This window comes from Sorex araneus, chromosome 3 (assembly GCF_027595985.1).
Source record: "Sorex araneus isolate mSorAra2 chromosome 3, mSorAra2.pri, whole genome shotgun sequence".
NCBI classification, from domain to species: Eukaryota; Metazoa; Chordata; class Mammalia; order Eulipotyphla; family Soricidae; genus Sorex; species Sorex araneus.
Window position 1 is genome coordinate 219,250,667 of NC_073304.1, and position 61,757 is coordinate 219,312,423.

Below are 61,757 nucleotides of genomic sequence, written 5' to 3' on the forward strand. Positions count from 1 at the left end.
ACAGAGTAGGTGCTCAGAAGACACTGAATGAATACACGAAATGTTCCTATGACTGTCTTTAGACGAAGAACTTTTAGACATCAGAGAAAACAGAACCCCAGCATCCAGGCAACCCTGACACACACCCCCACATCCCCACTCCTCGCCCGCCGCTCACCTCCAGCTCGGGAGCATAATCCGTCAGTCCCCCGCCGGCCTCTGGGGGCGCTATGGGCTAGCGCCCGCTCTGTGCAGCCGGAATTTCTCTCGCCGGACGGAAGTGGGGGGCGGGGCCAGAGGAAGAGCCGAGTTCCGGTGGCTGTGTTACTTTTGCCCCGGTGCCGCCGCCCCTCCAGGGACCCGGTTAGGGTGCTGCGGGAGCCCCTCGAGGAGGTACGGAGCGGGGAAACTGCGATAGGCCACCGCGTCTGGACCGCCTAGTTGGCGGGTCTCACGGATTCCCTCCGGGGTACCCCCTGGTGGGGAAATAGGGGTGAAGCCCCCCCCCGTGGCTGTCACATTCCTTCATCGTGGGTTCCTGGGAGGATGCCCTTTGGTGGAAGCGGGGCAGGGAGGTTTCTTCTCCAATGCCTGTTGCAGACCTTTGGGGGTGTGGTTAGCGTATTACTGTTGAGGGGGTAGGAGGGGCGTTGTCTGGATTACTTCTGAGACGTCTGCCCGCTTCGGAGCGCCCGGGATCTCCTGACCCGCGGCTTTCTGCATCTGAGCCTTACTTAGCACCAGAATCTACAAGGTCAGCCACAGCAAGAATTACATTGCTGAAGATTTTACCCTGAAGATTTCTTCTCTCCTTTCTTACTTAGTCCCATCTGAACCATGGGCATGGCTGGGAATTAAAACGAATTCATTGTTGTCCAGAGAAGTGATGCAGGAAAGCAGAATATCCCCCTTAAATGTCTGCTTTCCCCAGGAGGAGTGATGTCTTTCTCCGTGGACCCCTGAAAGCAGCTGGCGATTGTTCCCCAGTGCACGGAAAGGAATCCCTTAGGTTACAGGCCCGGGAGGCTTTAACTCAGCTACTGTTCCCCTTTAATGGCAACATTTATTGAGTGGTTTCTTTTGGCCTCACAGTGGAATTAAGTCTAGTAAGATTATCTGCCCAGGAGTGGATGCAGACACCTCACCCAGCTAGAGTGGTGTGGATGTCTGAGGCTACTCATTTAGTGGAAGTGCTGGACTCTGTTTTGGGTGGTCAGCCCTATTCTTTTGTTTGTTGGTTGGTTTGGTTTTTGGGCCACACCTGGCCGGTGCTCAGGGGTTACTCCTGGCTCTGCACTCAAGAATTACTCCTGGCAGGCTGGGAGGTGGGGGGTGGGCTGTATGGGATGGTGGGGATAGAACCTGGGTCAGCCGCATGCAAAGCAAGCACCCTGCCCGAGGTACTATCTCTCAGGCCCTCGGCTCTGTTCTGATGCACTCTTCCTTCCCTCACCCCCTTTGCTTCTGCTTTTCCAGGCTGGAGGCCAAGCATGGGGAAAAGCTGTAAGGTGGTCGTGTGTGGCCAGGCATCTGTGGGCAAAACCTCAATCCTGGAGCAGCTGCTGTATGGGAACCATGTAGTGGGTGAGTGTTGTGAAGGTGGTGGAGGCAGAAGGGAGGGGGCGCATGGGTCCCAGCAGGCCAGGGCTGATAGTGGCTCCTGGTGGCTATTGCACCCCCAAAGAATAAAACCTGCTTAATAGCCCCCACCGGACAACACTGAACAGGGAAGCCAGTACTAGAGGCAGAGAGGCACAGCTCCAAGTTAATTGTTGGTGTTTTGTATTAGCAGAAAAGTCATGTCAGCTCCCCCAAATCATTCAATTCGGCCAGAATCTGAGCCTCTGACCTTCTCCCCCAACCCCCCCCCAGCCCCCACATTCCTTCCTTTTTCTTCATTCGGGCCACCTAGTCCCCTTGCATTTCCTGCCTTCCAGCCAATGTCTCTCCTGGCTTTTTCCCAGGCTCTGAGATGATTGAGACGCAGGAGGACATCTACGTGGGCTCCATCGAGACGGACCGGGGGGTGCGGGAGCAGGTGCGCTTCTATGACACGCGGGGGCTCCGTGATGGGGCCGAGCTGCCCCGACACTGCTTCTCCTGCACCGATGGCTTTGTCCTGGTCTACAGCACGGACAGCCGGGAGTCCTTCCAGCGCGTGGAGATGCTCAAGAAGGAGATTGACAAGTCCAAGGACAAGAAGGAGGTCTGGGTTGGGGCAGGGACGGTGGTGACCCGGGCTGGGGGCCTGCCCTGTGCCATTCCTCATGGACTTTCCAGGACATGGGTCAGGAACTGGAACAGGATGGGGGCCCCTGGATAGAAGGTGCCTGCACCCCTAGAGGGGACCATGTGTTGAGGCAACTGAGCCAGAAACTGCTTCAGATTAGGAGGTCCCTGACCGAAGGCTGCAAGTCCCAAGTAGTGTTTCCTCATTTTCTCTTTGGTTTTTTTTTTTTTTGAGTTTTTTGGCAGGGGCACCTAATGGTGCAGGTGTGGGGTTATTCTTGGCTGTACCATGGGAACCATGTGGTGCCAGGGATCAAACACAGGTTTCCCACATGCAAAACCTGTGCTCTAGACCTTGAGTCATGTTCCTTGGACCCAAGTGCCCCCCTTTGTTTTCTTTTGTTCTAATTTTGGGTCACACCTGGTGATGCTCAGGGGTTACTCCTGGCTCTGCACTCAGAGGGACCAGATGGAATGTGAGGGATTGAATCCCGGTCAGCCACGTGTGCAAGGCTAGTACCCTACCTGCCGTATTATTGTTCCGGCCCTCAAGTACTCTTTAAACTGGAGTACTGGAATCGCTTCTGTACTGCTTGTTCAGCTAGAAACTGCCAGTGGGCAGATGGAGGGTCAGCCGGGGGACCAGAATTCATTTTTTTTTGAGGGGTCACACCCGGTGATGCACAGGGGTTACTCCTGGCTCTGCACTCAGGAATTACCCCTGGCAGTGCTCAGGGGACCATATGGGATGCTGGAATTAGAACCCGGGTCGGCCGCGTGCAAGGCAAACGCCCTATCCGCTCTGCTATTGCTCCAGCCCCCAGAATTCATTTTTGTTCTTGATTTTGGGCTCATCCTTGGGGACTACTCTCAGTTTGGAGGTTATTCCTGGTGCTTAGGGGACTGTGTGGTGCCAGGAGTTGAACCCCGGGACCTCACACATGCAAGACACACGTAATGCCCCTGAGCCAATGTGGGAGCCAGAATTTGTAGAGGAAGGAGGGGCCCTGCAGCCATTTCCCACACCCGCCCCTTTCTGCCCCTTTCTCTGTCTCGTGTCATGTGACTTGGGATGGCCTCAGCCACTGAGACGCCCTTTCTGGGCCCGTCGGTGGTCACCAGCCCCGAGGCGGGCGCACTCACAGGCCTCGCTGGCCCTCTCTTTTTCCCCAGGTCACCATCGTGGTCCTCGGCAACAAGTGTGACCTGCAGGAGCAGCGCCGCGTAGACCCGGACGTGGCACAGCACTGGGCCAAGTCGGAGAAGGTGAAACTCTGGGAAGTGTCGGTGGCCGACCGCCGCTCCCTGCTGGAGCCCTTCATCTACCTGGCCAGCAAGATGACCCAGCCGCAGAGCAAGTCCGCCTTCCCCCTCAGCCGCAAGAACAAGGGCAGCGGCTCCTTGGACGGCTGAGGAGCTGCCTCGCCGCTCCCCTTCCCAAACCCTGTCCAACTCGGGGGGTTTGGTGGGGGGGCTCTGGAAGTGGGTCTCTGGGGTCAGGGAGGGTCAGGCAGTTCGGCCACGGTCACGGGGTGGTGCTCTCCACCTGGGCAGGCAGCTGGGCTGGCCCAGGCCACCTCTGCTTCGTCCCAGCTCTGGGAAATGCAGGTAACCCCCACTTCCATCCCCTCTGACCCTGGTGACCTCTGAAGGGGCCGTCGTGCCTCAGTGTCCCTCCCACCTGCCCTGGGTGGGGATGTGTAGTGCTGGGTCAGCTTCTGTCCCGGGCTGATGGCGGAGGGTGGGGGTGGGGGGGCGCACGTCTCTGGGCTTCTGGCTTGTGACACATTCGAACCCCATCCTGGAATGGGGCGTCCAAGGAGGGCATCTGCGTGCCAGGGCCGGGAGGAGTCCGCCCCGGGGAACTGCTCCCTCGCCTCTCCGCCTTCCTGCTCAGGGAGCCGGGGGGCCTCTTGGCCATGCCAGCTGTGCTGAGTCACGCGTGACTCCGGGGCCCTGCCTCGCCCTCTCTCGCTTCAGTTTTCTCATCTGTAAAGCGATGGGAGTTGCTGAGATGATCTCTCAGGACCTCTCCCGCTCTGCGATTCCACAACGCCAGTGGCTACTGTCTGGCCAGCTCTGATGGTACTCGCCTTCCCCTTTCAAGGTGCTATGGCCCCACCCGGCCCTGGCGCCGGGGACGCTGCATCCCCGTCCCCCGCCACCAGGGGGCAGAAGCACACTGTCTGCTGGTGCCAGAGGGCCGCTGGCTGCCCATTGGGCCCGCAGCCCAGGACCGTGGACGTCCACCTTTGGCTGCGGTGGTTCTCAGCACGCAGCCGCAGAGAGGTGAGCCAGCTGCCGGGTGGAGGCTGCACCAGGTGCTCCTCTAGCTTTTCCTTTCCTCAGGTGACCCCTCTGTAGTTCTCAGAAAGGCTGGTTACACTCACCCCTCCTCCACGAGGCCAGTACGGGGAGGGGGGGGGAGCTGGACGGGTGACCTGGGGCTGGGTGAGTCCGGTCAGGCACAGGCTCAGGTGTAAAGTTCATTTATTGCGGCATTGGACAGAATAAAACCACAACTGTTATCAAAAAGTTTCCCTCCCCTTCTTCTCCCAGTGGAAACAACTTTAAAAAAAAAAAAAAAACAGAAAATGGTGGGAACTGGCAAAGTGCCATGTTTTGGGGGGCAGGGCTGGTGTGGGATGGTGCTGGAGGGGGGGACGATGGTTCCGACAGCGTGAAAATGGGACTTGGGTCATTTAGCACGGGCTCCCACACTCCGCTGCACAGCCAGGGGGACCATGGGCTGTCTGGGAGGACAGAAGGTGCTGTGGTGCTAGGGACCCATGTAGGGGGGCACGCTGGGGGGTGGGCGATAGCTAAGAGCACAGTCTGGGGAGATCCAGTGCCCCGCTGAAAAGAGAGGAAGATATTGAGAGATAAGGGGGGAGGACTTGGAGGGAATCAATGGCTCTGTGAAAACGGGGCGCCCAGCCCAGCCCACACCCTCATCCCAGCAGCTCCCTTCTGGCTTCACCCCACCTCCCCTCTGCTCCTTTCTGCACACCCCCTGGCCACACGGCACATACAGAACTGGACGGACCCCACTTCCGCTTGAGACCCTCCACACTTCTAGAGAGTCTCCAGAGAATCCAGCAAATGGGGAGAGCCTCGTGGGGGCGTAGTGGTCACAGGTCACCGTCCCCAGGCTCATTCAGAGTCCCAGGGCCTCTGGGTGTGGGGGCAAGGGTCCTGGGTGGTGGAGGTTTTGCATAGATATTTGGGATTCATTGGTGTCTCGCCCGTTAATTGGGTCGGGAAATGCAGGGCGGAGCCCAGGGCCATCCTAGGGGGCTGGGAAGGGGGCAGGAGCGGTCCTGGCTCTGGCTGGGATCCAATCTCCAGTCCTGACGGAGTCGGAGTCGTGAAGGGCAGCTACCCTGAAGTCCAGCCCAGCTCCTGCTAGACGTGTGGGCAGGAAGCCCAAGTGGGCCCCATGGAATGCAGGAGCTGAGGCCTCTGCCTGAGCCACACCAGGGAAGTCCACCCCAGCCTCTGCGGGAGGCTAGTAGGGGGCAAAGAGGATGGGCCCTGCTGGGCGGACAGCTCCCATGGGCGTGCGGAACAGAGCGGGGCCCAGGATGGGCGTCGGGAAGAGCGTGGTGGCTGCGGCGGGTCGCAGGGCCAGGGGCCCGGGCAGGGCGCAGAGGGCCGCAGCGGCGGGGAGCGGGCTGGGCAGGAAGCGGGCTGCCAGCGTCTTGGTGAGCTGCTTCTGCAAGGCCAGTTTCGACTGCAGAGGAGAGAGAACGGGCCGCGCTGACCCCGGCGGAATCCCACGCCCGTCTGCCCAGGGCTCCAGCCTGCCTGGGGCTTTGGCCGCAGGAATAAAATTCGTGCCTTTGAGGGTTCCAGGCCGAAAGCCTCTCCCCACCCCCAAAGCTCCAAAGCTCCGTTCCGGAGCGCTTTCTCTCCCAGCTGTCTTCCTGCCCTGGGAGGTGGAGGGACTCAGGAGAGATCAGGGCGGGGGTGCTGGGTGCTGGGGTGGGGTCAAGCGCTGCCTGCCCACTCTCTGGTGACCCCGCTTTCTTTTTTTCTTTTTTTTTGCTTTTTGGGTCACACCCGGCAATGCACAGGGGTTACTCCTGGTTCATACACTCAGGAATTACTCCTGGCGGTGCTCAGGGGACCATATGGGATGCTGGGAATCGAACCCGGATTGGCCATGTGCAAGGCAAACACCCTACCCACTGTGTTATTGCTCCAGCTCCCCTTTTTTTTGGGGGGGGGTTACACCTGGCGATGCACAGGGGTTGCTCCTGGCTCATGCACTCAGGAATTACTCCTGGCGGTGCTTGGGGAACCATACGGGATGCTGGGAATCAAACCCGGGTCGGCCACGTGCTATCGCTCCAGCACCCCCAGCCCCATTTTCTGCCATTACTGAAATTCCTCCTGCCAGGTCCCAAGACAGCCAATCCCGGTCCTGCTCTTGGCCTCCAGCTAGCTTCCTCTCTGTCCACCCCCTTGCCCAGCTGGCTGGCCGCCTGCAGACAGGTACCTTGAGGATACTCACAGCCAGCGCCGCCTGCTTCTGCAGCTTGCTGTGCTGGCCGCAGGCCTTGGGCGGCTTCCCGGCCAGGCGGTCTTTGTGTCTTCTGCTGCTCAGGTGCTGTCGGAGGGACACAGGCTGGGAACAGGGTGAGACGCCCAAGGCCCCCTGGCCCCCCTCCCTGCTGCCCTAGCCCGGGCTTGCCCGCTTCTGACATTGAACATTACCCGGCAGCATCCTGGGCGGGCCCTACCCTGGAGGTAGAAAATCGGGATCCCGGGAGCCCCTGGGCGTGCCAGGCTCGCCGCAGCCCTGCTCAGCCCGCCTGCTCTCCCAGACTCCGTGCCCCCCGCCCCCGCCCCCTGCTCCCCCCCAGATCCTCTCCCCCCACCTGCTTGAGTTGGGTCTCGGAATTGACCTGGAGCTGGCAGAGAGCACAGTGAAAGGGGGGGCTGGGCCCCTGCCGGCCCCCCCGGCCCCCCGCCGCTCTCCTGGCCTTTTGTCCAGCTCCGCCGCGGGATGCTGGGCGGCCCCGGCTCCTTCGGGGAGCTCCCCGCTGGCCTTCCACCATCCACCGGTGTCTGGCTCCTGAGGGGGGAGACAAGCCGGTCTCAGCAGGGAAGAGGGGCCGGTGTTTCGAGGGCTCGGGGACCCCTTTCCCCGTCACCCAGGGGGCTCTATACACACACACACACACACACACACACACACACGGGCTCCCCAGCAGCCACAAGAGGAGCTGGGTACTTCCAAGCAGCCTCCTGCCACCTCCTCCAGGCAGGCCTCCTGGTGTGGAGCCACACAGAGACCAACTGGCCTGTGTTCTCTGGAGTAACCCCGACCCCTCACCGCCCTGTGAGCCGGCCCTGGGCTCTGACCAAGACTCCCGGGCTGGGGACACTGACCTGTGTTGTGAGCCTGGAGCTGGGAGGCAGAGTTCACGGTCACCTTACACGTGGGGCAGTAGAGGGGCCCCTTCTCGCTCCTGCCATCCCCGCTCTCTGCAGCAGACCCCGCGGGCTCCTCCGTCCCAGGCTCGGGGGAGCAGGGAGGGCAGGAGGAGGAAGATGAAGAGGAGGCGGCGTCCAGGGGGTCTGGCTGGGCGGGCTCCCCCGGTGCAGGGTCCGGAGCCAGTGGTGACTGCGCCAGGGGGCCGGCAGGGGGCGCTGCAGGAACTTCTAGGGAGGAGGAAGGGCGGCAGCAGAGTGAGGTCCCAGAGGTTCTGATGGCGGAGGCATGGAAGGGTAGAGGCATGGAAGGGTGGAGGCTTCTGCATGGGGCGGCCTGAGCTGCATCCCAGACCCCACTCTCCCTCTAACTCATGGGACCAACCTCGGACTCTTCGTGCCTCAGTTTCTTTGGGCTTCAGACACCAGAAAGATGGTCTCAGAAAGTCCTCATGGCCCTGACACGCTGCAGCTTTTAACTCTATCTCGCTATTATGGTTGTCAGCTGAGAGCAATCCTAGAGGGCCTTCTATAAAAGACTGAAGCCATGGGGCTGGAGTGATAGCATGGGTAGGGCGTTTGCCTTGCACACGGCCGACCCGGGTTTGATTCCCAGCATCCCATATGGTCCCCTGAGCACCGCCAGGAGTAATTCCTGAGTGCAGAGCCAGGAGTGGCCCCTGTGCATCGCCGGGTGTGACCCAAAAAGAAAAAAAAAGTCTGAAGCCAGCTTGGGGGCGCAGAGGCAGTACAGCCAGCAGGACGCTTGCCTTGCACCTGCCCAACCTGAGTTCGACTGCCAGCATCCCATATGATCCCTGAACACCTCCAAGCAGTAGAAGGGCTCCTGAGCTTGATTGGGTATGACCTTCTAACTTGTTTAATTATAGCGCCGTGATTTACTGAGTTGTTTATAATACAGTTATTTCAGGCATCCAGTATCCCATCACTAATCCCGCCGCCGGTGTGCCCTTCCCTCCACCAAAGCCCCCAGTTTCCCACCCCCCACCCAAGCCTGACTCCTTGCAAGCATAAATTTACTTCATATTGCTTGCTATGACACAAAGGCAAATGCAAGTATCAAAACTTAGACCAATAAGAGTCTTTTTGTGGCGCATATGCTGCCCAAGCCCATGTGCTGCTTGTGCCCACGTGGCCGAGTACATGTGTCACCCGAGCACATGTGTCACCCACATCTCCCCTCTTGAGATGTGGACTTTCATGCTTTCATGTCTAATGCTGGGATGTGTGTAGGGCTCCCTCCACCCTCGGAGAAACTCGCATTCCCTCTTGAGCGCGTTACTCTCGCTCTCTTTCACTCTCTCCCCCTTCACACCTTCAAAAACCCTCCAAATAAAATCTATTTACTTCAAAAAAAAAAGCATCCATTTGTGATCACTGTTGCATCTCACAACGGTGTTAGTGAATAAAGTCATCATCTAAAGATGTGCCGGGGGGCCGGAGCGATAGCACAGCGGGTAGGGCGTTTGCCTTGCACGCGGCCGACCCGGGTTCGATCCCCGGCATCCCATATGGTCCCCCAAGAATTGCCAGGAGTAATTCCTGAGTGCAAAGCCAGGAGTAACCCCTGAGCATCGCTGGGTGTGACCCAAAAAGCAAAAAAATAAAAAAAATAAAAAAAAAAAAATAAAGATGTGCCGGGCTGGTGGGTGGCAGTTGAGCCTTCTGTGTTACTGTGTTACTGTTTAGGCTCACGGAGCTTGGTGGTCTCTATGCAACTTTCCCATCACATTTGCTCTGATCCTGCTGGGCTGACAGTACTATGAACTTTGGAGGTGTCGTGCAGCTGTACGGATGGAAGATGCTCCGAGAGCACAATCGCAAATGAGCAGAAATCTCTTAACTCCGAGTCAGCAGCCGGACTGGGGGTGGATGAGAAGAGTTCAAGACCGGCCTTCATTTGGGGCTGGGAGGCGTCTGACCTACAGGTTGGGTACGGGGTTTGACTGCTGGCAAACAGTGCCAGGTGAGCTGAAAAGAAAGAAATGAATAAAGCAAGACTCACCTTTGCTCTGTGGCTCTTCAGAGGCCGCGCTAGTGGGAACTGGAGTTGGAGAGCCCGGAACCCCCTCCCGGGCCAGGTCTGGTGGTTTCTGCTTGTTCTTGGCAGCTTCTGCGGCTTTGAGCTTGCGAGCATGTTTGTGGCCTTTATAATGCGCTTCTGCCTGGTTCTGTAAGGGGGAGGGCACAGGGTCAGCCCTGGCTGACCTGGGGCGGGTCCTGCCGCTGCTATGGTCAGCACCACACAGGCTCCATGCAAGCAGCCACAGGCTTCCAGTTCTGACGCTGTTGCCACTAAAGGCTGTGCATCCTGGGGCAGATCTAACTACCTCTCTGAGCCTTGGTCTCCCTCACTAATGCTGCAATGACCACACTGACCTTAATGGGTTGAATGGATTCGAGGGGCACCCCAGTGACCTTGCAGGTGCTCGATGAATGTCCGTGACCAAATTGCAAATCGCACCAGCAAGACAACACAGCAGCCCCACACTTTGGGGGTGTGCCTCACAGCACATACACAGCTTCCTTTAGTTTCCGCCAAAAAAAATCTCCTTTTTTGTTATGCACCATGCAGTGCCCAGCATTGAGAAGACACAGTGCCGGAGAGAGAATATGGGGTCGCTGCACGTGCCTTGCATGCTGCCAACCCTGCTTCAATTTGTGGCACTGCATATGGTCCCTTAAGCCCCGCCAGGAGTGACCCCCTAAGCACAGAGCCGGGAATGACATCTGAGCACTCCTGGGTGTGGGGGAAGGGGAAGGGGAGAGAGAAGAGGAAGGGGGAAAGGAAAGAAGGGGAAGGAAGGGGAGGAAGGGGAGGGAAGGGAAGAGGAAGGGAAGGGAGGGAAGGGGAGGGGAGAGAAAATTCAATCTCTTCTTCAGAGTAGTCTCTGTCCATCTCTTGCACAACTCTCATAACCTGAAAGCCTCAATAGCACCCCCCACCCCCCAGCCCAACACTGACCCCACTCATTGGTCCTAGGACCCTGGCTTATTCCCAACTGTAAGAAAGTTGGACCCCTCAGAGAAGCATCATCCTGAACTTCTACAGTTGCCTGGACATGGGCTGGAGCGAGAGCACAGCGGGTAGGGTGTTTGCCTTGCACTCGGCCGACCCGGGTTCGATTCCCAGCATCCCGTATAGTTCCCCAAGCACCGCCAGGAGTAATTCCTGAGTGCATGAGCCAGGAGTAAGCCCTGAGCATCGCCGGGTGTGATCCAAAAAGAAAAAAAAATCAAAAGCAGAGTTGCCCAGACAGAAGTGGAGCCTTTCCTGGGAGACCAGAAGAGGCCCCTCCCCGCTGAGGGGGAAACTCTATAGCAAGCACGGGGGCGGTGATCAGCCAGGCCGGGACCTAAATCCAGGTTGCATGGCCTCAAGGAAGTCACTTAACCTCTTGGCGGCTGCTTCCTCATCTGAAACAAGCCTGACTGGGGCTGGAGCGATAGCACAGCGATTAGGGCGTTTGCCTTACACACAGCCGACCCGGGTTCAACCACCCCTCCAAATCCCATGGTCCCCCAAGCACCGCCAGGAGTAATTCCTGAATGCAAAGTCAGGAACAACCCTTGAACATCACTGGGTGTGACCCAAAAAGAAAAAAGAAACAAGGGGCTGGAGAGATAGCACAGCGGGTAGGGCGTTTGCCTTGCACTCGGCCGACCCGGGTTTGATTCCCAGCATCCCATATGGTCACCCAAGCACCACCAGGAGTAATTCCTAAGTGCATGAGCCAGGAGTAACCCCTGTGCATTGCTGAGTGTGACCCAAAAAGCAAAAAAACAAAAACAAGCCTGATGACATCACAGCTTCTCTCTCTATCTCACGGAGAGACCATGGCAGCTTTAACTCCAGGGGCTGGAGAGACAGTACAGAGGGCGGGGGCCACTCGCCTCACACACACAGCAGACCCAGGTTTGATCCCTGGCACCCCAGATGCACCCCAAGCCCCACCAGGGGGTGAGGTAAGCAGCACCACTGGGTATGGCCCTCCCCCACCAACACCCCCTTGCCCCCCAAAAAAAGAAAAAGAAGAGAAAACAAAAACAAACTCAGCTCCAGGACTGAGAGATGGTGCAAAAGGCTAGAGCACCCACTTTGCCTGCAGGAGGTCTGGGTTTGAGCCTTGACTCCTCAAGTACCAGTGTGAGTGACCGACCCCCTAGCCTGCACACACAGAGTCCGGAGGAGCCCCTGAGCATTGCTGGGTGCAAACCCAAAAGCAAAGACAAAACAAAAAAAGCAGTCATCTCTGGGCCAGGAGATGATGGGGCGGCTCCTGGCAGCCGGAGTAGGGGTAGGCAAGCCACCTGCTCCCTTGCAGAATGCAGAAGATGGGAGAGACGCCTTGGGGAGCCGAGAGGGAAAGGGTCCAGGCCCCCAGAGATGGGAGGCTAAATGGACAAGGGTCGGGGGAAGGAAGCCGTAAGGAATGCACACCACTCCTCCAACCAAACACAGAGCCAGAGAACTGGCGCAAACAGCTGGCACACTTACATACATTAATCACATACATACACATTAATCCCTATGCAGGTAAAAGTGGCTATTTAGGGACTAGAGTGATAGTACAGAGGGGAGGGTGCTTGCCTTGCACAGGGCTAACCCAGGTTCGATCCCCAGCATCCCATACGGTGCCCCATGCCCCTCAGTGACCCCTGAGTACAGAGTCAAGAGTAACCTCTGAGCATCACTGGGTGTGACCAAACACCAAAATAAAAATAAATAAATAAATAAATAAATAAAGGGGGGTGTGCTAATTACACAGAGACACACAAAATTATATCCGGAGAAGAGAGGCTGGGATGGACAAAGGTCTGGGGGCCTCAGGACCATCACCCCCAGGCCACCCCATCCTCCAGGAGCCCCCAGAAGCCCTAGGTCCAGCCCCCAGCCTCCTCTCCAGCCTGTGCACACTGCTCCCTCTCACCGCTGAGTTGAACCTCAGGTGACAGATGTTACAGGAGATGAAGAGCTTCTTCTTCAGAGGGGAGGGGACCCCAAATGTGTGGCTGATGACAGCTTTCTGGACCGGGTCCATCTGTGAAGCGGAGGAGGGCACAGTCATCCTGCAGTCAGGTTGTGGTAGGGGGCAGTGCCGGCTACGGGCTAGGGAAGTGTCCAGTCTGCCACTGGAGCATTCCTGCTCTCAGCCCTGCAGGACGTGGCCAGGTGAGCCCCCACCCCACGGCGCTGAGAATGGAACCAGCCTCTGCAGGACTCGGGACCTCTCTCGCCACCCGCTGAGTCTCTGTTTTGCTTTGGGAGGGAACTGTCCCCTGGAGACTCCGATTCCGGCAGCCGCTCTCTGTGCTGGACCTACAGGTGCCCTGGCGGCTCTGACCAGCTCAGAACCACCCCTAGATCTGAGGAGCAAGAGAGTCGGAGAGAGGCCAGGGGAGGTGGACAGCAAGGAGAGGCCCAGGGGTCCCTGAGTGGGAGCCAGGGCTAGGACCTCAGACCCCCAACCCAGACATCAAGGGCTTCACGAGGCACCCCATGCCTGGAAACAGAGCATGCCAGCAAGTGACAGCAGGGACAAGGTCCTCAGGACCTTTACTCTGTGGCCGCAAAGAACTCCCCCCACTTCTGGTCAAGATGGAGTGGGGTTCCTAAGTGAATAAGTGATTCTTTTTTTTTGGGGGGGGTGCCACACTTGGACACCAGAACCAGTACAATAACACCCCTAGTGGTTCTCCAGGGACCATCAGGGCCAGGGCTCAAACCCAGGCCCCCCACTTGCAGAGCAGGTGCTCAGGTCCTTTGATCCATCTCGCCGGCCCTCGATTTGATTGGGCGAATTGGGGAGGGCATGGTTTACAGCTCAGGGAGTGAGATGAAAGCCATGCCAGGCTACCCCACCTGGCCTTCCCATGCCTACACACACAGAGGGACACACACACACACACACACAAACACACACATACACGGGCACATAAGCTGACAGGAAATGAAACTGAAGGAGACACACGTAGAAGATACACACTCAAACACACACAACTCACAATGGCCCAAAACCCCTAACACACACACTCACACACACACACACACACACACACACACACACACACACATACAAAGTGAAGATTCAGAGCAGTCAACACAAAAACCTAATCATATATCCAGGAAAAAATGGGCTCCTGTTCACACACAGAGAGATACACCCATTCACCACCATAAATAACAAAGACCATCTGGGACACAACTGAGACGGAAGGACACGTAGGAATCACACACAGACACCCACAGACAGCCCCAAATTAAACTTCAAGTGAAACTCAGTTATCAAGTGCTGGGGATCAGCCCCCCATGAACAGGCCTAAAGCAGGGGCGCTGTGAGGATTAAGAAAAACAGAAAAGCCGGAGTGATAACACAGCAGGAAGGGCATTTGCCTTGCATGTGGCTGACTCAGGTTCGATCCCTGGCATCTCATACGGTCCTTCAAGCACTGCTAGGAGCAATCCTGAGTGCACAGCCAGAAGGAACCCCTGAGCACAGCTGGGTGTGACTCAAAAAGCCAAAAAAAAAGGGGGAGCTGAAGCAATAGTACAGCAGGGAGGGTGTTTGCCTTGAACCTGAGCTGACTCAGGTTTGATCCCGGGCATGCCATATGGTCCTTTGAGCATCGTCAGGAGTAATTCCTGATTGCAGAACCAGGAGCAAGCCCTGAGGGCCACCAGGAGTGACCCAAAGAGCCAAAAAACAAACAAACAAACAAACAAGCAAACCCAGAAATAAGAGAGAAAAAGAAGCAGGGGGCCAGAGTGCTCACAGCCTCGTGGACAGAGAGCACCTACTGCCCTCCACGGACAGTATGTATTGCTTAGAACCAAGGGTTATTAAGAGGAGGATATTAGGGGCTGGAGCGATAGCACAGCGGGTAGGGCATTTGCCTTGTACGCGGCCGACCCGGGTTCAATCCCCGGCATCCCATATGGTCCCCCAAGCACTGCCAGGAGTAATTCCTGAGTGCAAAGCCAGGAGTAACCCCTGAGCATTGCTGGGTGTGACCCCCCCCAAAAAAAAAAAACAAAAAAAAGAGGAGGATATTAACATTTTTTTGGCAGACACCTAGATATCTTAATCTACTCAGGTCAAACTCTTCCATATCTGAGGGCCTTTGTTTATCAGGAAAAACCTTTTTGTAAAAGGTTTTCTCATGGGGAAATTCTTCCAGGAGGGGGCGCAGCGACAGAGCAGATCCAGGACCCCCGCCAGGGCAGCACCCGGCACGCAGCGCCCGCATTCTGGACTTCGAGGTGCCATGAACTCCCCATCCTGTCTGTCTCCTTTGTCCCACCCGTCCAGGCCCCAGCACCCAGGCCCTGCAGGGGAGCTGCTGTTTGTGGGAGGGATGACGCATCTCGGCTCCTTGGCCGGGGGGGGGGGGGGCGAAGCTGGGCCCAGGGGTCCCCGTCTGGGGAGCACCTACTCACTCTGGGGGTCGTTGGGAGGCCATGAGACTCTCTTCCACCAGCCCCTGGACCCCCCCAGCCTGGCCGCGCCACCCACCTACCGTGCTGAAGTTGGGGAAGAGACTGAGTGGGGCGTTGCCATTGAGGTGGAAGGCGAGCAAGTGCTTGAAGTCCAGCGGGGGCTGCAGAGGACTGGCGGGCAGGGGCAGGGAGGCCAGCAGGGGGCTGGGGGTGCTGGAGGCTGGGCCTGCTGCAGGAGGAAGGAAAAGGGGGTCTGAAGTGGGGAGCCGCCCGACTTTCTGCAACCTCTTAGGTTGAGCCACGCTCAGGGGTGAGTGAGGCCAAACTGCTGCCTTCCCCTGCCCCCCCCCCCCCCCCGCACCTTGCAGCACTGCCCAAGCCCAGGGCCACCAAAGCCCATCCTGGGGCTCCCCACAATGGGGACGGGGGAGCCGGAAAAGCCGGATGTCCAAGTGTGAAGTGCTCCAAGTGGCCACGGCAGGGGATAGTAGGGACAGGCGCACATGTGTGTGCGCACACACACACACATGCACACATGCGCACACACACATGCACACATATGCATCACCATGGGGACGGCACACTGCAATGCGCAGGGTTACCACTTCATTGCCAATTCAGCCCGAACACCCCCAGGAGACCGGAAGAGAAGCCGGTCCCCCAGCTTTCACAAGCTGCCCCCTCCAGATGCCCACACCATTCACAGCAATGGCAGACCCATATGAGGGGAGGCTGAAGAGCTATCTCCCCATCTGTGTGCCCCCCAGCTCGGGTACTCTCCCCAGGAGCCAGGACGGTCCTGCGGTTGTCACAGCCTTTGATGGAGAGGTGAGGTGAGGGCAGGTGAGGGCTAAGAATCTGGGGAGCAGCCAGACTTGGAGGGAGACAAGAAGGTGGAATAAACTGGGTGCGCTCAGGACTCTTTCGGATGCTGCCATTGCAAAACCAAAAAAGAATCCTTTTCGGGACCAGAGTAAGCCGGGGGGTTCAAAGGGCAGAGCGCAGGCCTTGCAATAGGAAACCTGGGTTCCATCCCCAGCTCCACCTGGTCTCCCTGAGCGTTGCAGGGAGCAAAGTCCTGTCTCAGCACTGCTGAGTGTAAACTCCTCTCCAGTCCCCGCCTCGACTCCCCGCAAAACCAAAAGAAAACTTTAACAGATTTTGGTGCTCACACCAAGAAAGATGGGGCAGGGCTGGACAGTACAGCAGAGAAGTCACTTGCTTTGCATGTAACTGACCTGTGTTCGATCCCTGGCACCCCGTATGGTGCCCGAGCCCCACCAGGAGTGATCTCTAAGTAAAAAGAGCCGAGAGTAAGCCCCGAGCACCACCTGGTGTGGCCTCCAAACAACAACCACAAAAGTAGGCTTACTTTGCACTTCTCCATTTATGAGCCTACATACACAGTCACCCACAGTCAAGCCTCAGGCGGGCTAGTGGAGGTGGGGAAGAAGGGCACACAGTGCGTGCACACAGGACTTCCTCTATTCTCCAGGAAGAGAAACTGCTGGGAGAGAGGTCAAGCCGCACTCAAGAACCCCGTTCTCGGGCTGGAGCGATAGCACAGTGGGTAGGGCATTTGCCTTGCACGCGGCAGACCCAGGTTCAATTCCCAGCATCCCATATGGTCCCCTGAGCACCGCCAGGAGTGATTCCTGAGTGCAAGAAGCCAGGAGTAACCTCTGAGCATCACCAGGTGTGAACCAAAGAGCAAAAATAAATAAAAATTAAAGGGGCTGGAGCGATATCACAGTGGGTAGGGCGTTTGCTTTGCACGCCGCCGACCCAGGTTCGATTCCCAGCATCCCATATGGTCCCCTGAGCACCGCCAGCGGTAATTCCTGAGTGCAGAGCCAGGAGTGACTCCTGTGCATCACCAGGTGTGACCCAAAAAGCAAAAATAAATAAAAATTAAAAAAAAGAACCCCGTTCTCCTTCCCTCAGCCCTCAGCTCCCAAGACATGGTCCTTTACCCTGCAGCCAAGACACCACCCCCTGTCCCCAGACTTTTCTAGAATCAGAGCCTGAGTCAACTCAAGAGGGTGAGCAGAGCCTCATCTAATTCTGGGAAGACTAGGACCAATTATTAGGGTACCCCAGGGCCAAGCATCTCTGCCCATCGCCCGGGTCCTAGAGAACCCCTGGGACCATGGAGGGACTCGGCACAGGGGAAGGGAGCTCTGGAAGAGGCTGGGAAGGTCCAGTTATCAAGTCTGTGCAGGTGAAGCTGGGTCAGGGGGGTGAGCCCTGGGCATTAAGGACCCAGCCCCCCTGTCCCGCTGCACCCAAGGAGCTGGTCCTGAGGAGGGCAGCAAGTCCAGGAGCCCACCCCCCACAATGCACAGCCACTCTCCAAGACCCCCACTGCCAACGCTAAGTCAAACTCACGCAGTGGGGAGCCGATAACTGTGATCTTCCCTGCGGGGCCGCCCCGATGTGTGTCCCCCAGCACAGCCCCAGGAGGCGCCCGTGGGGTGGAGAGAGCCGAGGAGAAGCCGGAGAAGAGCTGGTGCAGCTTGAAGGGTGCACACACCAGCCTGACGCCCGTGCCGTGAGCACGACTCTGCCAGGTGCTGTGCCAGCTCAGGACCAGGTCCTGGGCCCCCGGGGCATGCCCTCAGGGCGCTCAGAGTCAGCTCATGGGTGAAGGGATGAGCGGAGCGAGCTGGCCACTGCCAGGTGCAGCTCTGCCCAGCCCCCGGATGTCCTCGCTCCCGAGCCCCGTCCAGGCCTCTGTGGCCACCCACCTGCACGTCCCTCCCTCTCCTGGGGCCGCAGTGATCGCTGCGCTCCATGTGCAGCAGCGCCTGGCACAGGCGGAATCTCTGCAGCTCTGGCAGGGCGGAGCCGAGGGCCTTGGGCACGTACTCCTTGGCCCCGCGATACACAGTGCTCAGCATGGCCAAAGTGGCCACGTCCACCTCCGCTGTGAGGCCCACGGAGGTGGGGCTGGCCGCAGTGAGCAGTGAGCGCCAGGCATTGGGCCCCCGACATCACGTGGTGCGGGAAGTTGTCAGTGCCACAGTGAAGGCGTCCTGGGCTTTGCCATGCGCACCGGGCGCCAGTCCTGGGGGCACCTGAGACAGAGCAGGGGCTTCCGCTCACAGCTGGAGGGCAGCCAGGGGAACTCCCCCTTCCAGTGCTCACTGGAATAGTACTTGCTCTTCTGGCCAGAGTCGGAGGTTTCCCCAGCTGGCTTTTTCCTGGGGGGCACCAAGCCAGCTCCTCTAGGGGCTCACCCAAAAGCTCATGTCCCCCACCTGCCATCCAGCCTGCCATTCCCACCAGAACCACCTCCCCGGACAAGGGAAGTTGGGCCTCCCGCCAGGCTAGAGGGGACGGTTGGGCTGAGGCCGGAAAGTTTACTCCTGCTTTGCTGGCAGGAGACTGAGATGAAACACAGAAGGAGAAGGTGTCAAGGGCCCCGCTGGGGTGGCCGGGACGAAATGGGGCAGGGCAGGGGCCAGAGAGATCGTATAGTGCGTAGGGTGCTTCCTTGCATGCAGCTGACCCGGGTTCGATCTCTGGCACCTCCGATGGTCCCCCGAGCCCTGCAGGAGTGATTCCTGAGCACAGAGCCAGGAGTTGGTCCTGAGCACAGCAGGGTGTGGCCCCCAAACAAAATAAGAAATGGGGGAGGGTTGAGGGGAGAGGGCATGCGCATGTACAGAGCATGGGCCAGACGGGCCCCGTGCTTCCCTACGGCTCCTCTGAGGGGGGCCGTATTATAGGGGAGACACATGCCAGCACTCAGAGCTGGAAAGATTGGCCCCATCTTTGCTGTGGTACGACAGCAAGGTGGACGGGGCACGTCTGGGGGGCTCTGAAGAATTCATGGCTGGGCTGGGTCTAACACTCTAGGCGCCTGGCCTCCCACCCAAAGACTGGCTTGTCCCCCCCTCACAACCGCAGCCATTGCTGTCGTCAGAAGAAAGCTGGTGGGCCTCTGCCTGCTGCTCCACCATGCCAGGGAGCCTGTCCCCGGCTGATGTCCCTGGGCCTATTCGGAACCGAAAGCAGAGCCCCTCCAGCAGCCTCCACACCTGCCCTGTGCTGTTATTATTATTATTATTGCACTGTCCCACTGTCGTCCCATTGTTCATCGATTTGCTTGAGCGGGCACCAGTAACATCTCCATTGTGAGACTTGCTGTTACTCTTTTTTTTTTTTTTTTTGCTTTTTGGGTCACACCCAGTGATGCTCAGGGGTTACTCCTGGCTTTGCACTCAGGAATTACTCCTGGCGATGCTTGGGGGACCATATGGGATGCCGGGGATCGAACCCGGGTCGGCCGCATGCAAGGCAAATGCCCTACCCGCTGTGCTATCGCTCCGGCCCCTGTTACTATTTTTGGCATATTTAATATACCAGGCTCTGCCATGTGGGCGGGATACTATCAGTAGCTTGCTGGACTCTCCGAGAGGGATGGAGGAATTGAACCCAGGTCGGCCGCATACAAGGCAAATGCCCTATCCGCTGTGCTATCACTCCTATTATTATTATTATTATTATTATTATTATTATTATCATTATTATTTTACTTTTTGGGTTACACCCAACAACGCTCAGGGGTTACTCCTGGCTTTGCTCTCAGGAATCACTCCTGGTGGTGCTTGGGGGACCCTATGGGATGCTGGGAATCAAACCCAGGTTGGCCACGTGCAAGGCAAATGCCCTACCCGCTGTGCCCTGCACCATATTATGGGCCCACACCACAACTCCTGAAGCTACAGACCTACTCAACAAATTCCATGCTGCTCTCAGTTATTCTCCCTGTCATCCTGTGAGGACGGGCAGAGAAGACAGAGACCGACCTCCAGCTTCATCCCTCAACATCTTTCGAGGGGTTAACTACAAAAACTCACCCCCTGCAAGAACGCTAGGAAACCAGTGTAGAAACCCACCAAGCTCAATGAGCTAAAACAATGTCACGGAAGGCATAAATGACACCAGCAGAACCTCAGCAGCGTCTTTAGTGATGCTAGGATGAGATGGTCAATGAGTTCAAAGAAATGACAGCATGGGCTGTCAGCAAAGCACAAGAAAGTATGGAAGTTAAAATGAGAAAACTATGACAGTCAGAAATGATAGAAATGAAGAACATGGTAGATTTTTTTTAAGTCAATAGAAGCTCTGAAGAGCAGAATGACAGGAACTGAGCAAAAGATCAAGGGGCTCAAAATGAGAAGGAGGAAACTGCTAGGAAATAGCAGAAGGTGGAAAAAAGCCAGAAAAGAAATGAACAGCATACCCGAGAACCATGAGGAACAATATAAGAATCACTGGAGTGGGAGCCGGAGTGATAATACTGCAGGGAGGGTGTTTGCCTTGCATGCAGCCGACCTGGGTTTGATCCCCAGCATCCCATAGGGTCCCCCAAGCACCACCAGGAGTAATTCCTGAGTGCAGAGCCAGGAGTAAACCCCTGAGCATTGTTGGGTGTGGCCCAAAAAAGCCAAAAAAAAAAAAAAAAAAAGAATCACTGGAGTCCCTGAAGAACAAGAAGGCAAATGTGATGAAGAAACAATAGTTAATCATTGATAAGAACTTCCCGGAGTTGGGGATTACACAAGATCCAAGAGGTCTGAAGGGTCCTGGTGAAAATAGACCCAATTAGGAAAACTCCCAGACACATTATCCTCCAAATGACAAAATGCAAAGATAGAGGCACAATATCAAAGGCAACAAGACCACAAAGGAACTTACAGGGTGGTTTGCAGGGGTGGGAGGGAAACTGGGGGCAGCTCAGATGTGCCTTCTGCCGCCCTCCCAGGCCCCCAAACCCCCAGCCCGTGAGGAGTGCACACACAGCGACCCTCTGGGAAACTCTGTGCTTGGTTTCTGGAAGGCCACAATTTTTTTTTTTTTTTTTTTTTTGCTTTTTGGGTTACACCCAGAGATGCTCAGGGGTTACTCCTGGCTCTGCACTCAGGAATTGCACGTGGCATTGCTCAGGGGACCATATGGGATGCCCAGGATCAAACCCAGGTCGGCCTCATTGCAAGGCAAACCCCTTACCAATTGTACTATTGCCCCTAGAAGCCACAATTTATTGTTAATTTTGTTAGCATAAGGGCCAGGCTCAGTGTTGCTCAGGGCCATGCTTAGGGGCCTTGGGGGGACATGGGTGACATGGCATTTGGCACAGCTTCCCACATCCGCCCCAAACACACCTTTTTTTGTTTGTCTGCTTTGGGGCCATACCAGGCAGTGCTTAGGGCTTACTCCTGGCTCTGCACTCAGGAACTACTCCGGATGGTGCTCTAGAAACCATAAGGAGTGTCAGGGACTGAACTCGGGTCGGCTGAGTGCAAGGCAAATGCCCTACCCACTGAACTATCTCTTCGACCCCCGCAAACACATTTTGCCTTAGAAGACCCCAGAGCACCTCAGGCAGCCATGACCTGCCCCTCAGCCCTCTCCCCCTCATCCCCCCATTGGCAGAGTTCCCCAAAGCATTCCCGCGCTGCTTAGCAAAGCTCCCCAGCCTGGGCCCCTGCCCCACCTGCGCCTCCCGAGACCATCCCTGCCCCCCCCCCCCAGCCTCCCTCCCCAGCCAGTGGCCCACGTAGGAGATGGCCCAGACTCCCATCAGGTTCTCCGTCCCTCCAGTCCCTTCTCTTCACCACCCAGGCCCTGGTCCAGGGGTTACACTCCCTGTCTCTCCCAGCACTGTTATGGTGCGCGCGCGCACGCACACACACACACACACACACACACACCACCACCACCACCACCACCACTACCACACAATACACACACACAGCCCCACAATACCCCACACACACCCTATACACATCCCCCCCCACCACCACCACACACATACATATACCACACACACATACCACATACACACACACCCCACCCCCCCACACACACACACCACCGCCACCACCACCACTACCACACAATACACACGCACAGCCCCCCCCACATCCCACACACACCCTATACACATTCTCCCACACCACACACACACACACATATACATATACCACACACATATACCACATACACACACCCCCCACACACACACCTGTCAGGCTGCCTTCATCTCTCTCTCTCTCTCTCTCTCTCTCGCTCTCTCTCTCTCTGTGCTAGGCACAGAATGGAAAGCCTCGTGCCTGTCAGGAATGCCTTCTACCCCCAGCCAGTCTGTCTCTGGTACTCTGGGCTCCTCTCTCCCCGCCCCTCAAGAACGCTAGGAAACCAATGTAGATACCCACCAAGCTCAATGAGCTAAAACAATGTCACGGAAGGCATAAATGACACCAGCAGAACCTCAGCAGCGTCTTTAGTGATGCTAGGATGACGATGGTCAATGAGTTCAAAGAAATGACAGCATGGGCATTTTTGTTTGTCCCCCCTTCCTCCACCCAAGCCCTCCTCCTGGGTCAGAGAGCTGGTACAAAGGTTACGGTGCTTTTCCTGCATGTGGCCAGCCCTGTTTCAGTCTCCAGTACCAGATGGTCCCTCAACACTACAGGGTGGCGTGGTCTCCCCAAAAACCCCCCAAACGCATCTTCCTTGCACATCCCCCATTACTGTCCGTCTCTGAAGGCCCGCCAAGGGCCCAGCACTGCTGCCCGCTGACAGTCACTCCCCTCCCAGCTCCAGACACACTGACCTTCCCCTCGGTCCTGCCAGAGCTCCAGGATCCCATCCCCAGGGCCTCCGCTCCTGCTGTGTGCGGCGCTTGGTTCCAGAATGTTCCAGAACTCCCTCCCAGCACTTTTCCTGTAGCCTACCCATCCCCTCCTCAAAGCAGCATTTTCTAATTATCCTTCTGTCCTCTCACCAACCCTCCGTTTGTTTGTCTCTCCGTGGCACTTCCTGTGCTTCACAAAAATCTGATTCTCTCTCTCTCTCTCTCTCTCTCTCTCTCTCTCTCTCTCTCTCTCACACACACACACACACACACACACACACTCCCTGAGGGGAGGAAAGGTAATTAACTTGACTCCTGAATGCCAGCAGGTACCAGGCAGAGAACAGTGGAGGGGCCTGGCCGCACCTTTAGGAAACTAAAACAACTGCCTTTGACATTTCCTTCCAGGAACCTGATTCCATGAGTCTTGACCCCACGGGCTCTTAGAGAGAGCTGGAAGGACAGGGTCCGGGGAGGGCATGGACGCCCTCTTGCACCCAGAGGTGGGCAGTCCTGCCACTCACTGCAGAGCGATGAAATGACTTTTCAATTAAAAGGACACAGCCAGCACAGTGACTAGGGAACTTTCAATGCCATGCCAGAATGACAGGGAGGAGAAAGGAGCTGAAGATTGAGTTTATCGTCAATGGTCAGTGGCTTAATAAATCATTATTATACAATAGTAGCACTGTAGCACTGTCGTCCCGTTGTTCATCGATTTGCTTGAGCGGGCACCAGTAACGTCTCCATTGTGAGACTTGTTGTTGCTGATTTTGGCATATTGAATACGACACAGGTAGCTTGTCAGGCTCTGCCGTGCAGGCGGGATACTCTCGGTAGCTTGCTGGGCTCTCCGAAAGGGATGGAGGAATCGAATCCGGGTCGGCTGCGTGCAAGGCAAAGGCCCTACCCACTGTGATATATATATATATATATATATATATATATATAATTGTATTTTCATAAAATCACCTGAATGACAGCTCACAATAGCAGGGGCTGACAAATACATTAAGATAAGGTTCCCCCCCAGTTTTTCTCATATCCCTGTGTATGAGTATATTTAGTTCTGTAAAATTCTATCAATGTATGCACTACCTAGTAGTTCTATCACTGTAAGAATCCCTCCTATTACCCTTTAATAAACACACTCAGATATCTCAATTTCCAGCCCTTTCTTTGCCCCAATACCCACCTCTAAAATCCACCAATTTATTCTCCATTTTGAAAATTTTGTAATTTTAAAGTTGCTTTTTTTAATATGAAATCCATTATGTAACCTTGGCTGACAGACACTTTTTTAATTCCCTGGAAATTCATGTAATTTTCTATAAAACTGTAAGTCATTTTCTTTCTTTTCTTTTTTTTTTTTTTTGCTTTTTGGGTCACACCTGGCGATGCACAGGGGTTACTCCTGGCTCTGCACTCAGGAATCACCCCTGGCGGTGCTCAGGGGACCATATGGGATGCTGGGAATCGAACCCGGGTCGGCCTCGTGCAAGGCAAACGCCCTACCCGCTGTGCTACCTCTCCAGCCCCTGTAAGTCATTTTCTTGAATTTTTGCGTAGCATTCAATAGCATAGGCACCATAGTTGAAGCATTTATCTGTTGAAAGACATCAGCCTGGGGGCTGGAGCAATAGCACAGCGGGTGGGGCGTTTGCCTTGCACGAGGCCGACCCGGGTTCGATTCCCAGCATCCCATATGGTCCCCTGAGCACCGCCAGGGGTGATTCCTGAGTGCAGAGCCAGGAGTAACCTCTGTGCATTGCCAGGTGTGACCGAAAAAGCAAAAAAAAAAAGCATCAGGCTGGTTTTATTTTTTTTGATTCTTACAAATAAAGCTGTTATGAGCATTCAAGTACAAAAAAAAAAAAGGAAAAAACAAAAACAGAGTAGCAGTGCCGTGGGGTCATCACTGGCCACTTGTGGTTGCTTAAAGGGAAATAAACAGAATGAAAGAAACTATTTGGACATGCTGACCACACTCAGTTCCCCACCGCTGTATGTGGCTAGTGGTGGTGGTACGGCTCATACTCGTAGAAAATACTGACCTGGGGCCCGAGTGACAGTACATCAGGAGGGCGTTTGCCTTGCACATGGCCGACCCAGGTTTGATCCCTGGTACCCAGTAGGGTCCCCCAAGAGCTTCCAGGAGTGATCTCTGAGCATAAAGCCAGGAATAAACCCTTAGTTTGGGAAAGAGAGAAAAGAAGGGAGGGAGGAAGGGAGAGAGGGAGGGAGAAAGGAAGGGAAGAAGGGAGAAAGGGAGAGAAGAAGGGAGGAAGGGAGGTAGGGAGAGAGGGAGAGAAGAAGGGAGAAAAGGAGGGAGGGAGGAAGGAAGGAAGGAAGGGAGGGAGGAAGGAAGGAAGGAAGGAAGGAAGGAAGGAAGGAAGGAAGGAAGGAAGGAAGGAAGGAAGGAAGGAAGGAAGGAAGGAAGGAAGGAAAATGCTGACATTGTCATAGAAAGTTCCATTGGGCCTTGCATTAATAGGAAGGGCACCTGGGGCTGGAGCAATAGTACAGCAGGAAGTTGCTGGCCTTGCACATGGTTGACCCGGGTTCAATCCCTGGCATCCCACATGGGGCCCAAGTACTGCCAGGAGTAATCCCTGAGTGCAGAGCCAGGAGTAAGCTCTGAAATCCGGCTGCATGTGGCACCAGAACAAAACATTGGTTCCCCCACACACACCTGTGAGCAGCCAGCTGGGTCGGTGGGGTGTGGCTCAAACAACTCTGTGACCAAGGTGGGCCTGGAGGTGGTCTCTGCCGCCTTCTTTTTTTTTGGACCACTCAGGCACAACTTGAGGGATCCCTGAGGGCACAGACACCTGGAAACCTCACCCTGCACAGGACGGTGGGCTCTGTTCCTTGGGGGGTCTCACTCAAGGGAAACCCAGCTGCTCTAGGTGTGGGTCTGGGGCCACCCTCTGCTGGCCCCAGGAAAAAGTCGGGGCTCCCTGCACCCGGCCAGGACAAGGAGGACTGGGAACTTCTGGGGGTGATCAGGGAAGGCACCCAGTGCAGGTCCCACGGAGTCCCCCAGCGCTGCCCCTGCAGACACCTGGCCCTGGCCACAACCTCCAGGTCAACTACCAGCCCTGGCCACACTCAAGGAGCCACGGAGTCACCATCTTGCACGGTGCACACTCTGGCCACATCTCGGGCTGACCGAACCATTAGCAACGGCGCCAAGGGTCGCCCCCACCTCGCCAGCCACTTGGGACCGAATCTGGGCCTTGCTGAGCAGGGGAGAAGGTCCCGGGGATGGGAGGGCAGAGGGAAGCACAGAGGCTTTTCTTTCAGGCCCCCCCCCCGCTGCAGGGGGGCTCACAGGTGAGGGGCCGGGAACAGGAACCCAGTGCCTGAGCAAGGGCACTTGTGGGTTCGGTCCCAGGCACCCCAAAATGCCCTCTGAGCCCCACCAGAAGTGATCCCTGAGCTCAGAGCTGGGAATAAGCCCTGAGCACCACCAGGTGTGACCCCCAAACAGAACAAAATACCAACAGAGGTGCGGAGTGAGCAGGGGTAAGTGACCTGCCAAGCGGGGGGCGGGGGGGCGTGGGCAGGCGCGGAGGCAGCTGGGGTCCGGCTGGAGTCCCGAGCCCGAGAGGTAGGAGATCAGTGTTCGAAGAGTCGGGAGGCGGGATGGGGAGGGTGGAGAGGCTGAGCCCCGGTCCCCTGTGATCCCTGGGGAGGGCCTTCGGGGGATCGTGGGAAGCAGCACCCCAATCCTCCCAGACTCCGTGTCCAGAGGCCCCACCAGCACCAGGTGCAGTGAACTCTGAGGCCCTGAAACTGAACCCTCCCTGAGTCTCAGTTTCCTCCTGTGAAGGGCTGCTCAGCCAGAGAGGAGGGGGCAGGACAGGAAGCTCCCGTCTAGTCAGTACCAGCCGCTCACCCAGGGGTGCTCCCCTCCCATGCACGGCCTAGAGCACAGGGTGATCGCAGACTAGGGATCCCCAACCCCCCCCCCCAGACTGCTGGGAACCGCCCACCTCCCCGCCACCCCGGCGGAGCTGCTCTCTGCCACCCCCACCCCCTCTGACGCTCACTGTGAACTCTGACCCGCGGGGCCACGGGATGACACAGGAGTCACCACGGGCTCTCACGGCAGGACTGCACGCCAGTCTGCACGGCACACTGCAGCAGCCGCCCGCCCGGCCTGGAATTCCCCGGCGGGACTGGAGGCTTCCAGAGGCATCTCCCGCCTGGCTGGTGTGGGGGCACTCTCCCCAGCTCAGTGCTTGGAGGTCCCCCCTGCGGTGCCCAGAAAACCCTGAGATGCTAGGGCTCGGACCCCAGGCTCCCACAGACAAAGCCTGAGCTCCAGATGGCCTTTTGCATCTGGTCACCCTGGCCTGTCCCTCACCCTCCCTGGGGCATGCAGCTCATTGGACCTCCAATACCTGTATTGCCAATCATAATGCCTAAAAGACAGAGACAGAGAGACAGAGACAGAGAGAACGAAGAGGGTGGGTTGGTGCCTCTGTCAAACACAGACTAACCTGGGCCGAAGCAAGAGCACAGTGGGGAGGGCATTTGCCTTGCATGTGGCCAACCGGGATTTGGTCCCTGGCACCATACACGGTCCCCTGAGCACCACTATGAGTGATTCCTGAGTACAGAGTGGGGAGTAAGCCCTGAGCACAGCCAGGTGTGCCCCTCCCAACAAACAAAGACAAATACAAGCAAACGCTGATTGTCCAAGAAATACGGCGGCTCCAGGGTCCAACAGAGGCTCATGAGCAGAGCAGGTGTCTCAGAAATCACCTCCCGGGCTGGGGCAACAGCACAGCGGGTAGGGCATTTGCCTTGCATTCCCAGCATCCCATATGGTCCCCCGAGCACTGCCAGGAGTGATTCCTGAGTGCAGAGCCAGGAGTAACGCCTGTGCATTGCTGGGTGTGACCCAAAAAGAAAAAAAAGAAATCACCTCCCCCAGGAAGCCCCCCAGGGAGAGGATGTGAGGCGCAGGACCATCACTGGGACAGACACACACAGGACCCAGGGATACCCCACCACCCCACCTCAGGCACACAGGCCCCGCACAGAGACCAGCAGGCCCAGGAGTCAAGGCTCACAAGTTTTCACAGCGACAGCGCCAGGGCCACGGTGGGCACAAAGGACTGGGGAGGGGCCCCTGCAGACAGGCTGCCGAGCTGGCCGAGAGGCAGAGGTGGCCCGAGGCTCTGCACACATACACACACACACACACACACACACACACACACACACACACACACACAGAGGCAGGCGCCGACAGGCTCATCAGCAAAGCCCCACACGCACGGGCATGCACAGGGCAAACAGCCCCAGGCGGGCTCCCGCACAGGCGCGCCCAGGGACAGGAAGTGGCCACATAATGACCCCCCAGTGCCCCTTTACCCAGAACTGCGTACGCCCCCCCAGAACCAAATGGCTTTGACAGACACAAATGCTCAAGTCACTGAACCCTGAGTCTTTCTCTCCAGTCACAGGGCGGAGGAGCGGGATGCACAGCCTCCGTGCCAGTGTCCCCCACGGCTGACACCCAGAGGACACCCTGACTGGCCGCAGAGGACGCGGGGACTGGGGGTTCACCCCCCGCCTTCCCCAGACCACCCCAAGCCACATCTCGCTCACGTTCCAAAGTCCTGCTCGGCCCCCCAATTCTTCAGGGGAGTAAGTAGCAGCCCCTGCCCTGGCACTAATGCAGCCTTCCCCTGAAGCGTTCAGGCACCCCTGGGTGTGCGCCCTGAGCCAGGTGACAAGCCAGGAGAAAGCTGCTGAGGCCAGGGAAGGGGCAGCAGGGTGGTGATCCCCACCTCAATTTCTGCCATCCCCCTTCCTGCTCCCTCTTCAGCCTGGAGCGCCCCCCCTCCCCGCAACTCTTCCATCCTGCCCCAAATCACAGAGCGCCTCACTTCCTCAGCATGGACCCCCGGTGCCCAGCCACCACCTCTGGGGGCCTGGGAGAAGCTACCACAAACCCAGGGTCTCTGGACAGACAACTGATGGGGAGAAGGGGAGGGGAAGGGAGGGGGGGACAAAAGCAAGAAAAGGGGGGGAGTTTCGGGGGTCTCCAGCACTCACCCAAGAGCATTCTCTGTCTTTGGAGGCTCCCCTGAGCGCTGAGTGTGGAGAGTGAGGCCAAGGAAGTGCAGCCTGAGTGACAGAAGGAAGGGGTGAGGGAGTGCAGGACGGGGGAGGGTTGGAGGAGGAGAGGGGGAGCGGCTGGCTCAGGGCTTCTCTGCCAGGAAGGGGCCTACCATGCCCCCTTCCCCCCAGCCCCCACCCAGGCAGACAGCACAGGGCACGCCTCCCTCACCCACCAGAAAGACAAGGTGTAAAGGAGCATGGGGGGCTGTATCGGGGTGTCCATCTCTCACCCTGCAATCCCTGCCTGGGGCCTTTTGTACTGAAAGAGGATCTGCTCCTTCGGTTGGGGGGCCAGCCTCGGGCAAGGAGGCGCCCCAGAGCCCCTTCTCTGATTGCCAGAACAGTCCTGCTGTTTTCTGGCCAGTCCCCGTCTCACTAATCAATCTGGGCACCCTTAGAGCACCCTCCTTTTGCGAAGGGGGAAACAGGCTCCGAGAGGGGATTCCCCAAGTCAGGTTACCTGGGTGGTGCAGGAGGGCGGGGTGAGACCGCCTGAGCCCCTCCCCCATTCCGGTTTGTTCCCTCTCCCCCTCTTCTTCCTGAAGTCTCTGCCCCCCTCTCCCCTCTGTGCACCTGGTGACCCGAAGGGGGATGGGAAGGGGGAGAGGAGTAAGGCGCGCGCCCGCTCAGGATCCAGTCTCACATTCCAACCCCGTCCTGCGCTGCCCCCCCTGAGCCCCCCCAACATCCTGTCTCCAGCAGACAATAACCTGTAATCTCGGGAGCAGCCAGAACCCCGAGAGATGAGCCGGGGAGGGGTTGGCAGCAGTTGGGCCTGAAAACAGGTTTGATAGGAAGAGGCTGAGGAGGGGGGAAGAGGAAGGAAACCCAAGCCCCAAGCTAATTAACCCACCCAGACATAGACTGAAGCTTTGTCTTCCGCTGACCCCCCTCGTGCTCCCCACAGTGGCCCCTGGGAGGGGATGGCTGCTGGTTACCGAAGGTCAGGGTCGCCCCTGGGGGGGCGAGGGGCGAGGGCTTCTCCCCTCTGTCCTCGGCAGCAGGGGGCACTGGTCAGGCCTTGGGGGGCACTTCTTGGAAGTGTCAGGAAGGTCGGGGTGCTGAGCGGGGTGGCAGCCCAGGGAGGCATTGGAGCTAGGGGAGCACCTGGAGTGCTTAGGGGTCTCCTGGTGGGACTGAAAGGGGCCCCTCTTGGGGCGGGGGGCGGGGCGGCTGGGGCACCAGCACTCATCAAGCCAGTGGCTCAGGCGTGACCTGCACAAGGTCTTTGATCTCCAGGCCTGGAGACAAGGGACTGATCAGGGACACAGCTGAGCCCAGGAACAGCCTCTCCCTGCCCCTTTGACCCCCATGCCCCAGAGGAACTGGGGCCTCTAGTGTCACCCCAGGCGTCCTTGTCTTACAAGCCAGAGCTGGGCGGGTGCAATGGCACAGCAGGGAGGGGCATTTGCCTTGCACCCCGACATCCCATATGGTCCCCTGAGCAACGCCAGGAGTAACCCCTGAGCATCACCGGAGATGACCCCCCAAAAAACAAAATGAAATAAAAACCACAGAGATTTTTGTTCCCCCCAGTGTGGGCCCCCCCGGGGTATCTCAGTGACCAGAGCTTCCACCACTTCCCAAAACTCCATCTCCCTGCCTGTGTCAGGTGCAGGGGACAGTGGGGAATGGGTGCCTGGTGCGTGTGTGTGGGGGAGTCACCTTCAGCAGACTGGCAGACTGGGGATGGCTGGCGTCTCCCCACTTCCAGGACACAACAGGAGAGGCTGTGGGAGTTGGTCAGCTGTGGGGGGGCTGGGAGGGACGAGAGGAGGGCAGGGGGGTCCCGAGGGCCCTAAGCTCTTCCTCCCGCCTTGAGAAGGGAAGGTTCAGCCTGCTGCCCCAGGTGAGAGGGGCAAGTCGAACACTGGCCCTGGGGTAGGATCCCAAGAGGAAAGTGGCCTCCCTGGGTGGCTGGGGACGCTGCTGGGGACATGGCAGGTAGAGGTGAGAGAGAGGAGCTCTGCAAGCCACAGTGTGGCTACCCCTGGCATAAGGGAGGGTCAGGCAGGACTCTGAGGCACCCTGCGCCCTGCGCCCTGCTCTATACCCTGGACCTCTGTCTTGAACCCTGTGCCCTATGCCCTGTGCCATATACTCTGTGTCCTCTACCCTGTGCCCATTGCCCTGAACCCTGTGTCCTAAGTCCCTGCCCCGTGGCCCCGCCCTGAGCCCTGAATCCTGTGCCCTGCCCTGTGCTCACCTGTGCCCCACCGAGGCTGGGGCGGGAGGCCGAGCCACCCTCACTCCCTGCAGATGGCCCCGAAGCCACCTTAGTCCTCAGTCTCTGAGGTAAGGCTGGTCCTCACCAGGTCACGGGGCCTCCCCCCAGGGCAAGGTTGGGGACCTGTCTCCCTGCCCCCAGCCCCTCCCCTGCCACGCCCAAGGCACTGGGACTGGGGGGTGCTGAGTAAGGAGCCACCGACCCCATCTCCCGCCTGCAGCCTCCTTAGGGCCCCTGCCAAGCTGCCAGCCCACAGACATTTTTATTTTTTTGCTTTTTGGGTCACACCCAGCGATGCTCAGGGGTTACTCCTGGCTCTGCACTCAGGAATTACTCCTGGTGGTACTCAGAGGACCATATGGGATGCTGAGAATCGAACCCAGGTCGGCCGGCTGCGTGTAAGGCAAATGCCCTACCCACTGTGCTATCGCTCCAGCCCCCAGCCCCCAGCCTTTAATCAAAGCGGCAGCTCTGGAGGCCCTGGAGAGGGAGCCCAGGGCGCCCCACACCCCCCAGCCTCTGGGGAAGCGGATGTGGCTCCCCCCACTGTCAGGGGCACCACAAGCCTCCGTCCCTTTGGGCAGGTCCCTCCTGGAAAGCCCCTCCCAGGCGGCCCTGCCTCCCCACAGCCCTAAGGAGCAGAGGCACAGAGTTCACCAGGTCTGTGGGGAAACAGCGTCTCAGGCTGAAGTCCCGAAGTCCAGGGTCCCCAGAGCTCCCAGAGGCCGAACAGTGCCTGCCTCTGCCCTCCGCTGGCCGTGACCCTAGGCTGAGCCCCAGGACACAGGCGTGGGCAGGACTCAGCGCCCACATCCTGAGCGCAGACGACAGCAGCGACAGTGCTCATGTCCCATTCCACAGTCTGGTCATGAGCACAGCTGACCTGGCTCCCAGGACCCCAGACCTGCCCAGAATTGGGGGGATGAGCACCGGGAGAGGGAGGCTGGGCCCCTCTGACAGCTGGTTACTGGTGCCTCACTTCTGTCTTCCTTCTCTTCTTGGGGGAACCTCCCAAATGGTGCTGAGGGCCCATCCGGGGGGGTTGCTCCCAGCAGGGTCTGGCTACGCATCCTGATGATTCGGTGCTAGGACCCCAGTACATGGCACTGCTTGGCGACATTGGCAAGGGGCCAGAGAAATACCAAACTGTAGACGGAGGGTTCCGAGGTTCCGAGGTACGGGGCAAATGGGGAGACCGGACACAGGGTACAAACTCTCCTGCTCTGCGTCAGACCCAGGAGCAGGGGTGTGGCCGTGATGGAAATAAGCAACACTGCCATTTATGTGGAAGTTCTTGGAGTAGATTTTTCTTTCTGGTTTTGGGTCACACTGGGGGTACTCAGGAGCTATTCCTAGCTCTGGGCTCAGGCATAACCCCTAGCAGTGCTCGAAGGACCAGGTGTGGTGCTGGAGGTTCCTACTGGGGTCAGCCACATGCAAGGCGGGTGCACTCTGCGTCTGTCCCCTGAGTAGATTTTACCTGTAAGCACATGCCTTATATGTATGAGGCCCTGGGTCCCAGTCTTAACACCACCAGCACGCCCTCCCCTTCGAGCATTCTTGGTATGCCCCCATAATAGAATACGGCTTAAGGGGCTGGAGCGATAGCACAGCGGGTAGGGCGTTTGCCTTGCACGCGGCCAACCCGGGTTCAATTCCCAGCATCCCATATGGTCCCCTGAGCACTGCCAGGGGTGGTGCCTGAGTGCAGAGCCAGGAGTAACCCCTGTGCATTGCCAGGGTTGTGACCCAAAAAGCAAAAAAAAAAAAAAAATACGGCTTAAAATAATGGCAATAAATAACTAAAACGGCAGCTTGCGATAACTAATCCTAGCTCTGTGCAGAGATAGAAGGGTTAAACTGGCGCTACCATGCTCATTGCTTTGCATTTGTATGGCTGGTTATCACACTGGATGCCACATCCATGCTCAGCACCAATCATATTCCAACACAGGGGTCTGGGAGATAGCACAGTGTGTGAGGCACTTGCCTTGCATGGAGCCAATCTGGGTTCGATCCCTGGCTCTCCCTATGGTTCCCCTGAGCGTGCCAGAAGGGACTCCTGCGTGCAGAGTCGGGAGTAACCCTGAGCACAGACAGGTGTGGCCACCCACCCCTCACAAAAAGTCCCAATAAAGCTGAAGGAAATAAATGCAAAGAGGAGGACTGGGGTTCAAGTGGGGGAGCACATGCCTTACATGTATGAGGCCCTGGGTCCCAGCCCTGGCACCGCCTGCGCACCCCCAACCCCAAGCACTTTGTGTGTCCCCACAACAGTGGGGCATAAATGGCATAAAATAATAGCAATAAATAATTAAAACGACATGGGGCTGGAGCGATAGCACAGCGGGTAGGGCGTTTGCCTTGCACGTGGCCAACCTGCGTTCGATTCCAGCAACCCATATGGTCCCTGGAGCACCGCCAGGAGCAATTCCATGAGTCCATGAGCTAGGAGTAACCCCTGTGCATCGCCAGGTATGACCCAAAAAAGCAAAAATAATAATAATAATAATTAAAACGACAGCTTATACAGGTGGTCTGTAAGTATTAGATGAATTCACAAGTGCTTCTTTTAAATCACACACACACACCCACACACACACACACCATGTAAGCAGAGTATTCCCTGCCTCTACTCTTGCAGGGCCCAGGCCCGCCACATCTCCCCAAAGCTCAGCACCGCCCCCTCCCCCAGGAGCCGTTCCTGCACTGCCCCCTCCCCCCCATCACGAACGTCACGAACATGCTTTCTCCTCCAAATCTGTGGGGAGGAAAGTTGGAACGCAGTGGTCCCCAGGCCCGAGTCCTCTGGGGACCCAGCCTGTGAACACTGACCCCAAGAACAGACAGGCCTCCAGAGAGCATGACAAGGTGACCACCTGGGAGCCAGGCCCAAGCGCCCACCCCACTCCCCCACCCCACCTGCCTCCCCACGCAGGACCTGGCTCTGGGTCCATGTCCCTGCCAGCCCGCGCTCTGCCTCCGGCTCTCCCCTGCAGCCCCTGTGTCAGCAGGCATCACCCTCACAGACACAGTCACCCATTTTTCTCCAGGAATCAGTCCCGGCAGCAGCTGCCCACACATGGTGCTGGCAGAGAGGCCCGCACCGTCACCCCTTGTCTCGAGAGAGGAGAGATCCCAGCCAGGAGCCCAGCAGGATGGAGACGCCTGTCCAGCCCCCAGGGTCCTGGTGGGTGCTGGGACACTATGCATATGCATGTGGGGTTCTTGCCCGGAAGACCCCCTAGGCAAATAAAAATGCTGTTTAGGGGTCCTGGTCCCAGAAGTTCTCTTAGGGAGAGCCTCGGGCCCCAGAATCCTCAAGAGGCGCTTTAGACCTTCAAGCCCCTCGGATTCCAGCAGCGCTTACTTAGACAGGAAGTAGGGTGAGTGGGTGGGGTGTCCAGATGCCGAGCAAAATGGGCTTCCAGGGGTCAGAGAGACAGTACAGCAGCTATGGCTCTTGCCTTGCATGTGGCCAACCTGGGTTCGATTCCCGGCACCCAATATGGTCTCCTGAGCCCACCAGGAGTGATCCCTGAGCACACAGAGTGAACCCTGAGCACCACCGGGTGTGTCCCCCAAACCAAAATCACCACCACCACCACCACCACAACAAAATGGGCTCCCAGGGAACTTCAGAGCCGGCTGGTGGGAGCGCACACCTGCCTCCCAGCTCTGACCACTGACCTGGCCCTGCAGGAGGCTTGCCCAGGCTGAGCTGCCGCAGCCGCCGCTGGTGCGCCCGGCCCCCGCAGTGCACCTGTGCCTGCGCCTCTGAGTTAAGCTGGATGTTGCACACGTCACACAATGTGTACGACGGCCTCTTCCGCTCCCGCTTGGGCTTCGGTTCCGGGGGCTCAGGGGGGCACTCCGCAGCTCCAGGTGTGGGGGGCTCTGTCTCGGCCAGGGCAGAGGGGCTCAGTGGTCGCTTCATACCTGGGCACACAGAGAGAGGAGAGGGAGACCAACAAAACCACAGCTGGGTGTGGAGGGACACAGAAGGAGCAAGGACCCGAGATGGCGGCTTCTGGGGCGCATGGTGGGGGGAGGTCTTTGGACCCGCACAGGGGGGAGGCACGGGGAGATGTCACAGCTGTCTGCACTCTGGGAGGCAGAGGAACAGCGCTAACACTCGGAGATGGAGACTGGGGCCCCCAGGGAACAGGAGCTGCCAGGTAAGTGGAGTCACACACACTGTGTGAGGCCTGAGCTCGGGTCAGTCCACTCCGGGCAGGCACAAGCTCCCTGGAAAGAACAGAGTGAGAGGAGAGGAAACCCCAATTCCCCATGCTCGGTGCCTGGCTGGCAATGCCCACACGTATGGTAACATGCGAGGCGTGTCCCCCTGCCCCCTGCTGACTCGGCCACCAAGGCCACAGCAACAGCTGGCATCATGACGAGTGGGACAGGTGGCCTTGTGTGCTGTTTACATGTACATGCACACTCACTCAGACATGTTCATACTCATACATACACACACAATCACTCACACACATTCACTCACTCACACTCACATTCATACACACATTCGCTCATTCACTCACATTTATACTCACACATTCACACACATTCACTCATACACACATACTCACATTCATACACATGCACTCATGCACACACTCACACTCAAATTCACATGTACCCACACATACACACACACACACACACACACACACACACGCACACACACTTCCTGGTCCTTGGAGAACACACATCACCTCCTTTCCAACTCACTTCCCTGAGATTCCCGTGCCGCCACTTCACTCCCTCTGTGACTGAACTGTGTCCATTTTCACTTCCTTCCTGAATCTGGGTACAAGCTTTCTGTCTCTGCATCAGGACTGGGGGCTCCCTGACAGTGAGGTGTAGGTACCCCCTCACCACAACATAGCTCCTGTGGTCAGGGCCGTCCCTCAAACTGAGGGAGCCCCAAGACAAGGATTAGCAGGAGGCGTGACTAAGGTTCTTTCTCTTGTATGAGTTGAAATATGTACATACACACCATACATATCTCTCTCTCTCTCTCTCTCTCTCTCTCTCTCTCTCTCACACACACACACACACACACACAAACACACACACACACAATGTTGAACTCCCAGTCCTCAAACTGTGACTGTTTGGGGTGAGAGGGTTCTCTATTAAGTCAGGGTGAGCCCAGTCCAATGACAAGAGTGGAATCCTGCCAAGAATGGGGACAGAGACTCAGTCACAGCTGGGTGGGGTCCCACCTGTGCTCTGCCAGTACGTGGCTTGATCTGAACCTCATCGATACCTTTGTAAAATGGGGGTAAAAAGTAACGTTGCCTCAGTTACAAGCACATGGAGGAGCTGAATGCTACAAACCCCTTCCTGTGTCCTGTGAATGTTAGTCGTCGTTATCATCAATGTCATCATCATCATCATCAATACACAGGGGACCCTGAGGTGCCAGGGAGAGATTCTGAGGCTCCCGCATGCAAAGTGCGTGCTCCAGCCCCATCTCGTCAGTGGCTATGAATTTATGAACTCTCACATGTTCACATGTCCCCGTGCAGAGATTCAGCAGGTCTGTGTCTGCCCTGGTGTCTGTGGGTCACTGCTGCAACTGTCGCTATTAGCCACCAGCCTCCCTTGTTGAGGGGAAATGGGTCCCCCAGGGCTGTGTGTGTCTCTGAGGCTGGATGACCACGAGAATCTGAGACAGGCCTTATGTAATGAACTGTGTCCCCCCTCTCAAATCCTGAGCCCCAGTCCGTCAGAAGGCAGCCTCATGAGGACGCAGAGGGGTTTTCAGACGTCACCAGGAAAGAGGAGGCCATCCCGGAGGAGGTGGACCACGAATCCAACACGAACTCCACCCTGAGCCCTACGGGGTCAGGGCAGCCCCTGGAGCCCAGCCAGTCCCAATGCAATCTTGATCTTGCACTTCTAGCCTCCAGAAGTAAGGAGACAATGAATCTCTGGATCTCTGTTGCATGGGACCCTGAAAACAGACAAACCGAGGACCTGACCCTCGGCCCCTCTAGGTGATTTTAAGGTCCCCCATCTTTGACTCAGCCAGAGTTGGGAGGTTTGGGGGTCAGTACCAGCAATGGACTCCAGGTGGCGCCATAAGAAAAACAGAAAGGGAAGCAGGGAGACCCCTTTCTGCTGGAGTGGGCTATACCCACCCCTCCAACACTTGTGGGGTGGGGTGGGGCACAGAAACTAGGTCACCCCGTTCAGTACTCGCTGGACTCCTGGGCACTCTCTCTGGGATCCAGGGCTTACACTGGGGGTCCCCAACAGTTGAGAAGGCCCCCTCCCAAGGTACAGCACCCCCTGCCCCAATGCCTTGCAATATACACCCCGCTCAGCTCCAAGCAGGAGGCAGAGTGAGGGAAGGGGGTCACTAGGGGCATCCAGTTTTCTGGGGCAGAGGTTTCAGGGAATGAGGCTTTTCCTGGCGTGCCAAGGAGGGCGCCTAAACTCCGCCCTGCAAGGAGACGGGAGATTTTGAAACCTCGGTGCAATTTATGACATGCAGGCTGGGGAGGTGGTGGCTCGAGAGAGCAGGCAAGTATCTGCCAGTGGCCGATTAAAGCTCCGTGATATACAGCCTACAGGCTCCCGGGCCCGCCTGGATTCCGGGGCTAATTGTGTCCCCCCAGTCTGGCTGCCGGGCCTGCTGTGACCTGCGCCGCCTGAGCCAGCCCGACCAGCTGTCCCCTCAGGACCCACTGCGCCGGTGAAACCCGGCCTCCGGGCCAGAGAACTCAGGAGAGACGGACAAAGCTGAAGGTCCCCAGCTCGGCAGCAGCTGGTCAGCGCCTTCTCACCGGCCCTGCCCGGAACCAGCATGACTCACGTGCGCCCGCCCGGACAGACCCAGGTCTCACGCGCTCCCTGGCCACAGCGGGAACCCAGAGCCAGACTTCCGAGTACACGGGGCAAGAGCTGCTTCTGGAAGCTTCCCTGCCCCCCACCCCCCCGCAACCCGGCCTCCCCCCCAGACTCATCAGCTGCCCGGGCCACCACCTCTCGATACTGAAAGCCTGTTTCCGCATGAGCTCACCGCGGGCATGAGGTGGGCACTATTATTAACCTCCAGTCCGGCCGGGGATTAGAGCCCAAACTTGGAGAGTTTTGTGGCGGGACCGGAGCAGACGCTTGTCTGACACGGGAGCCCAGGTCCTTCTCTCTGCTGCCCTGTCCCGAGAGCCCCCGAGAGCTGAGCCGCTGGGTAGGGTGGGGGTTACAGAGGCTGAGCCCTCTCTCCTGGGGGTGCCAGGCGGGGAGGAATCGGGCCACAGGCAGGGGGAGTGGGGGTCCGAATCAGAGGCCGGGAGGAAGGGGTGTGAAGGCAGGGGACCAGACTGAACCCGGGTGAGGACAGGAAGCCGAGGGGAGCGTGCAGGAGGGGGCTGTCCCCCTCAAGGCTCAAGGCTCGACCCAGGCATCTGGGGGGTGCTGGGGGTGCTGCTGGAGGCCAGGCTGGCTGTCTGCCTGGTGTCCCACCGTAGGGAGCTGGGGAAGAGCTGGGATGGGGGCGTGGAGGGAGCCCCCCGGCCCTGGGCCCCAGTTCCATCAGTGCTCGCCAAGCCACGAATGGCCCTCCCAGCCCTGGGTGTTAGAGGGGTGCTCTGGTCCTGTGGGGGGGCTGCCTCTCCACGAGACCTGTGGGAAAGGGCTTTGGGGATCAAGGGGTTCCCAGCGGGCGGCATCTCAACTGCAGCTCTGGGGAGGGGAGTCTCAGGAAGGTGCTGCTTTTGCCAAAGGGTTCACAGAAGAAGAAAGTTCTGGGTCTGCCTAAGTCTTTGGCCTGGCCTGAGGGGCTTCTTCACCAGATCCTTCACGAGCACCTTCCCCATGTCTGCCCACACTGATGCCCACTGCACCTCATAAGGCCCGGGGACCCGACCCGAGGAAGGGTCCTGGGGTCCTGCCAGCCTCGGGCCCATCCCTGGACCCTTGTGCCCCATCTGTAGGGAGTCTGGGCCCGGAAGGGCTCTCGGCTCCCTCGAAGGTGGCTGCAGGGTTGGGGACAGCTGCCTCTCAGCCGGGGGCTGGGAGGAGATCAGGCCGTACCCTTTCCATGGTCTGGGAAAGGCGGGAGGGGGTGGAGAGAACTGCCTGGGGGGTGCCACGGCCTTTGGGGGCTCCCCTCACCCTTAGTACAACACCGGGAGCCTTCAAGGAGGAAACTGCGAGAGTGGGCGAGAGGCAGGTGGCTGGGGATGTCCTCTCTCAGCCCTGATGTGGGGCTGGTGGGGACAGGGCCTGGGGGTCCCCATCCTAGTCTGGGCAGGAGTTGGAGTCCTGCCCCTCCCCAGGAAGTTCTGGGGATACACCAAGGCGGCCTGATGTCCCCTCATGAGGCGATGGAAGAAGACGGTCCCCTTCCCTTCCCTGGGGACCTCTGGGTGCTGGGCATGTCCAGAGTGAGGGGCCCGAAAGTCTGAAAGTCACATTTGAGCCTCAGGGAAGGAGAGATGGTCCTGAAGATGGGGGGCAATGCAGAGGGGTGGTCACCTGCTCCCACTGCCCACCCCCTAGGCTGCTCTCTTCTCACCCCTGACGGAGGAGATGCCTTTGAGGACACTTCTAAACACCCCCAACCCGGGGCTGCCTCTCTGGGGCAATGACACTCCCACCAGTGCCCCGTCCAGCCTCCCAGGGGCCTCGGCGGCAGCACGGAGCAGCTGCCTCCAAGCATGGGTGGCCTTGGAACCCCTTTCCCACTCTGACCAGGCAGGGCTGAGGAATCTGGCTTGGGCAGGGCACCCCCCTCTGCCTCTGCCACCCCCAAACCTTGGATTCCCTGCTGAGGACTTCAGCTGCATCCACTCCCCCACCCCTCCCCAGCCCTGCCCTGGAAGCTCCTCCATCCGCAGGTCTGAGACACAGATCGGGTTGGGGGGTGCGTCCTGCCAGCTGGGGGGGAGTGTGTGGGGGACCGAGAGGGCTGCTGGGAAGACCAAGATCTGTGCTCGGGTGGCCCAGGTGAGCTCTGTGCACTCTCCTCTCTACCCTGCGGAGGGGGCCTGGCCGGGGTGTCTCTACCTCCACAGGGTCAGGAAGTTAGAGCTTGTGTCTCCTCTACACCAGTGGAGCCGGGTCTTAGCGCTGCCCACAGCCTGCAGGGCCACCCCCACGGCGCCCCGGTGGTGGGGCTGGGTTGGGGGCGCCGTGCGGTCATCCGTGCCTACCTGAAAGTTGTTCGTGTGGGAGGGAGCAGGACGCCCCCAGCCGCCAGCGGCCGGACGGGTTGATCTGGGCACATGGGCCCATCCGGGCAGCCTGTCTCCGGAGCCCGCCCCTGGGCGGTGGCTGGGCCGGGCAGGTGCCAGGGGTGCGCTGGCCAGAGGAGCGAGCAGCCGGCAGGCAGCGGGGCTGACCGAGCCGTGAGTATCATCCCCCCGCCACCTCCCACTGGTCCAAGGGCCCAGCCTGGGGACAGAGCACCCCCAAATGACCTCCACCCCTTACAAACCAGCCCTTCTTTGGGGGTGAAGCTCAGGAAGGAGGAGGAAGCGGAGAGTCAGGGGGTGTCCAGGAGGCCAGGAGGGATCACACTTGGCCCTCCCCGCCCTGCCGGGAAGGGTTTGCACTCCACTTTCCGGAGCAGGAAATGAAAGATTGGGGACATTAGGGCACACAGGAAGTGAGCCCCCAGCTCCAAGGGACCATTCTGCGGGTCAGGGGAGCGGGGAGGGCACCTGCTTGGTAGACTTCCGGGGGGGGGGGTGCCTGCAAGGGGGCCACTTCTGATTCCTCACAGGGTCTGGTCAATGGGGGGAGGGGCATGTGGCGGTGGTAGTGGGGGGGGTTGGGCTGGAGGCAGGGGCAGAGTGCACAACCTCCTGAGAAGTGCCCAGCCTTCATTCTGCTGCTGGGTAACGGGGTGGGGCGGCGCAGAATGGCTCACGCATCTGGAGAAGATGTCCAGAGCCGCTCCCCCGCCTCCCGTCCCCTGTTCTGTGCAGGCTCCCGGCCCTGGCACCCTGGCAATGCCTCGCCCACCATGGCTGGGCACTGCTCTGCCACCCAATGCTGCAGCCCTTTCCCCCGGCCCTCCCCCAGCTCCTCTCCAGCCCTTGTTCCTCTCTGCTCCCTGACCTTCACGGCCTTCTTTCCTTGTCACTTTGGCCTCCATGCCAATGTCACCTCGTCAGTCCCTCTCCCCCGCCCCTGTTCCTCAGTGTCCCAGCCCCTCCCCGGTGACTCTCTCCCGCTGAGCACATCTCCCCACCTGGATACTCACCTGTCTCCCCCATGCGGGCCGGGCCTCTCGGGTGCTCCAGGGACCGGCCCGGAGCGGGCAGCTTTGTCTCAGGGACGCTCAGTGAGTGGCTGCTGAAGGCACGGGCGCGTCCGGGTCCATTCTAAAAGTAGATCCGCCAGAAACGACACCCTGGTCAGGCTCGGGCTGCAGGTGCGTGCACGGTATTGATACGGTGCTGGCGCACGGTGCTGGCAACGTCAGTGGCCCCAGGGGAGGGGACGCCCGTGACTGTGACCAAGGGCCAGGCCTGCCTCGCCATGCTGCAGCGCCCCCGCCCTCTGGTCCCGGCACCCCTCTCTCCCTCTCGGTGCACACCCCGTGTCTGTCTGTCCGTGGAGAGTGGCAGTTGCTCTGGGCCAGGAAGGGATCTTGGAAGTCATCCCGCCCCTGACAGTTGCCCTCTGGCCGCTGCTCTGACATACCAAGATGGGGCGCTGACCGCCTCCCGGGGGCACATTCCATCCGGGTCTCAGTAACCCGCAGCTTGTGAATGGGGTGGGGGGTGAGCAGTACAGAACTTCCCTGTAGGGCCCAGCCTTGGGTGCCCACCCCTTTGCACTGCCATCTCACCGGGCAGGGCCACTTCCGTCACAGAGATCTCTTCTCCCCACTAAATCACCTCCTCCAGGAAGCAACCCTTGCCTGGCTCCCAGGCAACATATATGGGTTCCCAACATGCTTCTTCTCCCCCAAGCCCTGCCCTGGCCACCTCTGCTCAGTGTGGCAGACCACTGGCCCTTGATTCATGTGCTTTTTCCCTCACTCTTTGTACCATGACCACCTGGCCTGAACTACATCGTCACCGTCACCTTCATCTTGAAGCATCTCATTATCCCGGCCCCAATCTCCTCAACAAACTCTGGCTCTCAAGATCCCCCTGAGAACAGAACCAGGGGGAAAGGCCCCTCCTTGGCCCTCCCCACCCTGACCTCTATTAATCCTACCCGCTGCTTAGCCTGTCTGTGGCGCTGAATGAGCTTCGTGTGGAGCTGAGGGGCCGGGCAGCCCCCAGCCCTGCTTCCCCGTGACCTGCTCGCGGGCTGGGCCTCCGCCTCTGGTCCCCAAGAGAGTGATTAGAACCACAAGTACCAGACCGTCTGCTGACACTCGCTGGCTCTCCCGAAATCATTCGGCAGGACACAGGTGTCAGCTTATGCCACCCCGGGACGTGGCTTCACCTAGCTACCTAGGAATAACATACCCCAAAACGCCAGACAAAAGCCTCCCTCAGCTGCAAGCCATCTGTACCCCAGCCACCCCCACCTCTCAATTCACTTAATCCCCCCAGTAATCCCAAGAGGCTTTTTCATCTGCCTGAGGTCACGCAAGTGGAAAGGGGGAGAGGGTGAATTTCTTTTTCCTTTTGTTCATTTCTTTCTTTCTTTCTTTCTTTCTTTCTTTCTTTCTTTCTTTCTTTCTTTCTTTCTTTCTTTCTTTCTTTCTTTCTCTCTTTCTTTCTCTTTTTGCTTTTTGGATCACACCTGGCAATGCACAGGGGTTACTCCTGGCTCCGCACTCAGGAATCACGCCTGGCAGTGCTCAGGGAACCATATGGGATGCTGGGAATCGAACCCGGGTCGGCCGTGTGCAAGGCAAACACCCTGCCCGCTGTGCTATTGCTCCAGCCCCTTGCTCATTTCGTTTTTGCGGAACCCAGGGCCTCACACATACAACTCAAGGGCCCTTCTGTCTCTGGCCTCCTTCTAAGTTTAATTTTGGAGGTGGGGGCCTCCCTCGTGGCAAAAGAAACAGGCCGTGCCAGGGATTGAGTACAGGGCCTCCACATATAAAGCACATGCTCCCACCCTTTGAGGGATCTCCCTCGCCCTGGAGAAAGGGGTGGGGTGGTCCCCCACCTGGTTGATTCCAAACTTTCCTCCAATTCACAAGCTTCTAAAGGCCAATCCCAAGATGCCACAGGCGGTTTTGGTTGATTTTGCTTTGGGGAGAGGATAAAGAGGGAACTTTCCATGATGCTCAGGAGTTACTCCTGGCTCTGTGCTCAAGGACCATATGGGGTGCTGGAGGTCAAACCTGGATGGGCTGCATGCAAGGCAAGCGCCCTCCCCACTGGACTATTTCTCCAGTCCCCAATGCCAGCGATGTTTTGCTTGTCAAGGAGGGTGTGGAGGGAGGGAACCGCCACCTCTTGCTGGGAACAGAGCTGCCATGCCATCCGGTACCCCCTACCCCAACTCCTCCTGCAAAGGACTCAGGCCCTGCCCCCTCCCACCCCACCCCCAGCAGACAATGACTCTCTGGCTAAATAAAGCCTCAGAAACTAGCCCGGCCGCTCAGTCCTCACCGCTGCCCGGCCTCACCCTGTCACAGCCTGAATGGAGCCTGACACACTAATGTGTCAGGAGCGTCAACTAATCCACACGCCGGATTGGGGGTGCTGAGCCAGCTCGACTGTAGGTGCAAGGCGTGGATCGAGTACCTTTGCCTGGCTGTGTGAGCCGAGGCCAGTGACTCACCCTCTCTGAACTTCAGTCCTCTTGTCTGGAGAACAGTGAGGCAATTTACTCATGACCCACATGGCAGAGGGTGCTCCAGCTCATCTCTGCAGAGAGCTTGGTTCATGGACAGGATTAATGAAGCGTGGGGGTCCCCAACTGTCAAGACAGAGGCACTAAGACTCAGAGAGGTGGAGAGACTCAGACAACTCACCTTGGCAGTGTGGAAGGGTTTCCCCCCTCCCCCCTCCATCACCCCCCCCCCCAACAGAAGCCTGTGCAGCCCGCCTGCAGGCTGCGCCCTATGCTGGCCACAGCACCTTCCTGCGTGCTCAGCAACCAGAATCTCTCCCGCCAAGACTGGAGACAGCCCGAGCAATAGCCCGGCTGTCTTGCACGCGCCCATCCCGGGTTCAATCCCCGGCATCCCAGATGGTCCCCCAAGCACCTCCCGGAGTGATCCCTGAGTGCAGAGCCAGGAAGAAGCCCTGAGCACTGCCAGGTGTGACCCCAAAACCAAAACAAAATTAGAGACAGTGACTAATGGCTCACCTGAATCACACCAGGACCCGGGAATAAGGCCTGGATTCAAGGGGCCCAGGCGAAGGGCCATGGAGCCCTGCCCAGCGGGCAGCTTCCTTCTCTTGAGGCCAGCCCCGATGGCAGGGGCTGTGGGATTCGGAGCCGCAAGGCTCCTGGGCGGTGGAGAAGCCCCAACCTCGGGGGAATGGAACCATGGCGGCGCGGTGCCCTCCCCGGCAGAGGGGAGACCCGCGAAGGGCTACAATGAGCCCTCCAGATCCCTCCCCCCTCAGGGCCAGCCTTTTGCCTCCGAAAATAGCCCTGAGCCACCATGTGTCCAGGGCGGCTCCCCACTGGTTGCAAATCCCCCTGAAATCAAATCCCCATCCTGCCCCAAGCAGGGAGGCACCACCTCCTCCCACCACTGGCCTTCAGGGCCGGGCCAGGCCACCCTCCCTGACTGGAAGGCTGGACAGTTGTCCTTCACGGTGACCGAGAGGGACATAAATCCCCAAATAATGAGGCAGGCACTGGGAACACAGAAGGAGACATGGTGCTAATTGGTTTCCTTCTGGGCAGGGAGGATATGAAGCATCAGAGCTGGGTCTCAGTTCCCTGGGCAAGAAGACACTGGGTTGATTTTTGAGGCCCCTCCTGGCCAGCCTTGCCATATCCCCTCACGGAACAGAAAATTCTCAGATGTCAGCGGGGAGAATGGGGGCCCAGTGGTCCAGGTCTTAAGGTGGAGAGGCCCAGTCATCTCTACCATGGTTTACCTTCAAAGAAAAGAGGAGAAAGAAGAGAGCCAGGAGATCAGTGGGCAGCGCACTTGCTTTGCACTTGGCTGACTCAGGTTTGACCCCTGGCACCCCATATGGTCCCCTGGACCCAGCCAGGAGTGATCCCTGAGCACAGGGCAGGAGTAAGCCCTGAGCACTGCCTAGTTGTGACACCCTCTCCCCCCAAAAAAAGAAATGAGAGAGTAAAAAAGAATGCCTTCTTTCCACAAGAAAGAGAAAAAGAAAAACAAAAGAGGAAAGAGAAAGACAGAGAGAAAGAAAGAAAGAAAGAAAGAAAGAAAGAAAGAAAGAAAGAAAGAAAGAAAGAAAGAAAGAAAGAAAGAAAGAAAGAAAGAAAGAAAGAAAGAAAGGGAGAGAGGGAGGGAGGGAGGGAGGGAAGGAAGGAAGGAAGGAAGGAAGGAAGGAAGGAAGGAAGGAAGGAAGGAAGGAAGGAAGGAAGGAAGGAAGGAAGAGAGAGAGGGAGGGAGTGAGGGAGGGGGCCAAGGAGATGGCTGAAAGCACTGGAGCACGTGCTTTGCATGTGGGAACCCTGGGGTTCAATCCCTCGTGCTGACTAGATCCCCTGCTTGGTCCACTGAGCACCACTGGGTCCCCTGGCCATGAAGCAAAGGAGGAGCTTGGAAATAGCACAAATGGTAGAGCACACACCCAGCACGTGCAAGGTCCTGAGTTCAATTCCCAGCACTGTATGACACCCAAAGAACCATCAGTGCAGCCCCTTTGAAATTAAAAACTAGGGAGCAGAGAGACAGTGCAGAGGTAAAGGCGCTTGCTTTGCATCCTGCCAACCTCAGCGCAAGTCCCTGGCACCCACTATAGTCTCCTAAACACCAGGAGTGACCCTTAAGCACAGAGCCAAGAGTAAGCCTTGAGATGATAAAAATAAAAACCACGGGCCAGAGAGAGTGCAGCAGTTAAGGTGCTCGCCTCTCATGGAGCTGACCCAGGTTGTATCCCCAGCATCCTATATGGTCCCCTGAAACTTTCCAAGAGTTATTCCTGAATACTGCCTGGTGTGCCCCCCCCAAAAAATTTAATAAGTAAAAAAAAAAAGTTAACGAAAAATAATAAAAACTAACGGAAAGCAAAGACTTTCTGCTGGAGGCCCCGGGTCGGGTGGCCAGAGGGCGCTATCCTGCCTCCCGGCCCTGCCTGTGATAATTGTTTTTGGACAAGCCCAAGGGCCTCCGTTTGCAGTAATTAGCTTGAGATTATCACATTAAACTCTCAAAGTCTTTGCTCAAAACGAGGCAGCAGCAGCAGCAGCTGACACCCTTAAGTAACCGGCTGTGCCACCCTCCCTGTCCCCGGAACCCTGCCCAGATGCGCTCGGGAGAACACGGGAGGCTCCCCTGCACCCTAACAGAGGCGGGGTAGTGGACAGGATGACTCCCTGGGGCCTGGACAGCCTGGGGGTGGTGGGGAGAGGGAAGGGGGAGGAGCTGTGGGGGAAATCTCATGAGAACTAGGAAGTCTCGTGAGAACTAGGAGAAACTCCAGTCCGGTCAATGAGTACTCAGACTGCAACTCCGCCGTGGCTGAGCGCACAGCCCCTTCTCCGTGCCTCAGTTTCTCGGCCTGTAAAAATGGGAATGACAACATACATCGCAAACGCAGTGCTGGGACTTATTATTCCCTTATTCCCAGCACCGCCTGCTCTTCCAGGAACCCCTGGGAGTGACCCCCACAAGCAAGGCACAGGGAGGGGGACCCCGGGGCTAAGATCACAAGCTTTGTCTCATATCTACCTTAAGTTAGGGCAGGAGGGACCGTGGTCAGGCCACAGAAAGAACTTCCTCACACTGGAGCATTGGGAAAGAAGGGAGAAGAAAGACGATGAAGATGAGTGGGCCATACCTGAGCACCCCTTGTGCCCATCCCCTTCCAGCCCGTACCCCACCCACTCCTGCCTCTCACCCTGCCTCCTGGGGCTGCCAGGCCTTGCCCGGCCTCTCCAGCCTGAGCTGGATCCAATGTGTGTTAGTTGCCAACACCACGGAAATTTTTTTCAACCTTCTCTTCCAGCCTGGTAGAGCGGCCCGGCCAGTGGGTGTGTCAGGGGCAGGGGGCGGCAGACAAGAGACAGGGGTGCCCCTCCCCAGAGTGAGCTGCAGCAGTCTAGAAGGGGTCAGCTCGGGGCAGGGACCTCGACGCACTGCCGCTCGGGAGGGGAGGAAAAGGCTGTGCACCCGGGGGTACCGAGTGCGTGGGGGTCCCTGCGACCCCTGGCCTCCATCCCTCTGACCTAAAGGGCAGTGGCCCAGAGAGTGGAGCAGAGCACCCCCCCCGAAAAGGAAGCTATTTGATTCTCCCTGACCCCCCTTCAGATTTTGAGGCTGTTCTCCAGCTGGTCTGCCTAGAGTGTCCACCCTCACCAGCCCCCTGCCTACTCCACTGGGCCTTGAGGCTTTTCCCCAAAACCTCTCCTAGCCTCAGAGGGCTGGAAATGGTGGGGCAGGGTGAGATGACACTGAAAATGGGGATTCCCATGGGGTAGGAGGGAAGGGGTTCCCAGGAGCCCCTGGGCTGGGGGAGCCTGGTATGCCCAGGGAGGAGCTGCTGACCACATCAAGGGCTGGCCATGAAGGGAGCCTTTCAAATCCGGCCAGAGGGCCCACAGACGCCTGCAGGCAGCAGCTCTGTCCAGGTCCAGGGGGCCCGGCCCTGCCCGCGGGGGCCAGGCTGGAGCCTGCATTCCGTAGCCTTCCAGCTGGGGTGAGGCTCAGGTTTGCTCAGTGGGGTCCCTGCGGTCTCTGGCCGAGAGCGGGCGTTGGGAGAAGGAATCTTAGAGAGACGGAGGGCCCAAGTGCGGGGTGTCCAGAGCCCTCGGGAACTGCACCAGCCACATCCACACAGGTCGCCCACGCCTGGCACACTCGTGTGCTCCTCCTCGCACCCTCCCAGCCCGCTAGTCCCACACATGCTCCTGGACTCAGCCTGGGACGTGGTGGGGCTGCCACACTCTAGCCCTTGGTGGTCTAAGCTGCACGGCTGGCTAGACCCCAGGCTTCTGGTTCAGGGGCTTCCCTCCTGCAGACCCGAGCACCCCACTGGGTGTGAACTTGAGAGACTTCCAGATCTACCCCAGCCTCTAGGGAACAAGGCTGTCCCCACAACTGGGCAGAAGGTGGCTGGGCAGTGACCATTTTGGGGATCCTGTTTCCCCTCACCCCACTCTTACCCAGGGCCTTCCCAGGACCCCTTGTGTGGAGTTGGCCTTCATCCTCCCAGGGGCCATGCTGGGAAGACCATACAGTTTTGTTTTCTCTCTCTCTGTCTCTTTCTGTCTCTCTGTCTATCTGTCTGTCTCTCTCTCTCTGGTTTTGGGGCAACACCTGCTGGGGCTCAGAGCTTAGTCCTGATTCTGTGCTCAGGGACTCTTGGCGGGACTTGGGGTACCATGGGGTGCTGGGGATCGAACACGTGTCAGCCATGTGAAAAGCAAAAGAGTACACCCCTACCTGCCGTACTCTCTCTCCAGCCTCACCAATAGGTTCTGTTCCTGGGAGAGATACGCTACTAAGTAACCCCGTTCCGAATGAAGGTCAAAGCCCCCCTTTGGGGCACCTTCCTTTTGGGAAATAGCCCAGAATGCTACTGCCAGGGTTCAAAGCCTACCTCTTTCCCTCCTCCCCGGGTGACTCGGACCCTAGCTGGGCCTCAGTTTCCCCTCTGGTAAAAGAAGGAAGAATAGCGCCTCTGTTAGAGGCAGGGATTAAAAGGAGTCAATATTTTAAAAGTTATAAAGCAAACAGGTGTGTGATCGCCACTAGGTGTGTCTGTGAGATGATGTTAAAAATTCATGAATCTGGGAAGATGGTGCATTGTCAGTAGGTCAGCACAGTGCATTCTGGGATTAAGTAGCTTTTATTTATTTATTTTTGGGTTTGGGGCCAGACCTGGTGGTGCCCAGGGCTTACTCCCTGCTCTGTGCTTAGTGATCACTCTTGGTGGGTTTGGGGGACTGGATGGGGTACAGGGGATCAAACCCAGGTCAGACAGTGCCTGACCCTAAACTCCTTCTCACGGGCAATGAGACTGACGAGACCGGGGGTGAAGGAGCGAAGCCTGGGCCGTGTCACCCGGAGCCTTCCCTCTCCCAGTGGCTGCGGCCCAGCTCCTTCTGCCCTCAAGTGCCAGGCCTGGCCCAGGTGGACCGTGAGCCCCGCAGCACAGACGTCTCTTTGTGCCCTGCCCGGGGTCACACCCTGTGCTCAGAGCCACACGCTGCACAAGCAGGCAGTGTCTGGGTCGGCTTGGCCTCCAGTCGCGTGCTGGGTGGAGGGCCGTGCCCCGCCCCGCTGTCCCCCACCTCGGCAGGGCATCCCTGGCCCTCCCCTGCAGCATGCAGCCAGGAGACAGCCTGGGAGGGAGCCCCAAGGAAAACGCCCCAGTCCCTGGTCTCCACCCTGTGCAAACTCCCTGGCAGGCTCTGGGTGTCGGTGCCCTGGAGGAGAGGGAGTGGAGGGGGCTGAGGCAGAGGGCGTCGTGCCTGTTCCCTCTGCCTCCCTGGGCATCCTTCAGCGGGGGTCCCACTGTGGCCTCCTTGCCAGCCTGCCTGCCTCTTGTCCACGTCTCCTTCCTCACCCTTCTGCCTCAAAGCCCCAGAGGCTTCCCCATGGCTGCCAGAGATCTTACAGATCCTGAGGGATCTGGTCCCAACCTCGCTCTTTTCCATACAGATCCTGAGGGATCTAGTCCCAGCCTTGCTCCTTTCTTTACAGATCCCAAGAGATCTGGTCTCAACCTTGCTCTGGGCCTCACAGACTCCAAGGGATCTGGTCCCAACCTTGCTCTTTTCCATACAGATCCTGAGGGATCTAGTCCCAACATTGCTCCTTTCCTTACAGATCCCAAGGGATCTGGTCTCAACTTTGCTCTGGTCCTCAAGATCCCAAGGGATCTGGTCCCAACCTCACTTCTTTCCTTACAGATCCCGAGGGATCTAGTCCCAGCCTCTCTCCTTTCCTTACAGGCCTTCCGGCAGGACTCCAATTCTTCAGATACTCAAGTGATGCCCCACCTGAGCACGGCTCGTGCCAGGGCTGGAGAGGGAGCTCCGCGGTCAGGGGAGTGAGCTGTGCCCGTGCCAGGACTGGGGAGGAGGCCTTACACCACCCAGCATGGTGCTCCCCGAGCACCACTGGGAGGCCCCTGTGGCCCCTAGCATCGCAAGGCACGAGCAATTCCATATCCTCCAGCTCTGGCACTGGCCTCTGCTTGGCTGAGTGTTGCCGGGAATGGATCCCGAATAAAGGTGTGTGTGTGGGGAGAGAGGGTGTATGTGTGACTAACATGGTAACTCTATCAACAGACCCTATCAACTCAGAGTGGAGGAGACTCGTTAGCGATTGTCATGAACAGAAGAATTCGATCTCCACCAATCTAGTGCAGAGCTAGAAGCAACCCCTGAGCACTGCTGAATGTGGCCCCCCAATTTTTTTAGGCTGGCTCTGTGCAGAGAGATCCCTCCTTGTGGTTCTCTACGAACCAGACAGGGTACCGGGATCAAAGCTGAGTCGGCCGGATGCCAGGCGATCACCCTACTGACTACACTAACCCTCCAGCCCTACAATGGAACTTTCTTCTTTTTTTTCTGTTTTTTTTGGGGGTCACACCTGACAATGCTCAGGGGTTACTCCTGGCTCTGCACTCAGGAATCACTCCTGGCAGTGCTCTGGGGACCATATGGGATCAAACTGGAGTGGCTGCATACAAAGCAAATGCCCTACACACTGTGCTATGGTTCTGGCCCCCACGGAATTTTCTTTTTGCTTCTGGTTTTTGGGCCACACCCAGCAGTGCTCAGGGGCAACTCCTGGCTTTGCACTCAGGAATCACTCCTGGCGGACTCAGGAAACCACATGAGACTGAACCTGGATCAGCTTCATGCAAGGTAAGTGCCCTACCCACTTCACTATTGTTCCAGTTCCAGGACCCCTAAAATAGAAGTTTTATTTATTTATCTATCCAGGTCACACCTGGCGATGCACAAGGGTTACTCATGGCTCTGCAGTCAAGAATCATCCCTGGGGCCAGAGCGATAGCACAGCGGGTAGGGCATTTGCCTTGCACGCGGCCGACCCGGGTTCGATCCCCGGCATCCCATATGGTCCCCCAAGCACCGCCAGGAGTAATTCCTGAGTGCAGAGCCAGGAGTAACCCCTGAGCATCGCTGGGTGTGACCCAAAAAGCAAAAAAAAAAAAAAAAAAAAAGAAAAAGAAGAATCATCCCTGGTGGTACTCAGGGGACCATATGGGATTCTGGGAATCGAACCCAGGTTGGCCGCGTGCAAGGCCCTACCCGCTGTGCTATTGCTCCAGTCCCCTAAAATAGAAGTTCTTTAGAAAAAGAAAGTTTGAGGGGCTGGAGAGGTGGTAAATACAGGCATTATGGTGCCGCCTTGCATGCTTCAGCACCCCACCGGACCCCCCACCTCCCATGCAGCCCAGGAGGCCCCAAAGGAACACTGGGTAATCCCTAGCCCCTTGGGGCTCTTGCACTGACCTTCCAGCCCCTCGAGAATCACTGGGAAGGCATCCTGGCCTTTGGAGCACTGCTTTGGGAGAACCAAACCAAGGAAATAAATAATATGGAAATCGGTTTAACAGGACCTGAGAGGAAACATGGAAAAAGCCGATCAAGGAATGAAGTTTAATGAGTCAAGTTAAAACTGGAAACCATTTTCTGAACAAGTCGCCAGTGTTGGTAGGTTTGGGATGAAAATGTTTGCATTCAAAACATCCTTTGGGTGAAAATGTCCCGGCCCTCCTGCCCGGGCTCCCGGCCTCCTGCGGCCACTCCCGACCGTGCTCACGGCTCTCCAGCCACACTGGGCTCTTTCTCCTCCTCCTGGGCTCAACTCCCAGTTGAACCTGCTCCCTCTGGCCGGAGCGCCCCTACCTCCTGTCGCCTGCACCCCTTCTCTGGCGTTCCTTCTCCTGAAGGTCCCCTTCCTTCCTGCCACCTCGCTGGGAGTCTCTTAGTCTCCGTTTTATCCTCCCTGAACTCTGGGCTTTGCAAGCACAAGGCATGTTAGGGGCCCGATAAATAAGGGTTGAATGACTCATTCAGAGCCCCTGGGATGCGGGGAGGGGGGCTTTGCCTGTCTCCCTTACTCCTAACCCCAAGCTCCAAGAAGCCGGTTCCAGCAGGAGGGGAAAAGGGGGCCCAGAGCAGTCCTGTGACCTGCTTGCCCCTTCCCCAGCTCCCAAGGTTCAGGCCCACATGCCAACAGGCCAGCTGCTTCCCAGCTGGGCTACCCCCATCCCCAGGCTTGGCGCTGCTGCCAGGGCTATTTGGGGAAGCTTCCTGATCCCCCCTGCCGCCTCTCCACCCCCACACCTCGTCCTGCAGCCCCGGAATAGCCGTCCCCAGCCTCAGCCTAGGCATGGTCCCACTCCCAAGTAGCGCCCAGAGAGTGGCGTTCCCCACTCGTCCCTGGGGTTCCTGTCCCCTCCAGAAGCGGCTAACTAGGCCAGCAGCGCTCAGAACCAGGGCATGAGGACGCTGCTCGAGACGCACAGAGCAGAAGGCTCCACCACAGCCAGGTGAAGACGGAAGAGATGATGGGGGGTGTGGTCCAGAGCCCAGAAAACGGCTGCGGCGTGAGCTCTTCCTTCTGGCTGGGAGGATGCCCCACTGCAGAGGGGACAGAGAGGCCCAGGTTCAAGGTCTGGCCCTGCGCCAGCGGGGATTTTGTTACCTCCTGGGTGCTCCCAGTTGAGAATTTTGTCCCCGATGAAATCCTGGGAGGGAAAGGCCCCAGAGGTCCCCAGGAGAAGAACACTCTGAAATGGACCCACAAAGGGATCCCAGCCCCACCAGAAAAAGCTGCTTTAGGTGCTGGAAAGATAGCACAGTGGGTAGGACATCCGCCTTGCACGTGGTCGACCCAGATTCAATCTCCAGCATCGCAAATGGCCCCGGAGCCCACGAGGAGTGATTTCTGAGGGCAGAGCCAGGAGTAACCCCCGAGCATTGCCAGTGTGCCCATCCCCCGCCCCCAGTAACCCTACCACCACCAAAATAAAAAAAAAAAATACTGCTTCTACTGATGTTTCACTCTATGGTCATCTCAAACCTTGGCCAATGGGAGGGTGGGAAGACATCATACATACTCTTTTTGGGGGGCTGTGGTGTTGGGGCCACTTCTACCAGTGTTCAGGGTCTTCCTCCTGGCTCGGTGCTCAGGGGTCACTCCTGGGGCTACACGCAAGGCAAGCACCGTGTCCCCAACTATCCGCTCCAACCACATTATCGTTCCTGGTTATTTGGGGCCAGACCCAGCCATGCTCAGCGGCTACTTCCGGCAATGAGCTCTGGAGGTCACTCAAGATGGTCCTCGAAGCCTGCACTCGAACTGTCTCTCCAGTCCATCACCCACATTCTGAAGACCACAGCCCACACGTTTCTCTGGAAACCCCCAGAAAGAAAAAAAAAAAAAAAAGCAAGTGCTTTCCCACACAACCTCCAGGCATTTCCTCCCCCTCGGGTGGGGCTTGGGGGCAGAGGAGGGTCTTTTGGTTCCTTCCACTGCGCATGGTGGAGCCGGGGCTGGATTCGAATGTCTGAATCAACAGGCCTCAGAGAGGGGTGAGAGAGCCTTGCCTTGCACGCACCCCACCTGGGTTCAATCCCCAGCACCCCAGATGCTCCATGAGCCCAACCAGGCGTGATCCTTGAGCACAGAGCCAAGAGTAAGCTCTGAGCACCCCTCTACGTGGGCCCCCCCCAAAACAAACAAAAACATACAGGCCTTAGATGAAGGGAGGGGGAGGAGAGGGAGGGCGATGCCGGTCAGGGAGCTTAAAGGGGCCGGGCAGGCCTGGGCATCAGAAGTGAGAGACGGTCCTCACCCCGCCTGGGTCAAATAAACAAACAGCCAACAGAACAGCTCCTGTGCGCTGCGAGGCGAGACCTGGGCAGGGCTGAGAAGCTGTTTGAAGAGGCCCCAGGGCCGGGGGGCAACGGGCGGAAATGTTTGGAACAGGGTGGGGTCTCCACAGTGGTTTGGAGCAGGAAGCGGGACCTGGGTGGGTTGAAAGGAGCTTGGGCTGCTTCGAGGAAAGAGAAAAGTGTCGATTCAGCTCCACCCGGGTCAACGTCTCTTCTGAGGGGACCCCCACCCCAACCGCCAACACCCTTCGCTTGGCTCCGGGCCGACCCGGTGAGCTCCTCCGATGGGGCCATCATCCCCCGTGACCGAGAACTCGAGGTCCCGCGCCCCGCCTGCATGATCCTGGCCTCACACTGAAGAACGAGGTTTCCTCTGAGTTGAGGGGCCTGAACGATGGCACAGGGCAGGGAGATGGCCTTGCCCACCACTGACCCGAGTTTGAGCCCCATCACCCCCTCTGGTCCCCTGAGCCCGCCAGGAGTGATCCCTGAGCACACAGCCAGGTGTAACCCCTGAGCACTTCTGGGTGTGGCCCCCAAATCAAAACAAACAAAAGGATTTCTGAGTTGGGGGTGCTGAAGCCCCCCATTCTCCAGTTCTCAGCAAGGAGCTGGGGGGACACAGGCCAACTCCTGTCCTCTGCAGACAGAGCCTGATCTTCCTCTTCCCTGTCGGTGCCTGCAGTCGACAGTCCAGAGAGAGCAGCACCCCCACCCGACCCTCGCCATGCCCTGATGACTTTGCCAACTTCATGTGCACACTTAGAGACATGTGGGTGCCCTGTCCCCCCGGGGTGCCCCCTGAGAGTAAGACAGAGAGAGCCAAGGAGACACACCCAGAAGTAAGGGCGCCTTAGACAGGACCCAGAGGCCTGCTAGAGAGGTGTCCAGGCCCAGAGAGACAGAGGACAGAGACACAGGCAGGGATGGGAGCGACAGGGCAGCAGGTGGGGCGTTTGCCTTGCATGCAGCCACCCTGGTCCTATCCCTGGCACCCCATATGGCCCCTCGAGGCCCTCCAGGAGTGATTCCTGAGCACAGAGCTCAGGGATCACCAGGTTCTGAGCACCGCTGGGTGTGGCCCCCCAACCAGGAAGAAAAATATAAAGAGAAAGAGAGAGACAGAGACCCTAGGTGGGATGGGATACGATGGGGTGGGGGCAGGGGCAGGAAAATGACAAAAAAATAAAAATAAAAGGCCTAGAAAATACACTCAAGTTTTTTTTTTTTAAAGACAGGAAGTCATGGGCAGGGGTGCCCAGCCCAGAGTGGGCACTGACCACCTTCAGGCTAGAGAATGAGACTGCGGAACACAGAGAGGGTGAAGTTTGTGGAGACCCCAGGAGGGCAGCGTGGCCTCCTTCTGCCCCCAGCACTAGAGACTCCTCTGACTGCCCCCGCTCCCCGCCCCCAAATAAGCTGAGCCTTGGTGGCGGGAGCTGGTGGGCACCTGAGAAGGAAGACCACTGGGGACTGTGTGGCCTCGGCAGGCACCGGCGGGAGTGGGTTGGGTTGGCAGGGGTGCCACACCCAAGGTGGCCGGGTGTGCAGGGGGAGTCACTGCCAATACAGGGGCATCAGTGGTGGGTGAGTGTTTGAGAACAGTGTGGGGGGGAGGGTGCATCGAGTGCCTCGGGCCACAAAGGCCACGTGGCCACTCCAACAGATGGTGCCACAGGTGCCACAGGGACGCCATGCCGAGGGGACCCACGTGTCACTACCTCCCAGGGGTGGGGCCCAGCGCCCGGCCAGCTGGCCCCCACCTGCTCCCCTGACCAGGGCACCATACCCACCGCACAGACACAGGGCCCCCCTCTCGGGCGTGGGGCGCGGCTCCCTCTGAGAAGGAGGCAGGGGTTCAGCCCCAATCGCCCCCGCTGCGGCCTCCTTCGGCGCCCCCCTCGCTCCTCCCGCCGCACTGCCGGGACCGACCAGCCTTCCCTCAGCCCACCCTCTCCTCAAGCATTTCAGGATTCGTTTCAATACTGCTCCAGTTTTGGGAGGAGAATGAGGTCAGCAGGCCCAAGGGGCGAGCGTCTGGCGACAGCTGACACTCTTCACTTCACCTTGAAATACCTTCCCGGCCCAGGGGCACTGTCCTGTGCTCAGTGTTGGGGGGGGGCTTTCATATTGTGGGAGGGGGGAGAGCAGGAAGGAAGGCTACAAATGGCAGCTGGGATCTCGGGCTGCCGGGCCTACCCCTAACAGGACAGCAGGGGCCCCACACCTGTCTAAGCAGGGTAAGGGCCAGAAGGACAGCACAGCGAACAGGGCACTTGTAGGTGGCAGACTGGAGCCCTGCCAGGAGTGGTCCCTGAGCACAGAGGTAGGAGTCAGCCTGAGCACTGCTGAGTGTGCCCCCCACCCAAAGTGAAAAAGCAGGTTACCAAAATGTCCATTCTATGGGGCTGGAGAAATAGTACAAGCGGGGCGGGCACTTGCCCTGCACACGGCTGACCCCAGCATCCCATAGGGTCCCCCATGCAACACCAAGTAATGATCTCTGAGCACAGAGCCAGAAGCAGCCCCTGAGCATCGCTGAGTGTGGCCCCCAAGCTAGAAAAACCAACCAACAAACACGTCCATCTCATTATGTTCAAACCTCCCCTCTGGACAAACACAGCTTCGTAACATCCTGTAGGAAGGTTCCAGGGTCGTTTTCTTTCACCCCTGCGAATTTTGCAAACAAGGCTGTATGAGAAGGAAGCTGCACCATTCTGAACCTTCCAATGCCAGCTCCTTCCTGCTCTGTGAGGACTCAGAGCCCCAGGTGAGCACGAGTACCCCCTCCTTTATCTGCATTCACCCCCGACTAACAGCGGCTCCTTGGTGGCTCTTTAGATCTTGGGGTGCTCATGCTAGCGTGAGGAGAACAGGACCTGGGCAGCTTGCAGGGGCCTTGGAAAAACATCAGCTGAATGGGCACTCTGGTCCCAGTGGGGTTCAGGGGCTCATTCCCTGCGCCTGCACCACCCCATCTACCTGGAGACCAGAGCACGGCCAGATCAGAGTCCTGGAAAGCACAGCTAGGACCTGGGCACCCCCTGTCATGCCCAGGTTTAGGGGTGCTTTACGGACAGTCCTTCCCCAGCAGCCTCCGGGGCTCAAGCCAGCCACTGAATCTATCTTTCCGTGGGAGGGCAACCCCAAACAAGACCTTCAGTCACTTGCACTATTTATCTTCCTGGAAAAATTTTGCACGCTTGGTTCCAACTGGGAGATTTCTAGAAGGGGGGCGGGGGAGGACGGGGAGGGAATGAGAAGATGGCATTTACCCACGCTGGATCTCAAAACCAGCATTTTGTCCCCTGGGGTTACAGTTCCCCATGGGGTTCCACTAACACTGGTTCCTGGCCTGATGGGTACCCCACTGCTCTCCCTGGACAGGCAGCAAGGGATCCTACGCAATGCAGATTGGGGCGGGGCCAGTAAGGAACGGGGCTAAGGCACTGACGGGCTTCGTTGTCCTACATAGGAGCCGGGCGACGCCCGTGCGATTCTCATTCACTCCTTGCAGTCACCCCACGGTGGCAGGGGTCAGAATTACTCCCATTCACAGGTGGGGAAGCAAACTCGAAGACATTAAGAGACATGTCCAAGGGGCTGAAGCAATAGCAGAGCGGGTAGGGTGTTTGTCTTACACGTGGCTGACCCGGGTTCGATTCCCAGCATCCCATATGGTCCCCTGAGCACTGCCAAAAGTAATTCCTGAGTGCAGACCCAGGAGTAACCCCTGTGCATCGCCGGGTGTGACCCCAAAAGCAAAAAAAAAAAAGTCCAAGGGACCATGTCCAAGGACCAAAGAGATTATACAGTGCAATCCACTGACCCAGGTTGGATCCCCAGCACCACCTAAGGGCTCCAGTGCCCTATCAGGAGTGATCCCTGAGCACAGAGCCAGGAGTAAGCCCTGAACACCTCTGAGTATGGTCCTCCACACATACCAAAAAAAAAAGAAAGAAAGAAAGAAAAATACACTTCCAAGATACCACTGCAAGTTGAGGTGGTAGAAATCAAGTCTAGGGGGCTGCAGAAAAGGTGCTTGCCTTCCACACAGCCAACCAGAGTTTGATCCTCAGCATCCCATATAGTCACCCCAATGGCCTCCAGGAATGATTCCTGAGTGCAGAGCCAGGAGTAAACCCTACCTTACCCAAAGAACTGCCTTGTCCCACAGCAACACTTTGACTCGCAGATGCAAGAGGCCAGACCTGACACACTGGGAAGAAGGTCGGAAAAGAAGGAACCTTTGGGGGCTGGAGAGATAGCACAGCAGGTAGGGCGTTTGCCTTGCACACGGCCAACCCAGGTTCATTTCCCAGCACCCCATATGGTCCCCTGAGCACCGCCAGGAGTAATTCCTGAGTGCTGAGCCAGGAACAACTCCTGTGCATTCCTGGGTGTGACCCAAAAAAGCAAAATAAATAAATAAATAAATAAATAAAATAATTCCTGAGTATAGAGTCAGGAGTAACCCCTGTGAAACGCTGGGTGTGACCCAAAAAGAAAAAAAAAAAAAAGGAACCTTTGCCGTGAGCTCAGTGGGAGCAGCCAGGGGCCCCGACTCACGCAGACACAGGGAGCTTTGAGGGGTGCTGATCTCGACTCTACCTCAGGCCCCAAGTCTGCCTCTCTCACGGCTCAGACATCTGAGCCCCAGCCCTGGGACCTGCTCTTCCAGGCAGCCTTCCTGGAGGCCCTGGGAGGCAGGATATCTTTCTGGTAGCCTCAGTTCTACCAGAGAGGGTGCACACGCAGAAAAACCCACTTCTACACAGACTCCCGAGGCAAGCGCAGAGAAAAGAGAGGCTAGTTCCGTCAGCTCTTTTGGGGAATCATCTGTTTCTACGCGCCCCCCGCCCCCAACACACACACACAACGTCCACTTGAACTTAGATGTACGTCAAGGACACGGCCGGTCTGGACTCCCCAAATCCGCTGTGCAGTGGGTCTCGCCTCCTTTGCCCACACCACAGCAGCCCCTAAGGGCTCCCCATCCCTCTCCAAGGGGGCGAGGGGATGCTGAGCTGGAAGAGGCTTGGGGCTCCGGAACCCCGCAGTGACCACCTGCTCCCCACTGTGCCCCGGGAGAGCCGCCCCCTGCTGCGAGGGTCCGTCTGTCCCCACTGCGGGGACCCCGCGGGGCGGCAGGGACGGCCAGGCCGGCGCTCTCTAAACTTTCCCGGAGTTCGCTGGCCCCGTCCAGACGCCCAGCGAGTGTGTGCAGAGCCCGGTGAGGTCCCGCCTGTCCTCTGGGAGGGCTCCCGGGTTCGAGAGGAGGGCACAGGACAGGTGGCAGGGGGCTGTCTTCCTCTCTCGCGCTGTCCTCGAGGTCCCCGGCGTGGACCAGCCCGCGGTCGCTCACTTACCTGCTGGACGGATACGCAGCAGCGCACGGCGCCCACCTGCTCTCGGAACGCTGGGCAGCGCCGGGGCTGCGGGCGCGCGGCAGAGCGGGGCGGGGGGCGGGGCGGAGGCGGGGCCGGGAGAGGCCACGCCCCTCCAGAGCCTTCCCGGGCCCGGTGGGCCGGCCGCGCTCAGGTGCAGGCTAAGGGGAAAGGTTCCGGGCCGCTGGAGCTCAGCTGGCTTTTATGTGGACCGGCCAGGTAGGATATCGGGGTCCAGCAGACCTCATGAGCCTCCCTCCTTCAGGCAGCCTTGCTCAGAAGCGCGGGAGATAGTGGTTTCTTATGTTTGTTGGTTGTTGTTTTTTTAATTTTTTGGGAGGGGGTCACACCCAGCGATTCTCAGGGGTTACTCCTGGCTCTGCACTCAGGAATTACTCCTGGTGGTGCGGGGGGGGGACCATATGGGATGCCGGGGATCAAACCTGGGTCGGCTGTGTGCAAGGCAAACGCCCTACCTGCTGTACTATTGCACTGGCCCAGATTGTGGTTTTGTATGAAGACCCCCCTCACTAAAAGCAAATTCTGGACCCCTCCTTGTTTCTCCCTTTCCATCTCCAGTCTGGGAGAGTGCATGCAACCTGTCACTGTCACTGTCATCCCGTTGCTCATCGATTTGTTAGAGCGGGCACCAGTAACGCCTCTCATTGTGAGACTTATTGTTACTGTTTTTGGCATATCCAATATGCCACGGGTAGCTTGCCAGGCGGGCATGATACTCTCGGTAGCTTGCCGAACTCTCTGAGAGGGGCGGAAGAATCGAACACGGGTCAGCCGTGTGAAAGGCGAATGCCCTACGGCTGTGCTATCGCTCCAGCCCTAAGAGAACTTTTAAAGTTGGAGCTGGATAATACAGCAGATGGGGCTTGCCTTGCCTGTGGCTGGCCCAGGTTTGATCTCTGGCACCCCATATGGTCCCCAGACCACCGCTGGAAGTGATCCCTGAGTACAGAGCCCTTAGCACTGCCAAGTGTGGCCCCCAAATCAAAATAAAATCTCTGTCTAGGAGTCAGCTGTGGAAAGGCTTAGGGGGTGCTTAAGGTGTCCAGGGCATCCTTTGCCTCACTCCATCTCTCTCTGCAACACAGCCCCCACCCCCATAGCAGCGTAGGTCCCTCAGCTGTCACTGTTGAGCCCTGGAATGACAGGCGTCCAGCCTCCGTGCATCCAGCCACATTCAAGGCCATTGAGCTTAGCAGCCCTGGACCCCTGCCCACCTCCCACTTTCCCCAGTCGCTAATTTTATTGACCTGTAAAAAGCACGTTGCAGTGGGCAGGGAGAGAGAACTGAAGGCAAAGTGGGGAGCAGCTGTAGAAGGGCTCCCAGGAGGAGAAGGGAGAAGGTGTACTCCTGCCTCCAGGGCTAAGGGCCACTGAAGAATGAGGAAGAGGGGCCTTTGCTGGGGGGGAGTGTTGACAATGAGAGGGGGGAGAGTTTTTCCTTAGACAAGTGGACTGAAGAGGGGGCAAGGAGAAAGGACAGTGGGTGGGGTTCTTGCCTTGCATAGGGATCAACCCAGGTTTGGTCCTGGGCACCCATATGGTCCCCCAGCACTGCTGGGAGTGATCTCTGAGCGCAGAGCTAGGAGTAAGCCCTGAGCACTGCTGGGTGTGGTTCCAAAACAGGAAAAGGAGGGGAGGGGTGGAGTGATGGTCTCCCACCCACCCTGGGTCAGGACCAGGGCCTAGATGGAGCCAGAGGCTCGTTCTCCTTCTCTCAGCTCTCTGCCCCGCTTCTTCCTGAAGGTGACTCCCGCCTGCCAGGCCTCTCACTACAGAAATAGCCCTTTCCCTGAAGAATCAACCTAGATCCTGCCTGTCGCTCCTGTTTATTGAAATGAGAGCAGAAAATTTAGGCCTTTACAACTTCACCCACCCCCAGGTCTACCTGAGCCCCACCTGAAACCCGTACCCCAGCCTCTCCCGGTACAGGGAGAGGGGGACGGTGAGAGAGCCTGTTGGGGAGGGGGTGGACAGGGAGGGTAAAGTGGTTGGAAAGCCTCACATGCTCCAGGGGGTCTCAATTTTAGAATTTGACACAAGACTATAATAGTCATCAAGTGGAGGTGTCCTTCAGATTAAAACGATGTAAAACAGAACACTGGGTGGGGAGGGATAGGAAGGAGGAAGCACAACGGGAAATAAGCAATTTGTGCTTTTTGGGCCACACCTGGCTATATGCTCAGGGATCACTCCCGGTGGGCTGCAGAACTACATAGATGCCGGGGATCAAAATCAGGTCAGCCACATGCAAGGCAAGAGGATCTACCTGGTATACTATCTTTCCTGCCCCCAGTCTTTTAA

The 61,757-nt window shown here is 57.9% G+C and overlaps 2 protein-coding genes across 3 annotated transcripts; one reads left to right on the forward strand and one right to left on the reverse strand.

Moving 5' to 3' along the window:
* Nucleotides 1-248: 248 nt before the first annotated feature.
* NKIRAS2 (NFKB inhibitor interacting Ras like 2) lies at nucleotides 249-4,659 on the forward strand. Its single transcript, XM_004608775.2, has 4 exons — nucleotides 249-372; nucleotides 1,456-1,563; nucleotides 1,944-2,185; nucleotides 3,382-4,659. The coding sequence occupies exons 2-4, from the start codon at nucleotides 1,470-1,472 to the stop codon at nucleotides 3,619-3,621; spliced, it is 576 nt and encodes a 191-aa protein (XP_004608832.1). The 5' UTR covers nucleotides 249-372; nucleotides 1,456-1,469; the 3' UTR covers nucleotides 3,622-4,659.
* A 210-nt stretch (nucleotides 4,660-4,869) lies between these two features.
* On the reverse strand, nucleotides 4,870-59,457 carry ZNF385C (zinc finger protein 385C). 2 transcript variants are annotated; one of them, XM_055130090.1, is made up of 10 exons: nucleotides 59,418-59,457; nucleotides 41,351-41,471; nucleotides 34,813-35,061; nucleotides 15,187-15,335; nucleotides 12,600-12,710; nucleotides 9,674-9,839; nucleotides 7,606-7,878; nucleotides 7,092-7,288; nucleotides 6,725-6,820; nucleotides 4,870-5,941 (listed from the first exon to the last, which is right to left on the reverse strand). In XM_055130090.1, the coding sequence occupies exons 2-10, from the start codon at nucleotides 41,361-41,363 to the stop codon at nucleotides 5,717-5,719; spliced, it is 1,479 nt and encodes a 492-aa protein (XP_054986065.1). In that variant the 5' UTR covers nucleotides 41,364-41,471; nucleotides 59,418-59,457; the 3' UTR covers nucleotides 4,870-5,716. The 2 variants fall into 2 exon arrangements, with proteins under 2 accessions (XP_054986065.1, XP_054986064.1); XM_055130089.1 differs by having other exon boundaries at nucleotides 6,710-6,820.
* Between the last annotated feature and the right edge of the window lie 2,300 nt (nucleotides 59,458-61,757).

Coding starts and splice junctions, on each gene's coding strand:
- NKIRAS2 (XM_004608775.2), top strand. CDS start 1,470: ATGGGGAAAAGCTGTAAGGTGGTCGTGTGTGGCCAGGCATCTGTGGGC. Junction 1,564..1,943: donor GTATGGGAACCATGTAGTGG/GTGAGTGTTGTG, acceptor GCTTTTTCCCAG/GCTCTGAGATGATTGAGACG. Junction 2,186..3,381: donor AGTCCAAGGACAAGAAGGAG/GTCTGGGTTGGG, acceptor CTTTTTCCCCAG/GTCACCATCGTGGTCCTCGG.
- ZNF385C (XM_055130089.1), bottom strand. Junction 7,289..7,605: donor GCTCCAGGCTCACAACACAG/GTCAGTGTCCCC, acceptor CTCCCCCCTCAG/GAGCCAGACACCGGTGGATG. Junction 6,821..7,091: donor CCGAGACCCAACTCAAGCAG/GTGGGGGGAGAG, acceptor TCCCTCCGACAG/CACCTGAGCAGCAGAAGACA.